The 72,089-nt window shown below is 40.5% G+C and overlaps 1 non-coding gene across 1 annotated transcript; it reads left to right on the forward strand.

Moving 5' to 3' along the window:
• The first annotated feature begins 27,691 nt into the window (after positions 1-27,691).
• Positions 27,692-27,798, forward strand: LOC133781042 (small nucleolar RNA R71). Its single transcript, XR_009869839.1, has one exon. It is a non-coding gene; the product is annotated as a small nucleolar RNA R71 (small nucleolar RNA).
• The last annotated feature ends 44,291 nt before the right edge of the window (positions 27,799-72,089 follow it).

Consider the following 72,089-nt stretch of genomic DNA (forward strand, 5'->3'; position numbering starts at 1 on the left):
CCACCAGAATTCTAGCAGCCTACACAGACAGGCTTATATGATTACAAATTACAACAGAAATAAAAATATGTAACTGCATCTCACATGAAACTTATTACACTACAAGGGTACATAAACAAGCCAGGGTCAAAGGATGATTTTTACTATGTTTGTTTTCTGTTTCAAGCTATATTTTAGCTTACTGAGATCGTCCATTGATCTCTAATCTTTGTATTTTTTCCCATGATTAATACAATGAATTTTCTTTTTTTTTAAAAAAAAAAAGATAGCATATATAAAGTCCTAGCTACCCATATTAACAAATAGTTGTTCAATTAGACAAATCATCAAACAGCTGGAGTGCAATACCAAAATGAAGCAATATATAAAAATTAGTTTTCACTACCTATAATTTGATTAATACAACTTAAAAAATGATCAAAAGAAAAGATGTGTAGATACCAGTGATATCCAACTACTGGAGCAAACTTGAGACCAACTCGAAGAAACTCTCCATTTAAGTACTCCTGCATATGTATAGTATAGCATATATATATATATACAGTATATACACATAAGTAGCTACCATGTTATATACTAAGAAAAAGCTCAATATAAGTAGCTACCATGTTATAGTATAGCATATATATATATACAGCGCGCGGGCCGAGGCGCGAGACGCGCGGTGCGCGGGCGCGCGGCGCGCGGGCGCGCGGGGCGCGCGGGTGCGCGTGGGGTGCGCGCGCAGGCAGCGTGCGCGAGACGCTTGGGTCATTTTGGTCAATTTGAGCAGGGTCATTTTGAGCAATAATTTGAGGGTTCAAATGGACTTCAAACATGGTTGCCTTGGACCTTCCGGAGACCTTAGGCATTAGATGTGGGTTCTTTACCGGTGTTGAATTTTGAGCATCCACAGCACCCTAGGAGAGTATTTCCCTAACGGCCTGCACTCAACGTGCTCAACGCCAATTCCGGCCCCTTGCTGTACTTGATTTATTGTCCTTCTTAGCCTTCACCGTTCACTCACAAACATGCAGCACATATCATAATATGGACAAATATTTAAACACATACTAAGCATAAACATTAGGGCCACACCTTGGAATTCAAACAATAGGGAAACTCCCTGCTTTACGGGTACAAAAAAAATTTCTTACATGTATCCCGAGCTATCTGAGCACCGCGATCACGAGCACAATCCTTTAACCCGAGCCTTAATGAAAACCTAGTCACAACACATTTATAATGACCATCAATCAAGTTATTAACCAATAAGTAACTTCAGAATATTAATCAAGCCTCCGGGACATTGAATTCCACTAAAATGGGAAGTAGAATCCTTCCCAAGCATTATCATTCGAGTTCCCAAGCCTTAATTCCCCCTTTTTCCCTTTTAGGGTCGCGGTCTGCTACTTGGTCAGAGGGCAGGGCCCTCCCTGTTGGGGGACACGGACCATGACTTGCACCCCAAGGGTCGCAACGTGCCTAAGAAAACAAAGGCCTTCCAGCCTCTCCAAGCACATGGTTGCAGCGCCTGAAGAACAGGGCTGCGGCCTAGGCCCCCAAACCCATAAAATCTCTCCCCACACCAATTAAACCTATAATTAAGCCTAGAATTCTTATCCTTATAGCCTAAACATACTAACCATCCCATAAATAATCCCATGACTTCACCAATTTAGCTCACACACTACTTCCAATTCCCGACAGAATTCAGCTCACATACTACTTCCAATTCCTGGCAGAATTCAATAGAAAGAATTGAGTTTAAGAGCTTAACTCAGAGATGAGTTCAATATTTGAGCCACTCCCAAGAATCACAAGCTTCAATTCTCAAAAGTTCTAGCCTAGAATCCTCCAATTTCTTCAACAAAGTCCAAAACCCAAGGGGAGAGATGTGAGCCGAGTATGAGAGAGAGAGAGAGAGAGTGGTGGGAAGGTTTCTTTTGTTTTCGTTTTTCTTCTGTTTTCTTCTCAATGGTTCTAGGGTCTCAACTTCCCAAAGAATCTAAGTCTACCCCTTAGCCAAAAGTCCATAATACCCTTAAGTCAATCCTAATCCTCAAGTGCCACCAAGGGCAATCCCATCATTTTCCATACCCCGTTAATTCCTCGAGTATTCCTATAAATCCCCATTAAATCCTAACATGTACAAATAATTACTTAACTACAAACCGTTACTCGTTAAATCCCAAACACATATTTCTTTCCCAAAATACCCCTAAACTCCTCCCGAGGCAGGTATTCGACCCCGTTATGAGTATTAAACTAAACTGCTCCCTAGGACCATCTCAGATCGTGCATCACAAATATATCACCACTCACTCGTGGTATCAAACACAATATACACAAATATTACATTTATGCCCTCAATGAGCTAAAATTACAGATATCCCCCTAATAGCCAAATGGGGCCCACATGCGTATTTAATTCACCTAAACATGCATTTCTAATAATATAATCACCAAGTTCACATATTAACAAAATTAAATCAATTACTTCCCTCTCGGCATGCTAATCAAGGCCCTAAGCCTTATTAGAAAATTTGGGTCGCTACAGTATTATTGCTTTTCTCTCACAATTTCTGTCTGGTCCGAACTGGAGTTGCTCACATCGTTGTTAACTGATGAGTCCGTTTTTAGCATAGTTTTAACATGTGTTTAGGGTAAGTTTGAGTCATTTTGGTGGAGTGTTATGCGGTATTATGCTTGTTTTGGTATGTTTGCAAGAAATAGGAGAAGAAATCGTGAAGTTTGGGAAATGACTGAAAAATCAGCTGAAATTGGGAAATTTGTGCTAAAAGTTGACAAGAATGAAGTTGAAGACTCATTTGTGGAGATAATTATTTGATTCAGAGTTTGGAAACAAGTTTTTGGAAGAATTAGAGGGGCCACGGTGCTTGAATGAAGAGTTGCGGCGCAAGGGAGAAACAGAGAAGGCAAGTTTCTGGAATTTTTGAAGGGCCGCGGCGCTCGCTGAAGTCAGAGAAGGGGATGCGTTGGGCATAGATGCGCGCCGCGGCGCTTGGATGCTAGGGCCGCGGCGCGTGTGGCTGATCGTGACTTTCAGAAGTGTCGAATTTGTTAGATATTTTAGGGTTTTTGTTTAAATACGTTTTAAGAGTTAATTATTCTATTCTATTCATAATTAGAAGTGTGGAGAAGTCATTAGAGGCAAAAGGAGAACATTGAAGACCTAGAGTTTGATTTCTTATTTTCTTCTGTAATCTCTTACTGGATTTCATGTTCATATTTAATTTGATTGATTTCATTATGTCTACTTTGAACTAATCTTGTTATTAGGGTTTTAGTGGATTCTTCTTGAAACTTTTGATATCTTAATGAAATTTTCCTGAATTTCTTTCTTCTGCTGTGGATTATTTATCATATGCTTAATGCTTGTGAATGTTTGATCATCATTTACATGTTTATATGATTTTAACCTAAACTCTGAAAAGAGAAGGATAATTATGCTATAGATAAATAATCACAATTTTATATTAGACGAAAGTACTTTTATGAATTGTGTAGTTTAGGGATTATGTGTTTAAAGCCTGCAATATATTGATTTACCACAGAGACGTAGGAAATAGTATATTGTAGAGAATTATAGATCCTAACAAGACTATAATTTATAATTGTAATCTGCTACCACAATAGACTTAAGAAATCTTGAGAATTGGTTAGAAATCGTAAGTGGATGGTTGATGAAACTAAATCCCTAACTTTTGCATATATTGAATTAAATCAAATTTCATCTCTGCATTCCTTTTAGTGCTTAGTAGGTTTCTTAATTTTAGTAATAATTATTTTATTTATCAATCTGAAATTATTATTCAAGTCAATTAGAATTAGAGGTTAATTATTGGTAATTAATACCAGTCTTCGTGGGATCAACACTTGACTTATCATATATTACTTGATTAGACTGCGTATACTTCCGTGTAACTTTTTGGCGATCATTAACCAGAGGTTCTACTTCGATGCTTTTCCACATATTCATCTGCCAGCTGTACTCGATCTGAGTGACTAGACTCGTGCTAATTTTTAGGGTACAACATTTTCCCCCCAAGAGCCTGCTCATGCTTGATGTCGTCACTTTCTTATATGCACAGTAGGGGCTTATAAGCTTCTGCCATGTAAAATCATGCCTGCCCACGACTTGAATACTAGACACGTGGCTGTCTATAATTGGCATTCGTTTGAATTTCAAGGACTGTGATAACTCTCCTGTCAACTTTTTGTCGCCGTATGGTTCATTTAATCTTGGCCTTTGGATCTCGAGTTAACATAATCAGATTGCCCGAAATAATTCCCATATTTATGTATAAATAGGGTGATCAAACATGAACCCTTACCACCTTTGCATTCAAAAAGTTTCCTTTCAAAAACAAAATTTCCCTTTTTTCTTCTCCAACTTCTCCTAAAAATCTTAATCGCCTTTCAGACTCTCCGAAACTTTCAAGGAGTTTCTTGTGGAAGTATCGACGCTTTCTTTGAACCGATCATATAAAATGTAAGTATTTCCTCACCTGGTTTGAATCTTTCAATTCTTTTCATTCCAGTAAGTATTTTACTGTGAAAAAACATCCTTTGCTCAATGTCGTTTAGGCTACGTCTGAGTGTAAATGGGAAATAGGGTTCAATTTAGGTTGAATGAACGATACTAGGTTTGCTTAGAAATAATGTTTTCATAAAACTGGGAAAATTTTCTAGGTTTTACAAAGAAAATTTTGTGGTAAATCGATTAGAATACATGTTTTGGGTGTAGAAGCCGAAAGGGTTTCAGGTTTGGTTCTGGGTAGCTTGAAGGTTACGATTCACTAAGCGGTTTTGCATTAAATGTTGGGAAACTCTTATACAGGATCTTTATTTATTTTCATGTAGATCTAATATTAAACAAATTAATATGAGATAACCTAGAACATGTTTCTAAAATTGAATTCAAAGAGAAACAATGATAAGAATACTTACAGTATACGCAGCGGAATGAATGAGTTCTTCCTTCAGTTTCTTTAACCCTTGTATCCTTTCAGTCGCAGAGTATTATCAAGAAACTGAATCGATCTTCTATTATCTTCACAGTCTTCCAAAGTATCCTTATAATCACCAAGACTAGAGTGGGCAATTCTCAACCCATGAGATAGATACAGAGAGAAGAAGAGAATAGAATAATAAGAGGCTTAGAAAAGGACTTGTGTTTAGAGAGAATCTAAAACTATCAGAAAACTAGTGATTAAACTTATGTATTGACTTCTCTCTAAGCACTCCTTTTATAGACTCAATTAGGTCACTTATTTAATTAAAAAATCAATAAAATAGTAGCCAATTAACAGCCCTAGGTCGAAATTATCATCGACTTTAGGCCCGTGAAATTTCCCATTTGATTATAAGCCCATTGGACTTAAAATCAAGGGATGTATTATATTCTATTGATTTAATTAATGAAATCCTTTATCAAATTAATTATTTATAATTTGAACCTTGATTTAAACTTAATTATTAATTTTGATTCAAATTTATCTTAATTAATAAATCTGCCCTAATTTCTCTTTTCTTCTCTAAATTACATAACTCTGTGAAACTATCCAAAATTGACCTGGTCAACTTTGATAATTCTGATTGGTAATTAATCAATTAATTGAGACTATCTAGATGATATTATCCAAGGTACAATGGGGACCATGGGCCTATGAAATCAAGCTCCAATAAGTTATCATAAATCTAACAAATAAATTTACTAACTTATTAATTCCCCGTGACTCAACTAAAGACTTGGAATTGCACTCTTGAATTCATAGAACGCTCTATAACAAATATAGATACGCTATTAATTATCCATTGTTACAACCATAATTGTCACTCAATCCTCTATAGACGGTCTACAATGAGATGGGACTAAAATACAGTTTTACCCCTCATTGTATTTTATCCTTAAAACACTTAGTTCCTTGTAAATGATATTTCTGTAAACTAATTTAATTACTGAAATGAGATCTCTATCATTTAGCACCTTGAACCAAACTAAAAGGAAACCATCATTTCACTTCTTCATCAGAAGCTATAGATGTTCATATCTATGATTAACACTTCCACTAAATTATACTACCATGTTCCCAAGATGTAAGTATGGGCTAGTCAGTAGGGTAAGCTGGTGACGAACAAGTCAAAGAACCCAAATAATACAATCAGTTATAATACTAACCACTCAGAATTGAGATTGAATTGACTTATGGTCAACTATATGATATGACTAGAATAGATAATAACAGTATGTTTACTTATCCTATCAACTGTCAATATCGATCCAGTTCGATGTAAAAAATACATTTGATCTTATCTACTTTGCTAATGTTCTGGAAAGAACATAACACTACAATGTGTAAGTAGATCATATCGTAGATTGACAAGTCAGTGTAAATCCTATGCACTGACTAATCTTACGACTAACTTATTTTGAACATATAATCATATTTATATTCCACTATGATTACGTCACTATAAATACGATTAGCTACATGCTCGGGATTTAATAGAAGTTTATATTAAGCAAATAATCATGAAAATAAAACATGTGAGCAAAGTGACTAACCAAGTCAAAAAATTATTTCTATTCTCTTATAATAAAATGAGAATACAAAGAATTTGGGTTTTAATTAGGGCATAAAACCCAAACATTAAACTGCTTTCAAAAGAAAAGTAGTGGGTCTGACGAGTCTGACACATGAATCCCAAAGTATCAGGGAATTTTATGAAATCAAAGTGCGTGGCCTCGGACCACACTTGGAACCATGCATTGAGGCTACAACACAACTTAGCTTGTATAAATTTTTTATCCCAAAAGTAAATCACTTAAACCCTCAGATTTTTGTACCACCATAATCGTAGCTAGTAATTATCTTAGGTCGCCACTAATAGGTCGCTTTGTCGTCAGGCAAGCTAAATCATGGCCCCCCAAAGAAAAACACTACGAGCTCTTCTGCTCAGAGCAAGGATAAGGGCAAGTAGGTCACCTCTGAATCTCCCATCCTCATTTCGACCGTATGGTGGAGAGGGTACTCGTGGTTGACCCCAACAAGTTTTTCGAAGTTGAGCACATAGTATCCTAGATCACAACTAAGGGGAAAGTTAACAAGATCCTGCTGAATCATGGGATTGAGATGGGAGCCGATGGCCTCCATACTCGACCTCCGTTGGAAGGAGAGCGGAGCTGTACCCCTCTCAAAGATGACTACGGGACTTGGGGTGATGAGCACCTGAAGGCAGGTGCCTTCCTCCCAATTGACCAGTATTTTGTAGACTTTCTGAACTACATCAGACTGGCTCCATTGAAACTCCTGCTAAAATCATACAAACTTTTGGAGGGGTTAAGGTATTTGTTTCTGAGGCATGAGTGGGAGGTCCCCACTCCGACAAACATTATGTATTTTTATTGCCTCAAGGCCAGTCCCGACCAGAAGGGGCGAGGTGAGGGTTTTTACTACCTCACTCACTTTCCCAACTCAGGATTCGTTATCGACCTCCCCAACCATCCAAATGACTATAAAGACTTGTTCTTTATGTCAAATGGGTTTAAGAACTGCGAACATGGATACTTCAATTTCCCTCGTAAGTCTTCTATCTTTATGAATTCAGCACGTGAACTCTTTAACACTTTCACACACCTTTTTTTTAAGTATTCTAACTGAGTTCTTTCCTTGTACAGCTATATTTGTGAGGACAGTGTGATCTGAGACCCTTGGGGGTCCATATGAGACTTTGTCTAGTCTTCCTCTGAAGGAGAAAGACTACCGTCAAGTTATGAATGATGCCACCATGGTGGCCTACAACTTGATCAGAAAGGTCCAGACGCTGGCTCTCAGGACCCGAGTTCCTCTTCCTGTCATCCCCGAGCTCCCCCCTCCTTAAGAAGCCTTGCCAGCCAATGAAGACATCGAGGAGGAAGAAGACGTGGCATCGCTAGTGCACATAAGGCAAGCTCCTAAAGACAATCAAGGGCCTGATCCAAAGCGAGCTGCATCTGGGGCAGCAGGCGACCCCTCCAGCCAAGGTAACCCATACAAATACAGAGAGTTAGATTGGGCTGCTGCCAGTTATAGGCTAATTTGCTTCAACCCTAACCAGCTCGTTAGTCATCATCATATCGGCCCAGACCTAAACACAACCCTCCTTTAGTGTGTAGACCATTTGGTGGTACGATATGAAAACAGCTACCCCAAAGGTACCATTGTGGTTGACAACACTCTCAATTTTAGGTCCACCATTTTTAAAGAGTATGGGACAATCCGTAGGACCTAGACTTCTTTGCGTCAGGGGGCCTGAACCCCCTAGGACCCAGGAGGTCATAATTTTAGATTCCCCCCCCCCCCCCCCCCCCACACCTTCGTTAATCCAAGAGCTAGAGGTTGTGTCTAGCCCAGTCCATAACCCCGAGCTGATCGTAGTAGATTCCTCCTCTAGCTCGGAAGGTAGGGTTCTTGCTCCTTTTCTTGTCTTTATATTACTTTGAATAATTATATCTTAAATCTGAACCTTCTACTCTTCCTTTTCAAGTGAAGAGATGGAGCTACTATATGCCATGGGTTTGAGGGATGCTTTTAAGGTCGGTGGCACCGGAGCTGGTCCTGTGGTGAAGATGGCCAGACTAACAAAGACATGCTCCAAAGACTGGGGCTACCACCGAGTCTCTTGCTAAAGACAAAGGTGATGGCTCCACCCGCAAGCAGCCACAAAAGAAACTCCCCCCAGCTCTGGTAACAACAGTCATAGTTCACCAAGCTCCTCCTCCTCTTCCTCAGCATGTACCTCCCTCAATTCCGCAAGTGATCCAAGGCAAGGCTCCCACGATCCAAATCCCAGTCAAGCCACTCGACCTTTCCAAGATCCCCGAGGCATTTTGGGGTACTGTGTACGAGATGGTTATCCATATGGTTGGTCATGCCTACAGAGCCAACGCCAAAGACTTGAGGGCTATAGAGAAGCATACTCCTCAGGACGTCCTCGAATCTGTTATGGGGATGAACCTCACCATGATTCCTTCTCACTCTTCTAACTTTTTATTTTTTCCTTAGTTTTATTTTTAACTATTCTTAACTTTCCTCATTCTTTTGTAGTCTGTCCTAGCTAAATTTTGAGGAATCACACAAGTTAAAGCTAGGGACGAGGAGCTCTGAGCCGCCATGAGCGTCGCTCTAGAGGGAAACAGACTGCCAAACCTGCCCTGGTTTCCTCCCAGGAGAGCGAGCGGTCTGTAAAGGCTACCCTATCTGCCTCCTAGGATCAGGTCATGGAGGTGAGCCGTCGCGTGGACTAGATGCAGGCTGAAAGAAGGACTCAAGAAGAAGTTGAACGAGGTCGAGGCCAAGGCCAAATAGGAAGTTGCCGAGTCATCAACTCAAATGGAGGAGATGCTTTACCATTGTTGGGCTTTCAACCAGGACAGGAATTTCTCCTTTATGCAACCTGAGCTGTGGGAACCATTCTTGCCAGGTTCAAAATTTAGTTTTAACAAGAACCCTCAGAGACCACCGAAGCTTCTGAAGCTGTTGAGGGAGATGGCGAGGAGGTAACCTCTCTGGAGCGAGTTGGCAGACCCCAATGATTTATTATTATTTTTTTTATTTTTATCTTTATGTTTTTGTAATTAAGTCCCTTGGGAACAAAACAATTTCCACCGGGCTTAGGTCGAGGTTTATCCTCCTGAGATGAAAATATATTTTTTAATATATCTAACTTGTGATCAATTTGTGTTCCCCTTAGTTTATTATCTTCTCATGCTTGTGAATCCTTAGATTCTTGTACATTCAAAATCTTAGGGGTTGACTTTAGATCGGGATAGATTTTATCGATATCTTAGTTGTATCCAACATTTTTCTCGCTTAATTGCATCATACCTGTTAAGAGTCAAGCCATGGACTTAGTCACATCCAGGGTTTTACTAATAAGCCTAATAGCATTGTACCTGTTAGGAATCATGCCTCAGACCCGATCATATGCAGGGATTTTAGTAGGCTTAATAGCATTATACCTGTTAGGAATCAAGGCTCAGACCTGGTTATATCCAGGGGTTTTCTTTTAGAGATTTTTCAAACTTAGTTCGGGTTCGAAATTTTTAAAATTTAAGCTTTAAAAAAACCATTGAATAATCAATTTTTTAGAACTCTAAGTTTTAATCTTTGTCCGAATAAGCTGAACTCTCTTAAAAGCTCTCTTCGGTTATGTGTTCTGGTTGCTTTTACAATGTGAGCTCGTGATAACAAAATGATAAAATTGGCTACTTAATAATCCAACTATTATTAAACTGAAATGACTTTTATAAATAAGCCTTACATAAATGGTAATTCTAAAGACATTAAAGACAACAAAACTATTGATACTACTTTTTTAAATGTTGGGCATTCCAGGTCTGTGGGACTATTTCTCTGCTTGCTAGCTTGAAATTTCCTTCGTGCAAGACCTCCATGATCTGATATGGTCCTTCCCAATTCGGCCCTAACAAACTGTCCTTGGGATCTTTACTTGCTAAAAATACCCTTCGAAGAACCAAATCGCCTAATCTGAGTCTGCGTCCCTTGACCTTGAATTGAAATAACGAGTGATCTTTAGTTGATAATGGGTGAGATGTCATTGTGATGCCTCTCTTTTTCTTCGATTAGATCTAGGGATGCACTAAATAGCTCGTGGTTATGATCCTGATCAATGGTCTTTTGTCTATGGGTCATCACCATTGCCTCAATCGGGAGCATAGCCTCGCTTCCAAAGCTCAAGGAAAAAGGGGTATGTCCCGTGGAAGTTCAACATCAGGTCCGGTAGGCCCAGAGTACTTGTGCGAGCTTCTCGGGCCATAATCCTTTGGCCTCGTCTAATCATTTCTTCAAACTTGCCTTCAGGGTCTTATTTACGGCCTCGACCTACCCATTGGTATGTGGGTACACTACCGGCGAGAAACTCTTGGTTATGCCATATTTTTCACAAAATTCTATGAAGAGATCACTATCGAACTGAGTTTCATTGATTGGCACAATCTTTTTTGGGAGTCCAAATCAACATATGATATTCTTCAAAAAAAAGTCCAGGACTCTCTTCGAGATGATGGTTGCCAAAGGTTCAACCTCTACCCACTTCGTGAAATAATCGATGGCGACTACTACATAACGAACTCCTCTTTTTCCAATTGGCAGAGAACCAATTAAGTAAATTCCCCATGCTGCAATTGGTCAGGGGGATGAAATCATGGTTAGCTCGATGGGTGTAGCTCGGGCAACTATGGCGAAGCACTGGCTTTTGTCACACTTCTACACATATGAGATCGAGTCCTTTGTCTGCGTGGGCTAAAAATAGCCCTGTCTCAATACCTTTAGAGCTAGGTTTACCGCCCCCCCGCCCCCCCAGCGTGGTCTCCACATAAGCCTTTGTGTATTTCTTGCAAAATATTATGTGCTTCCTCGAGCAAAACACATCACAGGAGGGGAAGCGAATGCCCTCATCGATATAGGATACCCTCAATCATAACATACCGCAGAGCTTGATACAGCATCTTTCTCGAGTCCTTTCGATCGTCAGGTAGCTTTTCAATTGTGAGGTACTCCACTATGAGGGTCATCCAGGTTAGTTTTATGACAATCATTCCAACCTCAACCATCTACGCTGTTATACTCAGACTTTCCAAGAACTCCACCGGAACTACATTCAATATATCTACCTCTTTGGTGGTAGCAAGTCGAGCCAGAGCATCAGCGTTGGAATTCTGCTTGCGGGGTACCTGTTCAATGGAGCTAAACTCAAACTCAAACAACTCGCCCTTTACCTTAGCTAAGTAGGGTACCATCTTAAAATGGCTGAGTTTGATGGTCCATTTTAATAGATGTCCTGACGCTTCAGTCTTTTGCAAAACCTGCCTTAAAGGTTGGTCAGTTAAGACATGAATAGAGACAGAATGCAAGCTTTTCTATCAATGTGTATCGTGATTCGGCTTTGAGAAGTCTCTTACTTACATAATGTACAGTTTTTGCGCCCGATTTTCTTCTCGAACTAACACTGCACTAACTGCATTTTCTGTCATGGCCAGATATAGAAACAGACGTTCTCCGGATGTCGATTTTGATAGTATGGAGGGTTCATCTAGGTGCATTTTCAGGTTGCAAAGCGTGTGCTTGCATTCTTCGATCCATTCAAACTTATTGTTTCCTCTGAGCAAGTTATAGAATGGTAGACATTTGTTAGTGGATTTTGAAACGAAGCGGTTTAAAGCCACCACCTTTCTAGTTAGGCTTTGTACTTCCTTACGTGACCTTGGCGAAGGCATCTCTAACAATGACTTGATTTTTTCTAGATTCACCTCTATCACCCTTGTGTTGACTACAAACCCCAGAAACTTTCCTGATGCAACTCTGAAAGTGCACTTCTGGGGATTCAACTTCATGTTGTATTTTCTCAATATGCCAAAACATTCTTCCAGGTCAGATACATGGTTATTGGTAGTCTTTAACTTAACGAGCATATCATCGACATACACCTCCATATTTCTCCCGATCTGGTTAGCAAACATTTTGTTGACTAACCGTTGGTATGTAGCTCTGGCATTTCTCAGCCCAAATGGCATAAATTTGTCACAATATACATTATGCTCAATCATGAATTTGGTTTGCTCTTGCTTTGCAAGGTTCATCGTGATCTAGTTATATCCAAAATACGTGTCCATGAAAGACATGAGCTTGTGACCGGTTGCGGCATCTACCAACTAATCAATTCTTGGTAGTGGGAAACAGTCCTTGGGACAAGCCTTGTTGAGGTTGGAGAAATCAATACAAGTTCTCCACTTCCCATTTGACTTCAAGACCAGCACGGGGTAAGCAACCCAAACTGGGTATTTTGCTTCCCTGATAAATCTGCATTTAAGTAGGAGAGCTACTTCTTTATCTAATGCTTCAGATCGTACTGTCCCCAAAAGCCTTCATTTTTTGGGACTTTGCTGGCACATTCTTGTCCAAGTTTAAAGTATGCTTTATTACACTCGGACTGATTCCCACCATATCCTCATGCGACCAGGCGAAGACATCCAGGTTCTTCCTCAAGAATTCGACCATCTCCTTCTTCCTTTCGGCTTCAAGATTTTTTCCAACTTTGACAACTCTTGAAGGTGCTTCCGGGTTGATATTTACTTCCTCGAGCTCTTTTATTATTTTAAGCTCAGATCTATCTTCACGTACTCATGGATCAATATCATCCCGCTGGGCGACCTCATCATTTCCTTCTTGAGGTTCTTCCATCCCACGAGTCACTTCCATTACCCGGGACTCCTCACCTTCTTCACCTATGACCATCGCTTGCTACCCACGTTGTGATTTTCCCTTCATAGAAATGTTGTAGCATTCTCTGGCAGTGAGCTGGTCTCCTCTTATTGTGCATATCTTTGAGGTTGAGGGGAACGTCTTGCCAGGTTTCGGATTGAGGTGATGGCCTTAAAAGCCACCAACGCGGGTTGTCCCAAAATCGCGTTATACGTAGCCGGATAATCGATTTTAGTTCGTGCCTCTTCTCCCAAAGTAACCACCAGTCTGATTGTCCCTTTGGCCACCGTCCCTTCACCTGAAAATCCATACAGAGTCATTGAGTTCGCCTTTAGATCGGTTACGGACAATCCCATCTTTTCCAAGATGGACTTGAAAAGCACATTTACGGAACTTCCATTATCCACCACTATCCTCCATACCCTTCGGTTAGCGAGTTGCATGGTTACCACCAGTGGGGCATTATGTGGGAATCGAACGTGGCTAGCATCCTCTTCCCTGAAAATTATTAGTAGTTTTCCAACCATTATGAGTTTTCAGCTCATTTATATACCTCTTTTGGGCCCCGCTACTGTGCCCGCCAAATGAGGTCCTCTGGCAATGGTAGTTATATCTCCTCCTACTATCGGGGGAGGGTCCACCCGGTTCTAATCTACCTGAGTTCCACGTTGACCTGTCGAGGGCCTCTGGAGCTGGATGAGAATTTTGCCCAATAAGTTGATTTGGAACAACCTAATTTCGAGCATACTGGGCTAGTGGTCCAGATTGAATGAGAGTCTCAATCTCATCCTTCAGCTGTCGACAATCATCAATGTTATGATCGATGTCATTGTGGAATCGAAAAAACCTTTGAGGGATTTCTCTTCGCCCTCTGATGCCTTAAAGGTTCTAGCTTCTTACACGGGAGGCGATTAGAATTTTCCAGGAAGATATGTTCCCAAGTATCTATTAGGTCAGTGTAGGTGGCATAAACGAGCTTCAATTTCTCCAAAGAATCGTTCTTCTTCGTGCTGTTCTAGTCGCCCTCACCATTCCCCTTCCTCCAGTTGTTTCCCGCTTGGTTATTCTGGGTAACAGGTTGAGTCATAGCTGCAACATCTATCATCGCTCTAGCGAGTTGGATATGGGCCTGGCTGGTTCCTGCGACAACAGATCATGCCTCTTCCAGATTTATCCAGTCCTGAGCTTGGGCCAAGAACTCATCTAAACTTTCAACTCATTTTCGTTAGAGCTCATGCCATAGGTCCCCTCCCACCAAGATTCCTATCCTCATTGCCATGAGCTTGGAGTTGTCATCAGCATCCCTAGCTCATGCTCTAACATTGGTGAATCTATTCAAATATGCTTTTAGTGATTCACCAAGTTACTGTTTTACGTAGGCCAATGAATCAGCCTCTACACGAGTTTCCTGTGAAGCTTGGAATGCTCTCTTAAACTCGAAAGAAAACTTCTTCCATGAGCTTATAGAATGCTTTTTGTACTTTTTAAACCATTGTCTGGCGGGTCCAACCAGAGTCGCAGGGAACATGATACACCTTAGATCGAGCCCGATGTTGTGGGCCATCATCATTATGTTGAACATCTTGAGGTGGTCAGATGGATGCGTGTTTCCATCAAATGTCGTCATGTTTGGCATCCTAAATCCAATAGGACACGTAGCTACTGCAATGTCATCTGAGTTACAATCATTAATCCTCTTTTCAGATATGAGCCTCTTCATCTACTCCTTTATCAAGGCCAGTTGCTCAAGGGTTAGGTCCTTGGTCTCTAGGTTAGCTAGGGGTTGTTCAACAGCTCCCATCCTATTGTATGCGTTTGATGGGTTACTATCCCTCCAAGCTTGAGCTTGGTTAGGTGGGACATTCCCATTGTCGTGTACGATAGACGCACCTCCCTCATGTCGAGTATAAGTCATATATTTGTTGCGAGTTGGATACCTTCTTTGTGAGTTCAAATGATCATGCAGGTCAGGCTGTGTATCTTACCAAGGACATTGCACTCAGACCTGTCTCCACGCTGGCTCCCCATCCAAGAACTTCCATTTGCAATACTTATAGCTTGCAGCTGAGATCAAGGACTTGGATTCTCAGTATGTGCCATGAGGCGTAAGTATCTACTGACGGGAGAGGATTTCTCCTACTATTTCCACGAGCTGGAGTATCTCGTTGTGGGCTTGGTGGTGTAGGATGTCTAACCAGAGATGGTGGATGCCTTATTGGCGAGGCTATCTTCGTTCCATCAGGACAAACTAAATTAGCCCACCTTAGCTCTACCCCAATGTCCTGAGTTCTCTGTGCCTGGGGTTCTAATCGTGGCTCCGGAAGATTTGCTGGAGCGTTTTTCCTCCGTGAACTTGTCCCAGCCCACCCCGATTTGTTCTTGGGGGCAATCCTGGGAATCTATGAAGAAGGCACGAAGCTGGGGGTCACAGTCCTGACCGATCGGCTGACATGCTAATGATGAAACATGTGATGACCAGTGGGCTGAGCACTTCCATGGTTTCACTCTGAAGGCACAAAGCTTGGAGAGGCAGTCCTGACAGAGTGACTATGTTTAGATCAGTTATTCATGTGGGACTTATGAGACCCATTTTTCCTCTTCCTGACATTAACGTCGGTTGCAAGAGGGGGTAACTGAGCCAAGACCTCCTTGATCTGTCTATTTTCCCTAGTGAGATAGCTCCTTAATTGGGCCTTTTCCATCTCAACGGTAGTCAAATATCATGGATTAGGATTTGGTGGGAGTGACGCCAAACTCCCAGCATCATCCTGGCACATAGGTTGTTTCTGAGGACGTTGTTGAACATCTGGGCCCCTTTTAGTGGGAACAATGGTATGATGGGCCCCCTGCCCACCAGGCTGCTCCATCTCATTGTCATGCATCGATCGAGTGAGCACCATGATGAATGTCGATTGATACTTGTGAAGCATTAATTTCCTCTCAACGAGAGCACCAAATTGTTGACATAGTTTTTCGCCAACGGTAGATTAAGAAATCTAATAAGGATATTAGTGCTTATTTGTAAACCAAAATGAAATAATAAGAACCCTTTCGTACACACACAACTTTTACGTGGTTCAGTGGTTAAAATTCACCTAGTCCACGAGACAGTATTATTTCTTTTCTCTCACCATTTCTGCAGAGTTTTAGTAATACCAAAAAGGTCGTTCCCCTCTCTATCATTTATCCCTGATATTTATAGTGGAATTTCCTAGATAGGTTTGGGTAACCGTGTGAATAAATAAGGTATACATTTAATATAGATTATTCCCATTTACATTGGGATATGATTTGATAACAAAATAGAATATACTCCTGCTATCTCGGATAATAAATGATAGATATGCAATACAACCTGGGCATTAATGAGCATATAAGGAGACTCCAAATCTCTTGGGATCCTTCAATATGCGCTCTAACCAGGTTTCCACGAGCTGAAAATCTCACCCGAGCTGGTGTTCAAAGACTATATGAACCTTAGTTCGGATTAAACTTAGAACGCCCAAATGTGGATCTGACCATTTTATGTCTCGAACTGGATTGTTATCCTAAGAGGAGGTCTAATAACAACTTGTACATCATGTTTTTGTTAGGAAAAAATAGATTGCCTCAATGGAAATGGGTAAGAATGATTACAACTCTATGCAAAATATTATAATAGACAAGGATTGATTAAATAAAGTGTTACAACTCTATAACTGAAAATACAAATGTACAAAAGAAGAAGAAGAAGAAGAGGAAGAGAATAGTAAAATACAACTCTAAGCAAAAGGTTACAAATAAAGTAAAGTGTTTGAAACAAAAGAAAAGGAAAGATTACAACTCTTAAACAAGAAATACAAGTAAATAGAGAAGAACAATATAAAGATGAAAAGCAATAGAAAGAAAGAAAGGAACAAGAAACAAAAGATAAAGAACTCTCACTCACACTACCAAAGTGAAGAGTGTTGGGGATCACCAACTTGAACAAGGTTTGAAACCTTTGTCCAAAAGCTTACTTCCCCCTAACTCAAGCACTAAGGGATCTCTCACAGATTATAGGAAATGCTTTCTGGAATTATCAAGCCTCAAGGTGTTTCTAGCCAAGTGCTCTAATGGATAGAAATGTTGTGTCTTACAAGTGAGCTATAGGCTCCTATTTATAGAGTTTAGAGACACCCTTTGAATTTCAAATTCCACCAACCCCCATGGCTGTTACCAATGTTTAATTGGATTAATATGGAATTAAAAATGAGATATGGGAGTTATTTTGGTTTTTTAAGCCGTTCAACAAAGATTGAAAAAAATGAAAAATAGGCCAGTTTTTGGCCTGTGGCCGCGGCCAGAGACATTAGAGGCCGTGGCCACTAGTCTCTGTCCCACAGGCCGCGACCACTGACCATTTTCAGCACTTAAAATTGTGTTGTTTTTCAAACGGTTCCAAACCCTCCCAAATGATTTTGTAACCCCCAAAATACATTATTAGGGTTAAAATCATATCTCTAACAGCCATTTCTCAAATGGCTTTATGAAATTCATCTCAATATTGTGTAACATCAAATTTACACAATAAAGGGTAACACCAAATATGTTACATTATTTGGATATATCTCATATATCTAAATATTGTAACTCTCTATTATATGTTACAATATGTGACACTCTTTGTCACATTTATTTAATCTAAAACATTATATTATAATATAATATAATATTACATTATATTATAAAATAATATAACAGTTTTCAGGTCCCAACTCGAGCTGCTCACATCATTGTCAACCATAGGTTCTACTCTGCTACTTTTCCACATACTCATCTTCCAGTTGTACCCGAACTGAGTGACTAGAATCATCCTAATTTGTAGGGAATGTTGCGATATTTTTGCTATGCAAGTGCACACAGTCGCAATTCGTAATAAAATGGTAAAACCAAGTATCGTCCTCAAGTACTGATTTATCAATTACCAGTCAATTAATTTCTTGTTCTATTTGATGAATTGAAATTCTTGATTTTTGTAAGTACAGCAAAAGAAACTATAAAGTGCAGAAACAATAATTGAAAATTAAATGGAATAACCACTAATAGTAAAACTTTTAATTTAATCACTGAAGAAACAATTAGGATATTTAATCTCATCAACTATCCTCCCTATTATTCCCTAATGCAAAGTGTGAATTCTTCTTCTTTTTACCTAATTCAATTAACAAGTTGATACAGCAGCCTATAATCATACTATGAATTATAAACTCAACCTAAGTGACAATTTCCTATATATCTATGGTAAATTGAACCACAAAGGTAGCATTAATCTCGACAACTTAATAACAGTTACACAATTAATTCAGATACTTTCGTTCTAAATTAGAATTATGTCCAATATAACCACAGCAGATTTAAATCTCACTTCTCAGATTTTGACTTAAAAACATATGTATATGACTATAGATGGCCAATCAATAATCAATCTATAAGAACAGGTTATATGGAATTGAAGAAGATTGAAGAAGAAGAAAATTGAAATTGCATTAGTTCATAACAGGGATTCAAGTGATTCAATTAAACATTTTAAACAGAAAATTAGTTCATAATCATAATGCTAATCACAACAAAAATTAAAGATAACATCAGGAAGAAGAAGAAAAACATGTAAAAATACTCTAGGTCTTCAGCCTTCAAAACCAGCATTAATCCACAATCCGTACGTCTCCCCTTTTCTCTTCTCTTTTTCGCCATATTAAAACCTAGGACTCAAATTTTAAAGAGGCGGGTCGCGGCTCTACATACACTATGCCGCGGCCCGTGTCCAATTTCCTGGGAAAAAGGTCCTCTCCATGTCGCGGCATTAGTCAGCCATGCCGCGGCCCGCGTCGACGAGTTCTGGGCAAAATGCCCGTCTATGCCGCGGCCCAAGGATTTCCTTAAAAACATTGGTTCTGTTTCCCACCTAGCCGCGGCTCTACTTTGCTCATGTCGTGGCTCTTAAGGGATTTCTCAATTTTTCAAGTTTTCATCCCAAAAATTCACCAATACTTCCAAATTATGTTGAGAACCATTCTTTCTCGAAATATGATGAAAAACTTGGTTATTTCTTCCCTTTCTTTGACATTTTCTTCCACGTGCTCAATTCTTCCTAATATTCACAAAGACAGACAAACAAAGCATAAACCCGCACTAAATGAAAGAAAAACGAAATAAAAGACTACTAAAAACATCACCAAAACATGATAAAAACTAGACTCAATAAACTCCCCCAAACTTAACCTTTACTCGCCCTCGAGTAAAGACCAAGTTAAACTAACAAAAAGAAACAAACACAAAACGAACAAGCTAAACCATCATTACCATCTACACTGCTTTGCCAAAACTCATGAAATCTCAATTGCAATATTTATAACCAGAATTTCAGCTCAATTTCCTTAAAGTCCAATTTGTAAAGTTCAATTAGGGAAATCAATAATATATCACGAAAATGACTACAACACTTGGACTCTATCATATGTGCTCAACTCATTCCAGACAATTCCACAAACCAATTTTTCAATATGCTTGCATTACTTGACCTTCTCCACTAATGTCAATGACACGTGTTTTGAAATCAAAAGGACTTTCACAGGTTATAGCGTTAGGCTTAGGCAAGGGTAGATGAAATTGTCATTTAGGCTCAATCGTTACCATAAGCATAAAACCTTGAAACCAACCAAATTTCTCTTCACCACACCAAAACTCACCCTTTTATACAATTAGAGAGAGAGATTACAACACTTTCATCCTTTTCTTCTTTTCTTTTTATATCATTTTTTTTAAAATCACACTCCCCCAAACTTAATATTTTCTATATAAATAAAATCAAGGAGAGTGACAAATTGATTTGTTTTTTTTTTTTTTTTCATAATCTAAAAACTTCTCTCTCTCTTCTTTTTGTACAATCATACTACATTCAAATCATACCAATACTTCACTATTTTTCATTCTTCTTTTCCACAAATTATATGCTTATGATAACAAAGGAAAAGGAAAAGAAAAAAAAAAAGAATGAAGTTAGGAAATTTAGGCTCAAATAGTATAATCACGAACAAAAAAAAACAAGTTTAAGGCTCAAAAAGGGTAACTAAGGATAATTAAATCAAGGTTGGCATGAAAGGCACAATCGATCCAATAAAATTGCCTAAATCACTTTTCTAAACACATGTCATCAAGGATTTCGCCTCAAAGGCCAAATAATGCAAGTTCTATCAAATTCAAATTGTCATTCCACCAACCCTAGTCAAACTCATATAATAAAATCCAAAATGTTGCATTTTCAAAACATATTAAAAATTTCCCACAAAACTTTTAAATTAAACTCTAAAAAAATTGAACCAAGCAAACAGTTGAATTCAATTTCCTTTTCACGAGCAAAGACAAAGCAGCAACAGACACGAATGATGGTTTAACAGTTACACTAAACAACACAGAAAATAACACAACAGACTAAAAACTAAACTAAACAACGCACAAAACAAAATAAGCTCCTCCCCCCCCCCCCCCCCAAACTTAAGATGCACATTGTCCCCAATGTGATAAAGAAAAGAACAAGGGAAGAGAACTTACCTGTCACCACATCAGTATGGCGGAGGAGGTGGTGGAGGCGGCCACTGGTATGGAGAGTACTGTGGCGGGGGAGTGAAGTAATTCTCATCAGCAGAGCTCATAGTTCACCTCGTTACTAAAGCATTCAACTCCTCAATGTGAACCCGCCCATACTCATTTTGTTGCACCAGGAAGTCATTATAATGTTGATTTTGCGCATGATGCGATTGGATTAAGTATTGATTTTGCTGAATAAGGCAATCCAATCGATCATGCGTGCGCTCCGTGTTCTCATCAATAGGTCCACCAATTGCCAAATTCGAAGGTGGGTTACTGGGACCTGCTGCATCTGCTTCCTCCTCCTCAGCTGGATCAATGTCCACTGGTTCATCAGCCCAGCTACGCTTGTTTTGCTGGCTAGAGGCAGGTTGCGTAAGAGAGGTCGAAGGGAATGCCGTAAACATAGTCTGATTGATTGCCCCCATTGGCCTCCGGACTAGATCGCTTGGGTAGACTGGTACCTCATAAGTGTTGCATAGGGTCGAGAGGAAAGTACCATGGGCAACACCAGCTGTAGTATTGAATCTGCTGATGTTGCGAATGCTATAGCGAATTATTCGGCCCACATCAACCTTCATTTTGGTATGATAGCATAAACCAACAAGCAGCGCTCTCTATCAACAATATAAAGATGAGAGGTCGGCAATAAACGTGAACTCACAAAATAAACCCATGCCTTCGCAATTGGATTGAGCTGCCACCTGTTAATTTCTTTGGGCTTTCCATTATGATAGTTGAAACGTGCACCTTCCACACTCAGAACTGAAGCCACAACATCATAGTCTGGCGCATCAAAATGGGCCAACTGCCAATGTTCGTCCTCTTGTGCAGACAATGAAGGGAGGTCCAATAATTGGTTAAATGAATAAGATGTCATAGGCACCAATTTACCCCTGACAAAATTGTTCTGTTCTGCATCAAGATATGGAAAGTTGGCAAAGAATTCATACATCTGAGAGCAGTTGGCTGGTCCCACATAGTTAGAGTCACAAAAGAAACCCCAATTACGTCGCAATATTTCAGCTCTGATGATATCATAGGCAGGGTTTTGTACCACGGTTGCCTCATGAAGCTCAAATCCCCTTTCCCTTACCAAAGATCTCTTATGAATCTTTTTAAACAAGTCAGCTGCTTCCTTATTGACAAATAATTTCGTGTCATAATCAGCCGGGGGAGGTGGTGTTGGTGGTGGTTGAGTGCGGAATGAGGAGGCTTTCTTTGAGGAGGTAGCTGTCGGAGGATTTCTCTTAGGACTGATTGTGTCTTTCAAAACAAGAACAAACTAAACCCCCAAATTTGTTTTCAAGAACTTGAGTAGAACTTCCCCTTGGTTTCACTCCCCCAAAACTTTCTGATTAGCAAAATCAACAGCCCAACCACTAATTCCCAGAAAAACAATTGACAAAACCCTTAAATGTCTCACAAGAAAAGCATAGGACAATCCAAAATACCACAATGTAATCTATTCTCCAATCAAAAATACTAGAATAGATATGAGACACTTACTTGAATGGCACAAAACTTCTTCTTTTTGTCTCTTTGGCTGATGGAAGTCTCAAGAATTGAGAGAGAAAAGGAGGTTTGAGTAGGAGGGAAAATTCTGAGAGTGAAAATGACTGAGAATGTGGCCAATTTAGGGCTTTTTACCCCAAATTTCAGACTCGGGCCGCGGCATTACTTTGACCATGCCGCGGCCCGCATCAAATTTCCAGCCTAGAATGCCGCGACATCATGGTACCTATGCCGCGGCCCGCCTCTATTTTCTGAGGAAAACTGGGTTGCAATGCCGCGGCCCTCCTCATCCATGCCGCGGCCCGCCCCTAGACTTCAAAATTCATGGGCCTCTGGAACCCCCAATGTCGCGGCATCATATGGCTATGCCGCGGCCCTTAACGATTTTCCATTTTTTTGATTTTTTTTATTTTTCACATTTTTCACGATTCTAAAAGTCCAAAAATAAACCAAATATCCATTGTTTACAAATACAAAAGTAAAATAAATAACAAGTAAAACATAGGGTGCCTCCTACAAGCGCTGTCGTTAACGTCATTTAGCCGGACGCTGAACCTCTCTTCAGAGAGGCTTCAGAAGGAGGATAGACTTCGCTTGATCAAAACTACCACCCAAGTAGGGCTTCAATCTCTGACCATTGACTTTAAAGGAATCACCTGAGTTGCCCTGAACTTCTACATAACCATATGGAAAAACTTGAACAACAGTGAATGGCCCTGACCATCTTGACTTCAATTTGCCAGGAAACAGTCGTAGTCTTGAATTAAAAAGAAGTACCTGCTGCCCTGGTTGGAACTCTTTCCTGATTAAGTTCTTGTCATGCCAAGCCTTTATTCTCTCTTTATAAATCCTGGCGTTCTCATAAGCCTCATTTCTGAACTCGTCAAGTTCATTCAGTTGCAACAGCCTTCGTTCACTAGCGGCACTCCAATAAAAATTCAACTTTTTCATAGCCCAGAATGCCTTATGTTCCAATTCAACTGGTAGATGACATGCTTTACCAAACACCAACTTGTAAGGAGACATGCCTATTGGTGTTTTGAATGCAGTTCTGTAAGCCCAAATCGCATCATCTAACTTTTTCGACCAATTTTTCCTCGAACTGTCAACGGTCTTCTCAAGGATACTTTTGATTTCTCTGTTTGAAACTTCAGCTTGCCCATTTGATTGAGGATGGTAAAGCAAGGTTTTTCGGTGATATACTCTATAACGAGCCAGCAATGCATCAAGTTGCTTATTCACAAAGTGTTTCCCTTCATCACTAATAAGATCTCGGGGAGTGCCAAATCTACTAAAAATATGTTTATGAAGAAAATTAAGCACAGTTTTACCGTCATTGGCTCTTGTTGCTGCAGCCTCCACCCATTTAGATACATAATCGACTGCCAGTAGAATATATTCATTGTCGTAAGAGGGTGGAAAGGGCCCCATGAAATCGATGCCCCATACATCAAACAGTTCCACTTCAAGAATCCCCTGCAAAGGCATTTCATTTCTCCTCGAGATATTACCAGTTCGCTGACATCTATCACAAGCCTTGACAAAAACATTGGCATCCTTGAATAATGAAGGCCAATAGAAACCACTTTGTAATACCTTGGTCGCCGTTCTTGATGCTCCAAAGTGCCCTCCGCATTGTTGAGTGTGACAGTGATTAAGAATGGACTGCATCTCTTCTTCAGGAACACACCTTCTGATAATCTGATCAACACAGTGCCTATAGAGAATAGGTTCCTCCCAATAGTAGTGTTTCACCTCAAAAAAGAATTTCTTTAATTGCTGCTTTGACATTTCAGGAGGCACAATCTTGGCAACCAAGAAGTTCACTATGTCAGCAAACCAAGGGACAGCTAAAGTCTCACTTACCCCAAACAACTGCTCATCAGGAAAGTGATCATTGATTTGCACTGCTTTCTTATTTTCAGTGTCCTCCAACTCAAGTCTAGAGAGATGATCAGCTACCACATTCTCACTGCCCTTCTTGTCACGAATCTCCATGTCAAATTCTTGAAGCAAAAGAATCCATCTAATCAGGCGGGGCTTGGAATCTTTCTTTGACATCAAGTATTTAATGGCAGAGTGATCAGTGTAGACAATCACCTTGTTACCAATCAGATACGGTCTAAATTTATCACAAGAAAACACAATAGCTAGCAACTCTTTTTCTGTAGTAGCATAATTCAGCTGAGCATCATTTAGAGTCCGACTAGCATAATAAATAGACCTGAATACCTTGTCAATCCGCTGTCCCAAAACTGCCCCCACTGCATAGTCACTTGCATCACACATCAACTCAAAAGGCAATTCCCAATTCGGAGCAATCACAATTGGAGCAGAAATAAGCTTTTCTTTCAAGAAATTGAAAGCCCTCAAACATTCATCATTAAAATCAAAGACAACTCCGTTCATAAGCAGATTTGAGAGGGGCTTGGACACTTTAGATAAATCTTTTATGAATCTTCGATAGAACCCAGCGTGACCAAGAAAACTTCTAACGCCTTTGACTGAAACTGGTGGAGGCATCTTTTCAATGGTAGAAATTTTTGCTCTATCTACCTCAATTCCCTCACTCAAAATTTTATGGCCAAGAACAATCCCCTCTTTCACCATAAAATGGCATTTCTCCCAATTCAGCACCAGATTTTCCTTCTCACAACGACACAGCACGTTCTCCAAGTTACCCAAACAGAGGTCGAATGATGAGCCAAAAACAGAGAAATCATCCATGAATATCTCAATACACCGGTCTACCATGTCTGAAAATATGGCCATCATGCACCGTTGAAATGTTGCAGGGGCATTGCATAGTCCAAATGGCATTCTCCTGAAAGCAAATGTGCCATAGGGACATGTAAAGGTTGTTTTCTCTTGATCCTCTGGTGCAATAGCGATCTGATGATACCCAGAATACCCATCCAAGAAACAGTAGTAGCTATGTCCTACCAATCTGTCAAGCATCTGATCAAGGAAAGGCAAAGGAAAATGATCCTTCCTTGTTGCGTTGTTGAGCTTGCGGTAGTCTATACAAATCCGCCACCCCGTTACAGTTCTTGTTGGAATGAGTTCATTGTTCTCATTTTTCACCACAGTCATTCCACCCTTTTTAGGTACCACTTGCACAGGGCTCACCCATGCGCTATCAGGAATTGGGTAGATCACCCCAACATCCAACCATTTAAGAATTTGCTCCAATACTACTTCCTTCATGGCTGGATTGAGTCTTCTCTGGGCCTCTATGGATGGCTTGCAATTCTCCTCCAATAAGATTTTATGCATCACTGTCGATGGGCTTATTCCTCTAATATCTGCCAAGGTCCACCCAATGGCCAATTTATGCTCCCTTAGAACCCTCAACAATTTCTCCAATTCTATCTTTGACAGGTCAGCTGACACAATGACAGGTAAAGTTTCATTCTCTCCCAAATAAGCATATCGCAAGTGATCTGGGAGGACCTTTAATTCCAACTACGGTGGCTGCTGAATGGATGTTAGCGGTTTATCAGTCGCATCTGCTAGTTCTTGAAACTTCTTCCAATATGGCAAGAAAGAGTTGATCCAGTTTACACAATCTCTGATCTCAGCATCATCATCATCATCATCGACCTCATCACCCAATAATACTGCCTCTAAGGCATCACTGCTCATCCTTCTCTTGGAGACTGCCTTCTCTATCACATCCACACTAAAGCAACTGTCACTAGCCACCGGATACTTCATAGACTTGAAGACATTAAAGACCACCTCATCTCCTTGAACTCTAAGCTTAAGCTCTCCTTTGTGAACATCAATAAGAGCTTGGCCTGTGGCTAGAAATGGCCTACCGAGAATTATTGGGACATCTGTGTCCTCCTCCATGTCCAGAACAATAAAGTCAGCTGGAAATATGAACTTATCCACCTTCACAAGAACATCCTCAATAATACCTCGTGGATGTGTTAACGATCGGTCTGCGAGCTGTAAAGTGACAGTTGTTGGTTTTGCCTCCCCCAAACCAAGTCTTTTAAACACAGATAAGGGCATCAGATTGATACTTACCCCCAGATCACATAAGGCGTGCTTACATTCAAACTTGCCAATGGTGCAAGATATGGTGAAGCTCCCCGGATCTCTCAGCTTTTGGGGTAACTTCCTTTGTAAAATCGCGCTGCACTCTTCAGTGAGTGCTACAGTCTCATAGTCTTCCATCCTCCTTTTCTTTGATAGAATCTCCTTCATGAATTTAACATAGCTGGCCATCTGCTCCAAGGCCTCAGCAAAAGGAATGTTTATGTGCAGCTTTTTAAACACCTCTAGAAACTTAGAAAACTGTTTATCAAGTGTAGTCTTTCTAAGCCTCTGAGGGTATGGAACTCGAACTGGCTGCTCAATAACAACTGGCAGACTCTGTTCTGACTGTTGATGGTCTTCATTAACCCTTTCTGAATCAGACTGTTCACCCATCTCTTTATTCTGAACCACTGCCTGTGGAGGTCTAGGCTGCTCAGTTTGCTTCCCACTCCTCAGAGTAATTGCTTGAACTTGCTCCTTGGGGTTGACTTCAGTATTACTGGGCAAATTTCCCTGAGGTCTGTTATTGAGCATATTGGCCAACTGCACAACTTGTGTCTCAAGGTTTCGAATAGAGGATCTAGTCTCAGTCATAAATTGAGTCTGAGTATTAGTGAGAGTCAACAAGGCAGCTTGCAGTTCATTAGGCCTCTCAGGTTGAGGCATTGGTTGTTGAGGCCTAGGCTGTTGTGATGACGAAGCTTGATGCATAGGTGGCTGAGGCATGTTATTCTGAAATTGGCCCTGAAACTGAGGTTGTTGGCCTTGATTATTCTTCCACGAAAAAATTGGGATGATTTCGCCATCCAGGATTGGAAGTATTGGAGAATGGATTATTGAGTGGCCTTTGAAAGTTTCCCACCGCTTGAACTTGAGCATGATCCATTGGGGTGTTATTATTCATACAGATAGAGCACTGATCGACAGAATGAGCACCACCACACATTTCACACCTCACTGCCATCTGAACTGCATTAGCAGATACACTGCTCTGTTGTAACTGCTTTGTCAGAGAGGCTACTTGCGCTGTTAGAGCAGTGATTGCATCCAGCTCATGCACCCCAGCTACCTTTCTGACTCCTGATGATCTTTCCTCAGACCACTGATGATTGTTTGTGGCCATGTCCTCCAGCAGCTCATAAGCACCAGTTGCACTCTTACTCATAAACGTACCGCCCACTGCAGCATCAATAATGGTTCTGGTTGTAGGACATAAACCATTGTAGAAATTCTGTACTAGCATCCACTGTTCAATGCCATGATGAGGACATCTTCTCAGGAGTTCCTTAAACCATTCCCAAGCTTCATACAATGACTCTCCGTCATTCTGGCAAAAGTTATTGATCTCTCCCCTCAATTTAGCAGCTTTGGACGGAAGGAAGAATTTAGACAAAAATTTCTGAGCTAGATCTTGCCACGTGACAATAGAGTTTGGTTGCAGCGAGTTCAGCCAACTTTTAGCTCTGTCCCTCAGAGAAAATGGGAAAAGCCTAAGCTTGATTGCGTCATCACTCACCCCATTATATCTGAAGGTTCCACACAACTTTAGAAAATTGGACAAATGGGTGTGAGGATCTTCAGAAGGCAACCCATTGAATTGCACAGAGGACTGCACCATTTGTAGAATAGCGGGCTTGATTTCAAAGTTGTTAGCCTCTACAGCTGGAGGGCGTATACTATTTTGTAATCCCGTCAGAGTGGGCAGCACATAATCTCTCAGGCTCCTCTCAACATTGTTCTGAGCCTGACCCCCTTGTACAACTCCAGGAATTAGAACATTCCTGCCATCCCCTTCATTTTGTGCCATCTTCACAGATTTCTGGGCCTCCCTCTTGTTCTTTCTGATTTGCTTGCAAGACTTTTCAATCTCAGGATTCAGAGGAACAAGTGTGCCTTTTCCTCTTTTTCCACGCATATACCAAAATTCACCTGAGATAGACAAATTAAGAAACTAAACAGATTAGAAACCAGAGAAATTAAAATCAAATTAGAATAAAAATTAATTAGACTGATATTGATAATTATTTTCAGTCCCCAGCAACGGCGCCAAAAACTTGTTGCGATATTTTTGCTATGCAAGTGCACACAGTCGCAATTCGTAATAAAATGGTAAAACCAAGTATCGTCCTCAAGGACTGATTTATCAATTACCAGTCAATTAATTTCTTGTTCTATTTGATGAATTGAAATTCTTGATTTTTGTAAGTACAGCAAAAGAAACTATAAAGTGCAGAAACAATAATTGAAAATTAAATGGAATAACCACTAATAGTAAAACTTTTAATTTAATCACTAAAGAAACAATTAGGATATTTAATCTCATCAACTATCCTCCCTATTATTCCCTAATGCAAAGTGTGAATTCTTCTTCTTTTTACCTAATTCAATTAACAAGTTGATACAGCAGCCTATAATCATACTATGAATTATAAACTCAACATAAGTGACAATTTCCTATATTTCTATGGTAAATTGAACCACAAAGGTAGCATTAATCTCGACAACTTAATAACAGTTACACAATTAATTCAGATACTTTCGTTCTAAATTAGAATTATGTCCAATATAACCACAGCAGATTTAAATCTCACTTCTAAGATTTTGACTTAAAAACATATGTATATGACTATAGATGGCCAATCAATAATCAATCTATAAGAACAGGTTATATGGAATTGAAGAAGATTGAAGAAGAAGAAAATTGAAATTGCATTAGTTCATAACAGGGATTCAAGTGATTCAATTAAACATTTTAAACAGAAAATTAGTTCATAATCATAATGCTAATCACAACAAAAATTAAAGATAACATCAGGAAGAAGAAGAAAAACATGTAAAAATACTCTAGGTCTTCAGCCTTCAAAACCAGCATTAATCCACAATCCGTACGTCTCCCCTTTTCTCTTCTCTTTTTCGCCATATTAAAACCTAGGACTCAAATTTTAAAGAGGCGGGCCGCGGCTCTACATACACTATGCCGCGGCCCGTGTCCAATTTCCTGGGAAAAAGGTCCTCTCCATGCCGCGGCCCGTGTCGACGAGTTCTGGGCAAAATGCCCATCTATGCTGCGGCCCAAGGATTTCCTTAAAAACATTGGTTCTGTTTCCCACCTAGCCGCGGCTCTACTTTGCTCATGCCGTGGTTCTTAAGGGATTTCTCAATTTTTCAAGTCTTCATCCCAAAAATTCACCAATACTTCCAAATTATGTTGAGAACCATTCTTTCTCGAAATATAATGAAAAACTTGGTTATTTCTTCCCTTTCTTTGACATTTTCTTCCACGTGCTCAATTCTTCCTGATATTCACAAAGACAGACAAACAAAGCATAAACCCGCACTAAATGAAAGAAAAACGAAATAAAAGACTACTAAAAACATCACCAAAACATGATAAAAACTAGACTCAACAGGGAACAATAATCTAGTTCGAACTCATTAATAAATTGTTAATTTATAAATTAGTTACCTATATTAAACTTATTGGTGTGCTAGGTTTTCTTAATAATGTGGTTTTATACTTGTCATATCTATTGCTAAGAGATACAATGAGGATTTTTGTACATTGCTCTATAAAGTTCCGTAATTATGTCTTAAATTTTCTTTCTAGGATTTTAGAATATACATGTTGCAGCCTATATAGCGACATGTCGCATGTAGCTGTTAAAAGCTTTAATGGCTACGACTGGCTGACACATTGAATTGATGTGCTTTCTGCCTCAAAAAATGTGTGTTTAAAATATTATTTCTTATTGGTTAACCCTAATAATGGTGCATAAACTATAAAAGGGGTTCTTTAGAGTTTCAAAATTTTCTCAAGAGGATTATGTAAGGCAATTTCTCCAGAGTTTCAGTATACGAAAGCTTCGTCCATTTTCCTGTCCATTCCCTCTCTATTTTGGGTAACTTACAAAAATGGGTAACTGTCCTTTATTACATTGATTACATTAATTACCTTATATTCTAAACTTAATATGCAAAATTGTAATAATTTTATATGGATAAAAATCACGAATCTTCAGGGATTCATATCCGCCCCTCCATCCTACCGATCGCTAGTTGAATACTTACTGCATGAGCTCAAACATTTCATGATATTTTTATCTGCTTATCAGGTTAAACGAGCTATGTTTAGGCGACCTCAAGGTCTACTCAAATGATCTCCTCGATTCATTGACGACCTATTCTTGGACCGATCTAAGTATCTGAAAGTCAACACCATGAACTTGGAGCTAAAGAAGCTTTATTAAATGCTACACAACTGTACCGCGAACAAGACACATCAGCTTGCGTAATTCAGGTACAACACTACTCTATCTATTTTCTCTTTTTCATTCATTTTTTAATAATAATATTAATAGTAATTAATTCTACTTTATTTTCTATATTAATAATAGCAGTGCTTGTAATTAATAATAATTAACTTTATTATATTTTAGTTTTTATGTTAATAATATATTAAATTTTTAATTAATATAATCTCTTCAAAGCTGCAACTTACTTTTTTAAGACTTTTAGTTTTATTTTTGTATTATTTTTATTTGTTTTTAATAATAAAAAAAGTATTAATTAATTCTATTTTATTTTATTTTCTATATTAATAATAATTTATATAAAGCTAAATCCTAAGAACCTGCTGTGATACTCTAAAATTTATTCAAACTACTATATATATTGTAATGCCCCGGATTCCCTAATGTGGTTTAACGGCTGGATTTGTAGGCCGGGAGGGCCATAATCGTTTAATTACGCTATTAAATGTGTTTATGTATGTTTATGAGAATTATATTATAATATAATGTTAATTGTATGCATGTCGATGATATATGTTGAGACCACATTATGATGTGGGTTTGTTCGAGCTATTTGACATGAGACGATCGTAGAATATTGATTAGCGGTTTGGTCACAACAGGTTTAAGTGTCGGGACTTGGGTTGAGTCTCGGGGTGATTTTGAGGGTTAGAGCGTTACCGGGAGATAAAGGGTAACGGGATGTGAATTATTGGTATTTTAGATTATTGAGAATAGCGGGAATTGGAGAGCGTTAATTATTGATTAACGAGTTAGGAGGAAAGTACCAGATATGCCCTTGGGAGCCTTTAGGAAGTCTTAATTGACCTAGGGGTAAAATGGACATTTCACCCCTAGGATAGATATAACACTTGATGACTGAAGGAAATGATGGAAAAAACAGAGTATACTTTAGATTTCTCCCGTACCTTCTTCTCCTCACTGTTCTTTGTGGTTTCTGAACAAATTTTGAGGATTCAAGCTTAGGAAGCAAGCCTTGGGAGTTTGGGAGTGTGTTCCACCATTGAAGACCATCATAAGCCAAGCTTTGGGTAAGTTTCTAACCATAGTTTCTCTGGTTTGCTCTGTTTTGGTTTTGTTTTGCAGCTGAGTTTACTAGGATGAATTCATGGTTTTTGTTGGGAGTTTTGGCTAGGATTCCCATGCTTGTGATGTTTAGGGTGTGTTGGGATGGTTTTTGGGTTCATTTGGCATCAAGAATAGGCTTTGGAAGCTTGGGAATCAAGTTAGAATCGAGGAAGTTGAAGAAGGTCAGTTCAGGGGTGTTTGGGCCTGAAGGTAGCGCTACAGCGCCCACCCTAGGGCGCTATAGCGCTCCTCAGGAGGCTTTCTGGTGCTTGGGAGGTTCTGAGTAGAGCGTTGTGGCGCTAGGGGTTGAGCGCTGTAGCGCTACCCTGTTCCTTCCAAACCCCGTTTTGAGTGTTTTTAAGGGTTTTTGACTTGGGGTTTCAATCCTTAAGGCACGGGATCGAATCTACTCACCGTGTGGGCATGTTTCGAGGTCCCGAGGATGGTGCTTAGGTTAAGACCCTATTATTGTGGATTCTCATTAATGGAGGTTATAATTGGTTGTGATTAGGTAACCGCTAAGGAACTAAAAGATCGATCGTTCTCAGGGGTCGTCTTTATCATACTTCTCGCTCGAACTTGAGGTAAGGAAATAGTGTATGGATACAGTTGCACCCTGTACAGGTATATGACATGCATGGTTTGACATTGAGGCTTGTTGGTTGATATATGTGAACGTGGATTGTATATTAAATGCTAATGAATGCTGATTACCTGTTTAAGACACTGACTAGTCAGGGACCGACTCTAAAGTCAACGACTACGCATTGAATGACTCTATGGCATTAATGCGGGACTGACCCTAAGGTCGAAGAACTTATAAGCGCTTGCCTGGTCTACGACCAGATGTCTATAGCCAAGGTATACGACCCCGGTGACCGTTAGTCACGTGGCTAAGGGACGTTGTCCATAGCTTCGACTCTAGAGTCGTGAGGAAGGTTATGTTGGTGACTAACCACCATGCACCTGTCCTGATCGAACATATGAAAGAATCACTTAGCCATTAAGCCCTGGTGACCCTATCGTCACATGGCTAGAGGGAGCGATGCTCATTACTGTGACCTTTGGCTATTGTCACCTATTTGTTGGACTGATAGTCCTGAATGGTTATTATGATCGTTGTTGATATTATATCATGTTTAATTGTGTTTTCTTGCTGGGCCTTGGCTCATGGGTGCTATGTGGTGCAGGTAAAGGAAAGCAAAAGCTTGGCCAGCCTTAAGTGGAGAGCTTGGGCAATGTGATGTACATACAGGGCCGCTTGACCACCACGGTCAAGGAGTTCTCAGAGGGACTAGGGGTTTACCCTATTTTTGCCGCTTAGGCCGGCGGAGCTTGTAAATTTGGATCTGTAGCGACTCTTTTGTATTATGAACTACTTGTAAACATTTTGAAAGGCTCATGAGCAGTTTACTTACTTAATGAAAAGTACCCTTTCCTTTTTACTGGTTTTCTACCTTAACCTGATAATAACACTTAGATCACGTTTTTAACCAAAGGACTCGAGTAGCGGGTCAAATTTCCGGTTCACCGTTCACCGTAACTGTTCTGGGGTAGCCAGGGCGTTACATATATTTTCTCATTTTTTCCTATTTTTTATTCTATTTTCTAATTTATAGTGAATAATTAATAATAATTATTTAAATGATTATTATATTGTAACAAATTAGAAGAAATATATAATATATTACCTCACTATTATCCATATTTTCCACCTATGACACGTAGCACGGCCAAACAGGTCTGTGGGCCCATTGAAGAGGCCCGGGCCCAACCTTGGCCCAATGAACAATGAACAAGTAAACCTCGTCCACCCGGACCATACCAAACCCAGTTACTGGCAAGTAGCAGGAGCATAATGAAGGGGCCAAAACTAAGTTGCACACCCAAATTACCCTCCTGGTTGTATTCATTCTATATCCTATCAAGTGGGATCCAAGAGAAGGCATCGCCATCAAGATGTCTGCCTCGGTAAATGAACTCGGGCCCTGGTAAACAAACCAGAACATAGGTAAATGAACCCAGATCATCTAGTCAGATAGAACAAGCCCAGTCCTTACTATAACTTACGTGTCCTTGAGAAATCTGGCAGTTGGTCTCCTTAACTAACCTGCACAATGGGGTATGCACGGAACATACACTGTTCCTGGGAAACGGTATTGCCACTACTCTGACAGATCTTGTCCCCAGGATCTCCTTGGTAGCCCACACGGAACAGTCCATTCAAACATACAAAGGACAATTGTAAGGCTTCACCACGCCTAAGCCGGCCCAATGGGCCCAGAGAAACAACCCCTAATTATGTTACATTTCTTGTATTATGGCTCCATTAGAAAGAAATTGTAATTATATCCTTATTTTTCCCATATTAGTCTGACCCAAGTGACATGACAGCCTATAAATAGGATTAGTGATTGTAGCGACCCAAATTTGCTAATAAGGCTTGGGGCCTTGATTAGCGTGCCTGGAGGGCAATAATTGTTATATTGTATTAATATGTGAATTTAATGAATATGTGATTAGAAATGCATGTTTAGGTGATTAAATATGCATGTGGGCGCCATTTGGCTGTTAGGGGCATATTTGTAATTTTAGCCCATTGGGGGAATAAATGTTATATTTATGTGTATTGTGATTGATACCACGTGTGGGTGGTGATATAATCGTGGTGCATGATCCGAGACGGTCATAGGGAGCTGTTTAGCTAGAAAGTCACAATGGGGTCAAATACTCGGCTCGAGAGGAGCTTAGGGGTATTTTGGGTATATTATAAAGTGTTTTGGGAATTATTGAGTGGCGGTTAGTAATTTAGTAATGGTTTAGATGCGTTGGGATTTAATGGGGATTTTTAGGCGTACTCGAGGGCTTAGCGGAATGTGATAAAAGACTAAATCGCCCTTGGAGAGATATGAGGACTTAGGCTAACTTAAGGGGTAATTAGGTCATTTTAGGAAAATGGATATGCTCAACTTGGGGGCTGGGACTCTATAAACACTTAACCGAAGAAAAACAGAAAAGGAAAAAGGGAACCAATTTTCTCTTTCTCTTCCATTCGATGCTCTCCCTCTCCCTCTCTAAGGTGACTAATTTTGAAGGATTTTAGGCCAAGGTTCAAGGGATTCAAGGCTAGGAATTGGGAGATTGACCTAGGCTCAAAGGTAAGTTTTAATCAGTTTCTTGATTGAATTCTGCTAAGAAATGTTAAGTTTAAGAGCTGATATGTGTTCTTGCTTGGTGGATTCTTGGGATGAAGCTTAGCTAGATTCAATTTGGGAACCAAAGGGGATTAGCTTGGAGTTGGATTTGGAGGAAGCTCAGAGATGAATTTCTACTTGAGGTAAGGCTTTCATGCATCTCTGGTGTGTATGTGCTGCTGTGGTTTAAGTTTCTGGTTTGTGGTTTGAGTTTTATAAAGTTTTAAACCACAAGTTGAATTATGGGTTTGATAGGGTATTTGAGCTTGTTGTTGTTGTTTCTGAGTAGCCATGATGTTTATTTGGGGTTTTAGATTGATTTTGGACATGGGAGTACCTTGGGGTTGATTTGGAAGAGTTTTGGCTCGGGAAAATGGTTGGAAAAAACCCATTTTTCTGGGTTCGTGTATGGGCGTCGCGGCCCTGTTCTTCCGTGTCGCGGTGCTAGGATGCATTAGGGGAAGGGCACCATTCTGGGCGCCGCGGCCCCTATAGGGTGGTGCCGCGGTGCTAGGCCAATTTATGGGCAAGGTAAAAATGTGTCTTTGGGGTTTTGGCTCAGGGGGCTCGAGGGATCCTTTCGCTACCTTGAGGGGGGAAACGGGAGGTCCCGAGAGCTCAGGATTGGTTCCAGGAGATGATTATAAATTGGTTAGTAATGAGAGTGCTATGTATATGTTGTGACTAGGTTTTCAGCGAGGCTCGGGTTAGAGGACCGTGCTCGAGATTTCAGTGCTCAAGAAGCTCGGGACACAGGTAAGAAAACCGTTGTACCCATAGAGCAGGGCAAGGCCCCATAGTTGTGTTGCAGGTCACGGCCCTATATGATTATATGAAGGGCATAGCCCATTGATTATGTTAATACATGTTTAAGTGTTTGATTAATTATGCTATGTATGTAATTATGTGAATGATCGGAGAGAGTCGGGAACGATGAAGGTCGAGAGCGGCAAGGGCCGGGAACAGCGAAGGCCGAGAACGGCAAGGGGGCCGAGAATAGCGTTTAGCACGCGGAGTGCGAGTTGTCAGGGTAAGACCCTAAAGGATACCTGGGATATCTTTACGGTGTGGACCACGAACCCAGGGCCTGGTACAGCACCTAGGACGACATGGTCGTATGTGTATAGCCTATTGATGGCCTGTTTATATGCTAAGTGTTTAATATGCATATGTTATCTGCTTGTGAGGGTTTTCTTGCTGGGTTTCGGCTCACGGGTGCTCTGTGGTGCAGGTAAGGGCAAGGGAAAAGTCGACCAACCATGAGTATGGAGAGCATGAAGCAGCGCGTACATGTTTGGCCTGTCTGGCTGCCACGGCCAGGGGTATTTTTGGAGATGGTTGTATAAGACCCAGATTTTGTCGTTTAGTCGACTTATTTTTTCTTTTGAGTTTTAAATATTTCTAAACAGTATTTTGGGATCCCAAATGTTTAACACTTTATGATTTTTAGTAAATGGAATTATTTTATCAAAGTTTATGACTCTGTTTATGGTTTAATTACACATTTATCTTAAACCTCGATTAGCGAGTTAAATGCACGTTTTAAACTCACTTAGTAATGGCTCTAAGGAAGTAGGGTGTTACAGTGATGCACTGTAGCGAGGATCCCAGATTTATTCTTGTAAGCTAAACATTACTGAACTTGAAGAAAATCTCCACTGTCAAAACTCTCTAAAGCCTAATACTAGTAACTCGTGGACTAAGGCTCATTAACGCCCCAACCACATAAAAACGGTGATCTCAGTAAACATTTTGGTGCTTTCATTGAGAGCTGAAGAAAACATGAATCAACCTTGATCATCTGTGAAAATGGTGAACATCAGGCATACCGTGTTCGATCCTGCTCACCAGCAACAACAAGATAATGGAGAACCATTTCCAAATCAACCACTTCCTCAAGACCAACCAGAGGATGTGCCTTATCATGGGCCCCTGCCTGATGACTCCCAGAATTTTGGAGAAGGGGGTGACTATGATGAAGACTATTATGAGGAGGACGGATAGGGGTATCAAGACCACAAGGCTGAAAATCCTGTTGATCCTAACGAGAAGGGTGTGGAGCCTCAGCAAGAACATCCAGATGTGGTTTGTCTGAGGCAACAAGTCTTGGACAAAGAAGCAAGATGGCAAAACAAGAGGAGACCACCCGCCAGATGCAAGAGTCCCTTTTGGCTCTTCAAGCTTTTATTGTTGCGCAGGGATTTACAGCCAATCCCTTAATCGTTCCTCCCCCAGGAACATATCCACATGTCCCACCTACAAGGACTAGCGTGCCTAACAACATAATGCTTATTCCTCCTCTAAGACGATCCCCATATCCAGGAGCCAGTCCGTCAAACCCAGCTCAGGAGAAAGGGAAAGCCAAAGTGGACGATCCCATCAAAAAAGAAAACCCCCACAAGAAATCTTCTCCCGCTCCAAAAATCGGGGCTGACGCATAGCAATTCCCTAGGAAAGAACGAATGAATCTTGTCCCATGACAAAATCATCTGAACAATCCGCAGGGAAAGCGCTCACAAGGTACTAAGCCCTGGAATGTCCCCAAACCAGGCGGTCAGGGAGGACGCTCATGTCCCCAAACAAGTATCATGAAGGGTGTAGACGTGGAGAGGACATGAAAATGATCAGTTCAGGAAATGATACAACCCGAGTGAATTTGCGAGCTGGCCTCAACGCCTGGAAGTAGCGGCCCCAAAAAGAAAAGATTGGCCCTCAAGGAGGAGACCTCGGAAATAACGTTAATGACAAGAGGAATGAAAGGTTCCTCTGGATGATGGAATGGCCAGGCAGTTCATGGAACAACTGGCCGCTCTAAACTAGGTCACGGACTGCTTGGTCCAGAAACAAGAAGGTGGAGGTTCTGATTCTGAAGATGAGTAGAAGGAGCCATGCGCCAAAACACATCCTAGACGTCATCACTGACCGGAATGCACCAAAGGGTTCAAGATGTTGGACATACCCACCTATACCAGAATCACTGAGCCCAAATATCATTTGTCCCGCTACAATCGCCTGATGATGGTAGCCCATGTCTGCGAAAACAGAAAATGCATGTGCTTCTCGATCACTTTAGCCGGACCCGTCGAAGAATGGTGGAAAAGGCTCAAGACGGGATCAATCTAATCTTGGTCCGGATTGCAGTTAGCTTTTCGTAAACAATTTGTGGCCACCCAAAAACTGAACATGGAACTCAGTGCGTTTGCCAACATCAAGCAACATTCTACTGAAACCCTTAGGGCTTACATTCAATGCTTCATGGAGGAAGCCTCAAAGACTAAGGTGGATGATGGACAGCACCTGGTCACTCTCCATTCTTGAATTAGAGCTAGATCCCCTCTCTGAGATGACATGCAATGTAGCCAGGCAGCCACCCTCGAAGAATTTATAAGGAGGGCACAAGGCTTCATCAACTGGAAAGTGACTCGAATCCAAGCCTTCGGATGGCAGCCAGCACCCAAGTCAATAGCACAAACCCTTCTCGGGTACCGAGTACAGTACCCAGCAAACCTCTAACCAGCACCTCTAGCAGTGTCCGGATCTACTGGATCCCTCAGGATGTCGTTCAAGACCCCAACTATCTATGGACCCACCTCATCAAGATATTCTCCAGCTCAATTAGCCCATTTCTCTGGGTACAGAGTAGCACCAACTGGGTATAGTGTCATTCTTGAAGTTGCCCAACCATCCCAGACTGGAGCGGCTGAAGCGAGCATCAACCCTTCCCGGGGAGAAAGATATGGAAAAAGTTATAATTGGTCTGAGCCCACAAACAAGAGAAAGAGGGGGTATGAACCCCAGTATGCGGAGTACACAAACTTGGTGAATACCCGGGAAAACATCTACCTTACAATGAGCAACGTAGTCCATTACCAGAAACCAAGCCCCATGTTTAAAGGGGGAAAGAACTCGAGGGACACCAAAAAAAGGTGTGCCTACCACAAGGACGTGGCCACATAACCTAAAAATGTTGCCAGTTGAAGGAAAAGATCGAGAATTTGATCAAATTGAGACATCTCTACTAGTGGGTCAAAATGCCAACGAGAGTTTCGAGACTGCCTGTAGCTCCTAGACAATCATTGGCCCTAGGCACGCAGGGACCATACTGAACTCCTCAAGGAGAGCATGCTCCGGGATCAGGAGCACAGGCCCCCCAAGGGGCCCCAATAGTGTAATCACCCAGAGGTCCTATGGCTCCCGGGCCCGGGATGCCGTATCCTCCCGGAATCGCGCCTCCCTGAGTAGATGGCCACGTGGCCACCATATCAAGAGGGTTAAACCTAGGAGGATTGTCCCTGAATGATCAGAAGAGATACCTCAGTGAGCTTGATCATGACCATGAGGTGTGCGCATTGGTCCAGACTCCAGCCTAGAGCCCAAAGTTCATGGACCTGCCCATAACATTCACGGAGGTAGATGCCCAGAACGTTCATTTCCCGCATCACGACCCTTTGGTTATTATAGCCCAAATCGCCAACAAGAGAGTATCCCTAATGTTGTTGGAAGATGGGAGCTCCATCAATGCCTATTCAAGCTAGCCTTCACAATGATTTGCCTAACAGAGGAAGACCTACCCTCCAGCCCTACGCAGTTTTACGGCTTCAATGGGGATTCGTTGCTCTCGATGGGCATGATTCAACTCCCCATGACGCTGGGGAATGAGGTTCAGAGCCGTTCAAGTACTCCACCTTCATGGTGGTGGATTGCCCCACTGCGTACAACATGATCTTTGGGTGCCCCGTTCTAGTTGACTTTGGTGCCATCACCTCCATCTGCCATCTATGCATGTAGTTCTCTTGTGATAACGGTGGAGTGGGAACTATACGAGGAGATCAAATGAGTGCCCATAAATGTTATCGCGTCTCTGCCCGACCAATCTTCATGGTCTGCAAAGAGACCCTCGAAGGGGAAAACGCTGATCCAATCCCACTACCTCTGCCAGCACGGAGGGGAGGATGACAAATTGGATCCGTGAATAGAGGCGGATAGGGTGTTAGAGCCCATGGAGGAGGTTAAGGAGGTGTGCATCAGTGGCACTGACTTGACCAAAGTGATCCAGGTAGGGAGAAACTTGAACTCGGAGGTCAGGGCTGCCATAATTTCCCAGGTAAAAGAAAACCAGGATGTCCTGGCCTTGTCCCACTCGGATATGACTGGGATTGACTGCAACATCATATGTCATGCCCTGAACAATGACGAGAACACAACTCCCATCCGACTGAAGCGAAGGCCCCTAGGTGCGAAAAGAGCAGAGGCCCTCAAGTTAGAAGTCGAGAAGTTTTCCTCGATCAACTTCATCCTGAAGGCCTTGTATCTCGTTTGGCTAGAAAATCTGGTGTTGGTTCCAAAGCCAAACGAAATGTGGAGGGCTTGCATCGATTTCACAGACCTCAACAAGGCATGCCCAATGGATTGCTTCCCTCTACTCCGAATTGACCAAATGGTGGATGCTACATCTGGTTATGAGTTATTGAGCTTCATGGATGCTTACTCTGGCTACAACCAGATCTTGATGCATATAGCAGACCAAGAACACACCAACTTCTAGATGGATAAGGTTGTATACTGCTACATCGGCATGCCCTTCGGGCTCAAGAATGCTGGGGCCACCTATCGAAGACTGGTCAACAGAATGTTCCAAAACCAACTAAGGAAGAACATGGAGGTCTATATAGACGACATGTTGGTCAAGTCTAAGACATCAACCCAACATGCAGAGGACCTGTCAAAAACATTTTCCATTATCCGAAAGTATGAGATGAAGCTAAATCCCAAGAAGTGCACTTTTGGCGTAGCATCTGGGAAGTTTCTGGGCTTCATAGTAAGGTCAAGAGGGATAGAAGCCAACCCTAACAAGATCAAAGCACTGATCAACATGTCTTTGCCACGAAAACACAAAGATGTTCAAAGCCTGACGAGAAGAATAGCAGCTTTGAGCTGTTTTGTGTCGAAGTCCACGGACAAGTGTATCCCATTTTTCAACATACTTCACGGAAACCAGAGCTTCAAGTGGATAGCCGAATACGAAGAGGCTTTCCAAAAGTTGAAGGGGCATCTAGCCCAAGTGCCAATCTTGTCTAAACTAGTGGATGGGGAACCACTGTGCCTATATTTGGCAATGTTAGAACATGCCATCAACACTGTATTATTGCGAGAAGAGGGAAAGGTCCAACTCTCGGTCTATTACGTAAGCAAAATGGTTGCTGGGCCCAGAGTCCAGATACCCTTTAATCGAGAAATTGAAATTTTTCTTACTGACTGCTTCCAGAAAGTTAAGACCTTACTTTCATACCGCTTCAAGGTACTAACAAAGTTAAGACATTACAGAAACCCAAGTCATCCTAGATGGGCCCTCTCATCCACTATCTAACCGTTGGGGAATTGCCCACGGACAGGGCCGTCACTGGGAAGCTTCAATACCAGTCTCCCAGATACGTCATGATGGATTGAAAACTCTATCACATGGGGGTTTTCCATGCCCTATCTTTGATGCGTGTCTGGGACCAAAATGAGCGCAATCATGCATGAAGTACATGAAGGATTTTGCTGATCACACAGCCAGACTCAGCTTGTCCAAGAAGATCCTCAAGCATGGATATTTCTGGCCAACAATGAAGAAGGACTATGTTGACTACGTCCGCAAGTGCGAACAATGCCAAAGGTATGTGAAGATCCCACGAGCCCCTCCACTAGAGATAACCCTGATGACCAGTCCCTAGCCTTTCGCAGTTTGGGGAATTGATTTTGTAGGATCCCTCCTGACCAAGAAGGGCGAAGTAAAATATGCCACTATAGTCATCGACTATTACACCACATGGGTTGCAGCAGAACTAACGAGCACCATCACCTCCAAAAAGGCCCTAGACTTCGTCATCAGCAACATAGTGTGTCGATACAGCATCCCTCACAATATCGTGTCCGACAACGGGAAATAATTTGATAGCGTCAACTTCACTGACTTCTGTGAAAATCATGGCATCATAAAAAGCTTCTCTATAGTTGCAAGGCCTCAAGAAAATGGGCAAACAGAGGCAGTGAACAAGATTTTTAAGGGGACATTAGATAAAAAGCTACAAGCATGAAAGAACAAGTGGCCAGAAGAGTTGCTCCGCGTCCTATGGGCATACCGGACCACAGAAAGAATATCGACCGAACATACTCCTTATTCAATGGTGTACGGATGCAAAGCAGTCATCCCAGTGGAAACTGCAGTCCTGTCTCACACACGAGATACGTACGATCCTGTCTGGAACCACGCCTTGCTCCAAGAATCCCTGGATCTCATTGAATACATCTGGGAAGAATCACAAGTGCAGTTGAAGATGTATCAGGGAAAGATCTCAAGGAATTTTAACTCGAAAGTTAAGTGTCGAAGGTTCACAACCGGTGATCTAGTTCTAAGAAGAGTCTACCCTGCATCTCAAGATCCAGTAGTGGGGGTTCTAGGACCAAATTGGGAAGGACCCTACAATATCCAAAATGAAGTTTGTCGAGAACAAATCGCCTAAAGCGGCTAGACGGAACAGAGGTCCCAAGGGCCTGCAACGCAGAACACCTCTGTCGGTACTGTCAGTAGTTTGGAGGAATTAATTATGCTCTTTCTAACATTTTTATTTCAAGTAATGTATGCCCCAGGGACATCTCTTATTTAATGAAAATGATATGGACAAAACACCATGAGAAATGTTGTAAGAAAAGAAAATTTTCAAGTCTGTCTTTAATTTTTACACGAACAAGTGACCTAAGGCTACATTATTTGATCACATGGTGGGGGAGGGGGGAGGTAAGACCATCTATACAACGCTAGGATTAAGAACAAGAAATGCGGCAAAGCTCAGAGCTTAATCCTGATCCAGACTCATATAGACTGGGGGTTCAAATCCCAACTCCCAGCAAAAAAGGATGCAAGGCTCAAAGCCCAGTCCTAACCCGGACCCATATTGTCCGGAAGGTTCAAAACCCAATCCTAAAAAAGGATGCAAGGTTCAAAGCCCAGTCCTTACTCAGATCCATATGGTCCGGGGGATTCAAAACCCAACTCCCAAAAGATTGGTCCAGACCTAACGTGGTCAAGAATAATCTAATCATGGTTCCCCTAAAACAGTCCAGGAATGTTGGAACTTAAATCTTAGGTTTTAAATTGATTAAATTTAGTCTTGTAAATGGTCCAGACCATTACGACCTAAACCTCGGGTTCGAGATAAGTTAATCAACTAATTTCTACCTAAGTCATATTTTTAACTGTCTAGGTCGTTAAAATTAAGTCATGTCTGAAAATTCCATAACGGTCCAGGATGTTGGAACTTGAACATCAGAGTCAAGACAGATTAAGAAAATGACAGTTGATAACTCCTTAACGGTCCAGGGCGTTGGACATGAAACTCAGGTTCGAATAATTAATTGAGTCATATCATAGAAACCCATAATGATCCAGTCTGTTTGAACCTGAACCATAGAGTCAAAATAAACCAGTTAAGTTATATTTGGTAAGTCCAAAATGGCCTAGGCCGTCGAGACCAGAACTTTGGTTTCCCCTAATGGTCCTTGCCATTGGAACCAGGACTCAACATTTAATCTTAATTCATGCATAGTGGTAAAAAAACTTAGTGAATTTTTTAGAAAAATAAATGAATATAAAGCAGGAACCATTATGCAAAGACAAAAACCAATATAATAATAATATAGATAGATAAGAAATTTTCTTAGACATAGTTGCGCCCATATAAAGAAAATATATAATAATATGTTTACAAAAAAGAAGAAAAGGAAAGAGGGAGCCCCAATTTAAAATACAAAGGCTCAGGCCTGGGATTCATTCTGGTCCGGGACATCTGGAGAGCTCTCATCTTGATGATCCCTAGTAAGAAACGCAACATCCCCTTTCTCCTTAGCTTCAAATTCAGCCCTCTTCGTAGCTGGATCCAGATAAAGAAGGAGATTCACATTATTATCTTGGAGCCAGGCCATGTGAATGGCCTCGTCAAAAGCGGTCGCTAGCAATTTGTCAGCCTGCTCCTTCTTGTAAGCCTCCTCACTCTTCTTCATCTCCAACTGGGTCATGGCCTCCAAAGCTTGGTTATGCGCTCCAAGAGATGCCACCTTTTCCTGCTCCTGGCAAAGTTGGGCCTCGGCCGCTTCTAAGGCCACCTTGGTATAAGCCTCTGGGTCTCGAGTACGGGATAGCTCTGCCTCCAAGCTCTCCACCAACTTATTATGTTTGACATCTCTCTAGGACAAAGCCTCCTCATGCTCAGCCTGAACCCGGGCAGCCTCCTTGGCAAGGGCCTCCTTGGCAGCTTCTCGCTTATTGACAGCCCCCTTCAGTTCCATTTGGGTCATCTCCAACTTCATCGCCAGCTCGACCATCAACTCTGTGAGCCAACAAGGCATCCTAGAACAAAGCAGACTTAGAAAACACAAGAGGACAACAATATTAAAGAAACAAAACTGACAAGTGGCTTACTACAGTGACTTTATGACCGATGGTCGGGGAGACGAAGAGCGCTTATTTGCTCGCCAAGGTGGTTTAACATTTGAGCTGAAGAGTGTACATGATAATCCCCACATGGGCCAACAAGTACGCAGCAAGCGGGGGCGTGTCCTGCTCCAGCATAGGCCGAAAACCCATCTCAACTGCCAGCCGATCCACGATATGCTAAGGGGCGTTGAAGGCCTCTGGACGTTCGAAAAACTCCACCTTCTAGCATAGGATCAAGGCCCGTGCTACCTCGTCCCATTTATCGCACCCCTCGTCCCAAGCTTGGGTCACCATCTTCATCCTCTCCTCCAGGATGATTGAATCCTCTTTATCAGGAAGGGTCGGGTTGATAGGAAGCTCAGGAGCATTCAGGATCTCTGTCGTAATAATAAGGCTTGCACTAAAGGAATGCTCCTCGGCCAAGGAGAAATCTGTTGTTGTAACGACCCAAAATTACTAATAAGGCTTAAGGGCCTTGATTAGTGTGTCAGGAGGGCATAATTGGAGGTTATGAGAATTAATGGTAAGAAAGCATGTTTATGGGTACTGGATAAGCATGCGGGCCCTGTTTGGATGGTAAGGGCATAATTGTAATTTTTCCCCGTTAGGGCATAAACGTGATTATTTGTGATAAAATTTTTAGACCACATTATTATGTGGATATATATATTTACATATGTGTGTTTCCAGCTTTCGGCAAGAGGCGATCCTAGGGAGCAGGTAGCGGGAAAGTCACAACGGGACCCGATACTCGACTCGGGGTGAGTCAAGGGGTATTTGGGATATTAGGTGGTCATCTGGGTTATTGGGTTATGAAAATAAATAATTGGAGATATATTTGAGGTTAGGAAGCCCAGGTGGGAATACTGGGGAAATTTACCATTTTGCCCTCGGGGATGTTTTCGGTACCCCGAGCCTTGGGATTGATTTATCTAGTTAATGATAGATTAAGTAAAGTGTAGAACTCGGTGGAACAAAAGTTAGAACCAACCTTCTTCTTTCTCTCTCTTTCTCTCTCAAAGGAACCACAGAAGCAAGAGGAGATTGGCTGGGAAATTCAGAGAAATTGAGCTGAGACATTGGGGATTAGCTCAGGGTTAGCTAAAGGATCTAATCAAGAGTTAAGGTAAGTTCTGAGTTTTATTTTTGGTGGTTAAATTCTGTGTATATAGCTGAGTTTTAAGTGTTTATGGGTTTTGGCATTAAAGGTTGAATTTGGGCAGAAAGCTTGGGAGTTAGCTCAGTGAGTGTTTGGAGGATGGACTCTTCAATGAAGGTAAGCTCTAATTTGTGATATAGTGTTTGAGTTCTAGGTTTTTCTGACTGGTTTTGGAGTTCTTGAGTTGTTGGGTTTCAAAGATGGAGATGTTGTTTTGGTGAGTTTCTAGACTAGATTTCTGTTGGGTTATGTTGTTGAAATCATGTTAGAATTTTGGGGTAATTGGATTATGTTATTGGGATGATTGTGGGTGGTTTTGAGAGAGATTTGGGTGTCAAAAATGGTGGTTTTTCTGGGTTCGAAGGGGTCGGGCCGTGGCATGGTTCTTGGTGAGTCGCGGCCCCTCGAAGTTGATGGGTGATGAAGAAGGAGGGCGGGTCGTGGCATGGGGCATGTAGGGCCGCGGCCCATGTCTATTTTTGGGCAAGTTTGGGCTCTATTTGGGGCCCTGCCATGGCATGAGGATGATTGAGCCACGGCCCTTAAGGAAATGTGTGTCCTTGGGATTTTAAACATGAAAATTTAACCTAGAGTGCTCGGGATCGATTCCACTACCGTGTTTGGTGGAATTCGATGTTCCAGAGATTATAACCTTATCCGGAAGCCTTTTACAACTATTGATGGAATCCTTTATTATGGTTGTGACTAGGTTATGCTTGAGCTCGGGGCAGGATTGTGCTCGGGGGTCATCTTTCCTAGTTAAAGTGTTTGGAGATTAAAGTAACAAAACTGCACCCGGTTGTGGATTTATATTGGGACTAAGGGTTCCCTGTCTTGTATGCCTTTTTGAGAGGATGGTATTATGCCATGTGAATTGTGTATGGATGGTATCACACCATGTAAATAGTAAACGAGCGGCCTAAGAGCGCTGGGGTTTACACTTGCGCACAGGGCGCAGCTCGGCACTGGTAGCCGAGGGCAGCTTGTTATACACTGAGCTCGGTTTAAGCGGGCCGGAGTCAGTGGGATAAATAGAGGGTGCGGCCTAAGTTGTCGGCTCTGATTATCATGTGATTTGATTGCAATTATTTTGATGATTATGATATGCGGTTAATTGAATGACAGATGGTTAGTTGTTGAATGTTATCGTTGAATGGGTGAATGTTGTGTACTGTTGAGTACCTAGTTATGTCTTGTGAAATAGTTGATTATTATTATTGATTGTGTTTTAAATGTTATGTTTTCTTGTTGGGCCTTGGCTCACGGGTGCTACGTAGTGCAGGTAAAGGCAAGGGTAAGACGAGTTGACCATGGGTTGGAGAGATCTGGGGGCGAGGTGTACATTGTCATCTGCTCGGCCGCCATGGTCGAGGGATTGTACAGGAACGAGAACCTAAAACATGTATTTTGCCATTAGAGTGGCTTAATAGTTAATAAAGTTTGGAAATTCCATAATTATGTTATTTAAACCCTGATTTGGGATCCCATGTACCAAATTTGATGAAAATTATTCATTTATAACTAAAATCTTTTAAACCTAAGTTGTTTGTGTCATTAGATTCACGTTTTTATCTAAAAGGCTTGATTAGCAAGTCTCGCACTATTTCAAACACACAGTGTAACGGTCTTGGTTATCCAGGGCGTTACATTTGTCTTGGCCCGCTTCTAAGACTCTGCGGTGACAGAGTCCGTCCTCCTTTTACTCTTCCCACCTCCTTCCAAAGGCTCCTGCTCCAAGTTAATAACCTGGAGAGGAGCAGATGTGGATGGATGCTTCTCAGCCAGCGCTGCCGAGACCAAAGCTGCAGCTTGAACTCCCTCAAAATCTCTCAGGTCTGTTTGTGAGTCCCCAAGTATTAGTTTGATGATTTTATTCTTGGTTGGGCCCTTGGTGGCTTTCTTTGCTGAGTCCTTGCCCGCGGAAGCACTGGCCTCGATCATCACCTTCATTTTTTCCACAGGATTCGACATGTCTGGGTCACCTAAGAAGAATAAAATGGATTAAGAAGAATAAGAGGAATGGGGGTGACAAACAAATGTAAAGGAAACATATAAGTCTAAAGTCCTCTAGGACAAACCCTCATCCATGGAATTGGCATGACTCAACTTTTCTAGCACTATTTTAAACATACAGTGCAACGGTCTTGGTTACCTAGGGTGCTACAACTTGGTATCAGAGTCATCTAGGTTTAAGGGCTCCTCAAGACCGGTTAGGCATGTACACTCGCCGCTAAAGAAAATCTTGACTCAAGGTTTGGGTAACCATATATGTGATTATGTGTTTGAGTGTTTACATGAAATATAAATGCTTTATCTGCACGATTATTAGGGAGCATGAGATATATTGATAGGGCCTGGCCCTTGACTGTTATGTGAATATGTTAAGGCGTGCTTATTAGCATTGCTATTGTATATGAATAATTGTTTAAATGCCTGGTTGCATTATGATTGTGTATTGTTGGTTGAGTTTTGGCGCTAGACCGTGGAATAAGTATAAACCTGTTATCATTGCTTGACCAGCCAAGTCGTTGATTGCAGATAAACTTGGACAATTATGCATCCAATGCGATCAATTCGACTAGCCGACACTAGGGTCGGGGCTAGAGATGATGAGCATGGCCAGAACCCTCTGTCAGTCCCTGAAAACTAGCAGCAGTTGCTTGCTGACATGCAAGCTAGACTCCAGAGCCAAGAAGAAGAGATTCGCCTTTTGAGGCAGCAGGCTCCATCAGGGAGTGCTGCACCTCGCTTTCCATTTGTTGTGGCATCAATTGTACAGCCACCTGATACTGGGAATAGGTGGGAGCCACTTTATGAAAGATTTAGGAGACAGCATCCTTCAATCTTTGAGGGAGGACCAGATCCACTTAAGGTTGAACAGTGGATGAGTATGATCATCTCCATTCTGGATTTTATGAGGGTGGAAGGCAATGATAGGGTGGCTTGTGCCACCTATATGCTTAGAGAGGATGCCCACATTTGGTGGGAGGTGGGATCCCAGACTCGAGACGTTTCTATTCTGAGTTGGAATGAGTTCAGAGATTTGTTCAACCAGAAATATTATAATTTTGTCGTCAGGGCGGCGAAGGTGACTGAGTTCATTGTGTTAGTGTAGGGTAGCATGATAGTTACTGAATATGCCCTGAATTTTGATAGGCTAGCGAGTTTGCACCTGATCTGGTGCCTACTGATGTAGCTAGGCAGGACAAGTTCGTTCGAGGGCTTAATGCTGAGATAGCACGAGATGTGAGGACCACATCAGTACCTGGGGAGACGACTTATGCCTAGGCGGTTGAGAAGGCCCTCACTGCTGAGGAGGCAAAGAACAAGATCTGGAGGGAGAATGCTGCGAGACGGGATGTTCGTAGTGCAATGCCTCCATTTACAGGGTCTAGTAGGGGTAGAGGGCCCAGTGATCAGAAGAGGAAGACCCCTAAATCTCAACTACTATTGGCCCTGATAGAAGGGGCCGAGGTGCCCAGGGTGGCCACCAGGGAGGTGGTGAGTCATGGAGAAGCTATCCAGAATGTACTAGATGCAGGAAGCACCATCTGGGTGAATGTCGGGCAAAGGCCTGTTACTTGTGCAGGGTGGTTGGACACCTTAAGAAGGATTGTCCGACGTTAAAGAAAGAGGAACCAGGGAAGGCAGATAGCTTGACTCCAGCTCGAGTGTTCGCCTTGACACAGGCAGAGGCTAAGGCTAGTCCATCAGTAGTGACAGGTCAGCTGTCTAGCCCTAGCTCTTCATATACTGTATTGATTGACTCTGGTGCCACACATTCATTTGTTTCTAGTAAACTGATTGATAGATTGTGTAGACCTAGTGAGCATTATATTGGGGGTTTTGGACTATACTGCCTATAGGGGAGCTAGTAGTTTCTAGGAGATGGATTAGAGCACTACCAGTAATGATGGATAGTAGGGAACTATCAATAGATTTGATTGAGCTGGGTATGGATGATTTTGATATGACTTTGGGGATGGATTGGCTAGTCAAATATGGGGCCACTATAGATTGCAGGAAGAAGATGGTCACTTTTGAGCCTGAAGGTGAGGATCCCTTTGTTTTTGTGGGTACTATGCACGGACCCCGCGTTCCTATGATATCAACGTTGAGGGCTGGGGACCTATATCAAGGAGGTTGAATAGGTTTTCTAGCTAGCATTGTGGATACCACTAGAGTTAGGCCAGTGGAGCTGGGAGAGACTAAACTGGTATGCGAGTTCTCGAATGTGTTTCCTGAGGACTTACTGGGATTGTCACCGCACGGGAAGATTCAGTTTGTCATTGAGTTAGTGTTGAGTACGGAGCCAGTGTCGAAGGCACCATATAGGATGGCTTCGGCAGAGCTAAAGGAGTTGAAGATACAGTTGCAGGAGCTACTAGATTTGGGGTTTATCAAACCTAGCTTCTCGCCATGGGGTGCTCCGGTTTCATTTCTGAAGAAGAAGGATGGGACTCTGAGAATGTGTATAGACTACAGGGAGTATAACAAGTTGACTATCAAGAACAAGTACCCCCTACCGAGGATCAATGACCTGTTCGATTAGTTGCAAGGTATGATGGTATTCTCGAAGATTGATCTTTGATCTGGTTATCACCAACCGAGGATCAAGGACGAGGATATTCTGAAGACGGCCTTCCACACAAGGTATGCGCATTATGAGTTTTTGGTCATGTCGTTTGGATTGACCAATGCCCTAGTAGCGTTTATGGATCTGATGAACAGGGTGTTCAAGGATTTCTTAGATCAGTTTGTGATTGTCTTCATCGACGACATCCTGGTTTACTCTCGTTCAAAGGTAGAGCATGAGTAGCATCTCCAACTGGTATTGCAAAGGTTGAGGGAGCATCAGTTATATGCTAAATTTAAGAAGTGTGAGTTCTAGCTACTGGAAGTGACATTACCTGGACATATTGTTAGTGAAGATGGGATTAAGGTGGATCCGGCCAAGGTAGAATCAGTTAGGGATTGGCCAAGGCCAAGGAATGCCTCGAAGGTTAGGAGCTTCCTTGGACTAGCGAGATATTACAGACGATTTATGAAGGGTTTTCAAAGATTTCCACACCGTTGACTAAGTTGACATGGAAGAATCTGAAGTTTACCTGGTCAGATAAATGTGAGGGTAGTTTCCAAGAGTTGAAGCGACGATTGATCACTGCTTCGGTACTGAGCTTCGGTCAGTTGGAGGCAAGTTTGTAGTGTACTGCGACGCATCGAGATTGGGATTGGGATGTGTATTGATGCAGAATGAGAAGGTTATTGCTTATGTGTCGCGGAAGCTAAAGGAGTATGAGCAGTGGTGGGTAGTTTCCAAGAGTTGAAGCGACGATTGATTACTGCTCCGGTACTGAGCTTCGGTCAGATGGAGGCAAGTTTGTAGTGTACTACGACACATCGAGATTGGGATTAGGATGCGTGTTGATGCAGCATGAGAAGGTTATTGCTTATGCATCGTAGCAGCTGAAGGAGTATGAGCAGCGGTACCCTACCCATGATTTGGAACTAGGAGCAGTGGTATTCGCACTGAAAGTATGGCAACATTATTTGTATGAGAAAAGTGCGAGATATACACTGACCATACGAGTTTAAAGTATTTCATCACCCAAAAGGACCTAAATATGAGACAGAGACGTTGGCTGGAATTGGTGAAGGACTATGACTATGACATCCTTTACCACCCAAGAAAAGCCAATGTAGTGGCGGATGCTTTGAGTCAGAGGGTCCCAGGATAGCTGTTTAGCTCAAAGCAAATATCGAAAGAATTAGCAGAGGAGATGACTAGTGCGAGGATAAAATTGGTTGTGGGCCAATTGGCCAATATTACTTTACAGTCTACCCTCTGGAGATGATAAGATATGGTCAGATAGGTGATGCGCAATTGCAGGAGGTTAGAGGAAATATCCTAGCTGGATTGGCTAGGGATTATTCCATCTCAGAGACAGGTTTACTGTGATACAAGGATCGGATCTGTGTTCCGATGGATATGGGAATTAGTTGAGAGATTCTTGATGAATCCCATACTACACCATACTCACTCCATCTAGGCACCACAAAGATGTACCAGGATCTACGGACTTTATATTGGTGGCCCGGGATGAAGAAGGACATGGTTGAATTCATGGCCAAGTGTTTATCCTGTTAACAGGTAAAGGCTGAACACCAGTGACCAGTCAGGTTGTTACAACCTTTGGGTATTCCCGAGTGTAAGTGGGAAGATATTACCATTGATTTTGTGGGAGTATTACCCAGCACAGTGGGGCAACATGACTCGGTGTGGGTTACAATAGATAGGTACACCAAGTCAGCTCACTTTCTTCCAGTTAGAATGACCTATACTGTGGATCAGTATGCAAAGTTGTATGTAAAGGAGATTGTACATCTCCATGGGGTTCCTAAGTCTATAGTATCGAACTAGGATCCCATATTTAACTCCAAGTTTTGGGGTGGTTTGCAGAAGGCTATGGGAACTCAGTTGAAGTTCAATACATCCTTTCATCCTCAGATAGACGAACAGTCTGAGAGGATAATTCAAATATTGGAGGACATGCTTAGAGCATGTGTGTTAGACTTCGAGGGGTCTTGGAGTAAGTACGTCCCGTTGATTGAGTTTTCGTACAACAATAGTTATCAATCAACGATTGGAGTAGCCCCATACGAGATGTAGATCACCCATTCATTGGGATGAAATGAGGGAGAGGAAGCATTTGGGACCGGAGATGGTTTAGAAGACTAATGGAGCTATTGAGAAGATCCCAGATTGAATGCTCGCTCTGCAGAGTAGATAGAAAAGTTGCGCTGATCCTAAGTGTAGGGACGTGCAGTTCCAGGTGGGGGACCACGTGTTTCTGTGAGTTTCACCGTTGTGAGGGGTGAGGAGATTTGGGAAAAATGGCAAGTTAAGCCCTAGATTCGTAGGACCTTTCGAGATCCTGGAGAGAATCGGGCAGGTAGCCTACAGATTGGCTCTACCACAGTCATTATCAGGAGTTCATGACGTATTCCACATTTAAATGCTTCAAAAATACTGGGATATGAAGATCTGGAGCTACAGACTGATTTATCGTATGAGGAGCGACCGGTTCAGATTTTAAATAGAAAGGATAAGGTTCTGAGGAACAAGACAATTCCTCTAGTCAAAGTCTTGTGGAGGAATAGTAAGGTCGAGGAAGCAATCTGAGAGCTAGAGTTGGCTATGTGGGATTAGTATCCCAAATTATTCACGTATATTTCGAGGACGAAATTCTCAGTAGGAGGGGATAGCTGTAACATCCCAAAAACTCTATTAGGGTTTAGTGCCTTGATTAGCATGTCGGGAGGACATAATTGGATATATGTGTAATTTATTAATTAAATGCATGACTATGTGGCATGCATGAGTTATATGATAATATGAATATATTAATATGCATGTTTATGAGTAGTAAATATGCATGTGGGCCCATTCTTATTTATAAGGGCATATCTATAATTTTGGCCAGTTAAGGGCATAAATGTGATTATATGTGTTAAATGGTTGAGACCACATTATTATGTGGATATATCTGCAGTATATGACTTGAGGCGATCCTAGTGAGTGGATTAACGGAATAGTCACAGCGGGGTTTAATACCCGTCTCGGAGTGAGCCTGAGGGTATTTTCGGAACTTAGAGAAAAACTTGGGGTTTATTGAGTAACGAGTAAGTGTTTGGTGATTAGTTGGGCATGTTAGAAATAGTTGGGAATTTGTAGGACGGCTCAAGGAATTAGCGGGAAACGGAGCAAATGACTTTTTGACCCTTAGGAGCAATTAGAGGGTTGGGTTAATATCAGGGGAAATTTGGTCTTTTGGTTAAAAGGTATATTTAGCTAAACCTTTAAGAAACAATCAAAACTTAGCATAAACCTCTCAAGCACTCTCTCTCCCTCTCACTCACGTTCTCTCTCTCTCTCCCTCTCTTGGGCTTGAAGGTTTTGAAGTGTTGAAGGGAAGCTTCGTTTAAGCTAGGGAAAAAGTTTGGGAATTTACAGCTTAGGGATTGAAAGATTGAAGTTAGAAGTAGGCTAGGAACAGCTGAGGATTAAGCCATCACTAAGGTAAGATTTTAAGCCTTATTATACTGAATTCTAGTTGGGTTTGGATGTGTTTAGATATGCTTGGGTTAGCTTCTGAATTCGGGATTTAGGGAAAATAAAGCTAGTGATGTAGACTATATGTGTGTTGTTTTTGAAATGATACTAAGAATTCTAGGCCTAGTTTTGGCTTGGGTGTATAGTTAGGTTGAATTATTAGAATGTAGTTGAGGGAAAAATGTTGAGAAACCCAGGGATTTCTCGGTTCACGGGGGGGGGGGGGGGGGGGGGGGGGGGGCGTTGCAATCTAGTTCATGGACACCGCGGCCCGCATGCCCTAGAAGGCCCTGGGAGGGCTACTAATTTATGGGCGCATCGTGGCCCTAGACCCGCCTCCCCCCTGAAGTAAGAGGCGCGCCAGCCGTAACCCTTAGGGACAGGTCACAGCCCGCCTAGGCAACCATAGTCTAGGTTGGTTGTTAGGCTCGGGGAGGCTCAGGGACTTAAACCTAAGCGCTCGGGATGAATTCCACTACTAGGTTTAGTAGAATTCTAGATCCCAAAGGTTAGTATTTGATTCCATAGCATTTAATTGAATTATATTTTCGATAGTTATCAATTGTCGCTTATGACTAGGGTTATCGTTAAGGCTCGGGATTAAAGATCGTGCTCGGGGTCGCTTCATATCCTCTGCTCAGGACTTGAGCTAAGAAAACTGCACCCAAGTAGTTGTGAATGGGACTGAGATTCCCTATAAAGTAAGGCCTAAGGGAGTCGGGTTGATGATAAGCGTACTGAACGCAGCTCGGCCTAAGCGAGTCGGGATCAGCTTAATAACTAGAGGGCTCGGCCTAAGGGTGCTGACCCCTAAATATTTGTATTAAAGATTGAATTATATGTTTGGAAGTATATGGTTATTGTTGCCTAATTTATTGCTTGTACTTTGTTGTTGGTTGAACTAGTTTATTTAAAGTTTACTATGCACTTTCTGTGTTATCAATGCTTGTTGATTAAGGTTTTCTTGCTGAGCCTTGGCTCACAAGTACTACGTGGTGCAGGTAAAGGCAAGGGAAAGCTTCAACAACCATGATTTGGAGAGCTTTGGGGGTGGAGTGTACATCAGTAGCTGCTCCACCGCCACGGCCGAGGGAATTATAGGGACTAGAGCTCAAACTTGTATTTTGCCATTTAGACTGGCTACTGTTGTGTAAGCTTTTGAGGGTTATATCCGCCGTGTAAATCTTTATTTTGGGATCTCATGTATCAAACTCTTATTTTAATGAAAATCGACCATTTTACGATCAAAATCTTTTAACCCTAACCTGTCACTTGACTTTCGAAACACATTTATGTTCAAAAGACTTAATTAGTAAGTTTGGCACTATTTTAAACACACAGTGTAATGATCTTGGATACCTTGGGCATTACAGGGGTTTTGCCGCAAATATCCCTTGAATTTTTTAAGGGAGAGGAGGGACAAAGGCTAGAGTCAAGAGAGCTTATCGGCAGGGCCTTTCTTACAAGGTTTAAGAAAACTTTCCAAGGACTAGCTACAGATTTCCCATCAGATCTTACTAGTCTAATTCAACGCCAAGTGACAGAGGCCTAGAATGAGATCCTAACAGAGGTACCCTTGGAGGAATAAATCATCAAATGTATTCATATGTTGGGTGCTGACAAAGCCCCTAGTCTAGATGGATTCCCTTTTTCCTTCTACATACACAATTGAGACACGATAAGCATGATCTGATTACAATGATAAAGCATTTCTTCACCAACTCCAAATTGCCTTTGATATTCAACAAGACCAACATATTCCTCATCCCTAAGAAAGAGACACTTGCCTCAGTGAACGACTACAGACCTATCTTTCTTTGTAATGTGTCCTATAAGGCTATCTCCAAAATTTAGGTGAACCAACCAAGGCCAATTCTCCTGAAATAATCTCTCCAACTCAATCGGCATTCATGCAGGGAAGGATTATTCAAGAAAATACTATGATAGCCAAAGAAATTCTTTACTCGATGGGTCAAAGAAGAGGGACCAAGGGAGACATGTTGATTAAGTTGGAGATGGAGAAGGCTTATGATAGGATGTCATGGGATTTCATCATCATAGCTATGAAATGTTGGGGATTTGACGATAAGTTTATAAAGTGGATTTCTCTGTGCATTTCATCTGTGGAGTTCTCTCTATTATTAAATGGCTCTCGATTTGGTAGTTTTACCCCCAACAGGGGGTTGCGCCAAGGCAGCCCTCTGTCCCCTGCTTTATTCATTATGGCAGCAGAGACTCTTTCAAGACTTATATTTAATGACGAGGCTACAAAATGTCTAAAAGGTTTCTATATTGGACGACCAGGTTTATCCATTACGCATCTCCAATTTGTGGATGATGTAATTCATTTTGGTCAAGCAACAAAGAAGGAAGCAACTAACCTCCTCGAGTGTCTCAATACCTATTGTGACTGATCCGGCCAAAAGATTAACTATTGCAAATCATCAGTCCTTTTCTCTAAGAAGGTTCCAGGGGCTACTGCTATGGAAACTGTAAATCTCTTGGGAAGAATGGGTCGTAATTCAATCCACTTAGGCCTACCCCTGTTGAGCTCTAGATCTCACACTAAGGATGTGGAAGAAATTGTTCACAGAGTTGAGTCCAAGGTTCGGGGATGGAAGGCCAAGCTCCTCTCTAATGCTGGCAGAGCTACACTCATTAGATCGGTTGGATCTTACATTGCTTCATATTTGGCGGCATCAACACCAATCCCAGTATCTACTATGAACAAAATTGACAAATCACTGAGAGGATTTTGGTGGGGACATAGCCAAGAAAACATTATACTCAATTTACTATCTTGGAAGAAGATTTGCTTGCTTATTCGATTGGGGGAGACTTGGATTTAGATAAACTCTAGTAATTAACAAAGCTTTATGTTGGTATTAAATGATCAAATCAAAGGTACGCAACAGAATATATGGTCCCATTTTAATAAATATTAATACCATCCAGGATGATACACATATATAAATATTAAATCACATACAAATAGATCAGGGATTACCTCTTGTAGCCTATCAAATGTCCTTGAGTCTTTTTGTATAAATCAACAATCTTCCTATCCAGTGTTCTGAGATCTCACACCCTTATCTTCCAGACCAATCCTCAAACATACAAGGACGTGTGTGGGCACATAGGATTCAAAAGGTTAATTTGTGTGACTCCCTAGATGTACTCAACACATGAGATATAGAGAGTTTTGACAGAGAGAAGGTTTAGAATAGTTTTCAAGCTTAGAGAAAACTATCGCTCTATAGAGAGAGAGTCTATATTTTTCTTATTCAAAATAATAATAAAGCCTTAATCTGAAAGTCACGTACTATCAGACTTATAAAGATATTTAATCTAAATAAATAATCCTTATTTAATTAAAAGATAATTCAAATTAAAAACTGATTATATATTTTCATTTAATTATTTTTTTAAATCATATTTCAAAAGAATAATTAAATAACTTATTAAAAAAAACTTATTTGAAATTCAAAATTCAAAACCTAGGGATAAAAATCCCTGATGCTAGGCGCCACACACTATATTGTAAAGTGTGTGTCGCCCATCCCTATTAGGGATTCCCTAATTTTCTCATTTTTTATTTAATCAACTTTTAAGACAATATATTTATCCCAACATAAATATCAGTTAATTCAAAATTAACTTTATCTTAAAATATCAGTTTTAAACTAAATAAATAAATATTATATTATAAATAAGATATTTATTATTCTCTCTCTTTATATTAATCCAAGATTAATATTAATTTTAACCTATAGTTTTCAAAATAAAAACTATATAGTTAAATATTAATTAATTCACAATTAATCAATTACCCAAAATTATCACATAATTATTTCCTTGCCCTAGAAAATTAATTTCTTTGCAATTTAGTCATTTCTCTTTACAGATCTTTCTTTTGACATCCTTACCCTTGACAGTGTAGGACAAAGGTGATCTGGGGGACCATGGACCTATAACACGAAGCTCCAATAAACCAGATTATTAATTAAACTCTTTAATCTAATATTCTTATTTAATAATTCCATGGTTACTATACTATAAATATAGAATTGCACTCTAAGTATTTATAGAGTTTTCTCTAGTAGCCTATTTATATAATCAATATATGTAGTTTTATCCTCCATTATTGGTTTGTTAATTAGTACTGGTCAAAATTACCGTTTTACCCTTCTAATTAACTCTTGATCCTTAAGTACCATTAATTCACTAGCGAATAATTAATCTATAATCTTAATTATAGATTTGAGCTCAATAACTATTCAATTCAAGAATCAACCCTTAAGGGAACCAATGTAATGACCCAACTAATTCTAAGACCTTGGACCATTAAAACTACTAGACTTAGCTACTATTTTTTAGAAAACATACATAAGAAATTTTCACAACTTTATTAAAAACTCCAAAGTAAATATTGAAATACATAAATGCGGGGTATGGGATCCCATTGTTTTAAAATAAAACATAATTTTAAACTAAAGGAAATTGTTTACAAAATTAAATGCGAAAAATACATAAAAACATAATTTAAAGAGACTAAAATGACGTCGTCCTCGAATCGTTCACGCAATCCATTGAATCCCTTCATCCTTAATACACAAACCAAGCTGCCAAGAATCCTTCTACCGCCATAACTATTTTCCTGCACACATAAAAATAAAGGAATGAGCCTAATGCCCAGCAAGGAAAATCTACTAGCACATATATCATAAAACATAAACATAAGACTACAAAACATATACCCTAAAACATGCATTATAATGGCCATCATACTTCTTGGGGCTTGCTAGCTAAGCAATCATATGCCCAATAAATTTACGGGGCTTAGTTATCTAAAAAAGTCATATAAATTTATGGGGCTCGTTATCTAAACAATCATATGCCCAAGGAATAATTTATTGGGACTTGTTATCTCAACAAGTTATATATTTTTTATCTAAACAAATTATGCGATTGTTATCTAAGAAAATTGTGTGATTGTTATCTAAACAATCATATACTAAAAAAAAATAGAAAAATATCATTCATATAAATATATCAAAACATAAAAGCATACAAAATCTATCCTATTTTCCTTACCAATACTGGAATTTATGAGAACAAGGACGGGATTTGGAACACTCCTAAAACCAACAATAACAATGTGAGTATTTCTAAAGAAAGAGATGATAAAGAAATTAACTAAACCACCAAGATGAGACTTACCGAAAATAACCCTTAATTTCAAAGAACTTGAATACCTAACCAAGAATGGAAACAACGAGTTAGGATTTGAGTAAAGAAAACTAAAGGAAACTAAGGAACCATACAGAAATGAACTTAAGATTAGGAATACCTTTGAATGTACTAGAACCGAACTACGCCTTGATATTGAAAACACACTATAAACCTCACTTCCCATGTGTTTATAAAGCTTAAGATGATAAATCTTTTATCCCAACCCAAGTGTTTATCACTCTATAGTAACCCTAGCAGCTTGAAGGCTCTGAACACAGCTTAAAGAATGAGATAAATGGCTGGGTACTAGGTCCTATATATAGAGTTCAAAGAGTGAACTATCTCCTTTTCTTGAATAAAAATAATGAGTATAAATTTAAAAATATTTGAATATTCGTTCAGCGGGTGTTGAAGACTCGGTCAAAACATTCAGAGGCTAGTCAAGAGGTTAAAGCTATTTTTTTAAAATTGAAAACTGAGCTTTCAAAAATACATAGGAGGGGCCGATATATCGCCCCCTATAGGCGATATATCGCCGTTCTCAGTATTCCCGAGGTTGGTTCGATTGTTCGTGCAATGTCGACGTGTTTTTCGTATCTCTCGTGTGGCTATATATCGGCCCCTATGCTGCGATATATCGGCATACGTGAATATATTAAACACATAATTGCACTTTTTCCGCATAATTTGAATTGATTAATCAGGTTTGACTGAGTAATACAAGATTCCACCAAGTTTTTGAAGAGTCTAGAGCTTCTAGAAACTTCTATTTTTTAATTATCCACTTAAAATCCTCAAATAAACAAGATTGTGACAAATGTCATGCTCCTAATGGTTTTGGAAGATCCTAGAGCTTTCTTGAACTTTCTTTTATTTAAACTATAATTAAATCCTTAAATAAACATGCATACGACAAGTGTCATGATCTTATTAATTCTATCTAAACCTTATAGTGTAATAAATAACATCTTTATAATCAGCTATATTAATCAAACCTTATGTTATAACTAATATTCTTAAACTATAGGTTAAACTTATAAAATGCATAAGTGTTGCTACGAGTGTTCAGCTAAGTCCCGGCTTGAACCAAAATCCACAGTAACTATCATACTATATCTACTACAAGCTACTACTACTACTACTACTACTATCTAACTAGCTAAGTAAATTTCTGGGACTCTACAACCAATATTCGATCCGTTAGGAAAGCATGGATTCCAATATTGTAATTCATGTTCCCAGCCATCCATGATATTGAATCTCCAAAACAAAAGTCATTAGCCTCATTATACTAAGAGACCTTAACGAGTGAATCAAAATATCCAATAAACATAAACAGGAGCTCATGAATACTCAGTGTTTATGAATAATATTACCTTGGATGTACTAGAACCGATCTATACTATTTACTTAGGAAATATTAGGAAAACTAAGGAATCATAAAGAATAGAACTTATGAATAATATTACCTTGGATGTACTAGAACCAATCTATACTTCAATATCGAAAACACACTTTTATCTCACTACCCAAGTGTTTATAAAGCTTTTTATCCCCAAAACCCAAGTGTATCACACTATAGAAATCCTAGCAGCTTGAAGGCTCTGAACACAACTTGAAGAATGAGAGAAATGGCTGAGTACTAGGTCCTATTTATAGAGTTCAATGGATGAAAATATCTCCTTTTTGGATTGAATAAAATATTCAATATTAAATGAAAAATACTTGAATATTCAGTCAACAGATGCTTAAGACTCGGTCAAAAACGTTCAGAGGCAAGTCAAGAGATTAAGGGATGAATCAAGCTCGAATTTATCGGAGTTCGAAAAACTGCACCTAGGGCTGATATATCTCCCACCTTAGGCGATATATCGCCTGACCCTATATCCTGAGTGTTCGTGATTTCGTTCGTGTGAATTCAACGTGTTTTTCATATCTCCTATGCTGCAATATATCGCCTCTAAGGCTGCGATATATTGGCATACGTAAATAATTTAAACGCGTTTTTGCACGAATTTAGGATAATTAGAGTTGATTAATCAGGTTTGACTGAGTAATACGTGATTCCGGCAAGTTCTGGAAGGGTCTAGATCTTCTAGAAACTTGTAATATTGAATTATCCATTTAAAATGCTTAAATCCTAAAATAAATAAGATTGTGACAAGTGTCATGTTCTTAATGGTTCTGGAAGATTCTAGAGTTTCTAGAACTTTCTTATAATTAAATCCTTAAATAAATATAATTATGACAAGTGTCATGCTTTTAATGGTTCTATCTAAACCTTAGGTTATAATAAAAATATTTCTATGACAAAAAATATTAATCAAACCTTATGTTATAATTAATATTTCTAAACTATAGGTTAAACTTATAAAATCCATTACTATTGCTACGAGTGTCCTACTAAGTCCCGTCTTGAACCAAAATCCACGGAATCTAACATACTACTAACTATTACTACTATCTAACTAGCTAAGTAAAGTTCTTGGACTCTACAATTCTCCCCTACTAAAAGGAATTTCGTCCTCGAAATTTACTTACCAAAAAATTCCAGATGTCGTGCTAACATGTCTTCCTCCAACTCCCACGTTGCCTCCCATTCAGAACTATTACTCCATAGGAATTTGACTATCGGAATACTCCTGGACCGTAACTGCTTCATCCCTGTATCTAGGTTGCTAACCGGTCGTTCCTCGTAACTCAAGTCTTTCTGGAGTGCTATCGTATCATACTTAAGGACGTGAGATGGGTCTGACACATATTTAGGCAGCATCGAGATGTGGAACACATTGTGGCTATCTGCTAGAGCTGGTGGTAGGGCCAATCTATATGCAACTGCTCCCACTTTGTCCAATATCTCAAAAGAACCTATAAATCGAGGACTAAGCTTGCCTTTCTTCCCAAACCGCTTTACACCTTTCATAGGAGATATCCTTAGGAAGACTTAACCTTCGACATTGAATTCCACATCACGTCGCTTGGCATCCGCATAACTTTTCTAACGGCTTTGAGCAGCGAGCATACGCTTTCTAATCAGTGCTACTGCTTCCTGAGCTTTTCTAACAGCTTCGGGACCAAGAAGTTGCCTTTCTCCTACCTCGTCCCAATGTAACGACGATCAACACCTTCTTCCATAAAGTAACTCATAAGGTGCCATCCCGATCGTTGACTAGTGGCTATTGTTGTAGGAGAATTCTATCAGTGGAAAATACTTACTCCATGATCCTCCGAAATCAAGTACACAAGCACGCAACATATCTTCTAAAATTTGTATGGTACGCTCGGACTGACCGTCTGTTTGAGGATGGAATGCCATACTAAGACTTAACTTGGTACCCATGGCTTGCTATAAACTTCCCCAAAATCTCGATGTAAACACTGATTCTCTATAGAATACTATAGTCTTAGGGAATCCATGCAGTTGTACTATTTCTCAGACATAAACATATGCGTATTGATCTACGGTATAGGTAGTTTTGACAAGCAGGAAATGAGCTGACTTGGTCAGTCTATCTACTACTACCCAAGCTGAGTCGTGCTGCTTACTTGTTTGTGGCAAACCTGTCACAAAATCCATTACTATGTCGTCCCATTTCCATTCTAGAATGCTAAGTGGTTGCAATAAGCCTGCAGGCCATTGATGTTCCGCTTTCACTTGCTGGCATACTAAACATTTAGACACAAATTCTGCTATATCTTTCTTCATTCCTGGCCACCAATATATTGCCTTAATGTCGTGAGTCATCTTTGTTGACCCTGGGTGAACTGAGTATGGGGTACTGTGCGCTTCTTCTAAGATCTTCATCTTAACCCCTTTATCATTCGGCATGCATACCCGATCCTTATATCTCAATAACCCCTACCCTGATATCGAGAAATCTGTGGCCTTACCTTCTCTAACTGCATCCATATGTGCTACTAATGTGTCATCATGCCCTTGTCCAATATGTATTTCTTCTAACAGACTTGACTGGATGGACAAGTTAGCCAGCTTACCGATGACTACTTCTATTCTGGCACTGATCAGCTCCTGCTGTAGCGGCTTTTCTATTTCGGCTAGTGCTACTATACTTCCATAACTCTTCCTACTTAGCGCATCAACAACTACATTTGCCTTTCCCAGGTGGTATAGGATTTCACAGTCATAATCTTTCACTAATTCTAACCACCTACGCTGCCTCATGTTGAGCTCCTTCTGAGTGAAGAAATACTTTAAGCTTTTGTGGTCCGTATAGACCTCAAACCGTTCTCCATAAAGATAATGGCGCCAGATTTTTAACGCAAAGACCACCGCTGCCAACTCCATATCGTGTGTTGGATAGCGTTGCTCGTACTCCTTCAACTACCTTGAGGCGTAGGCTATCACCTTGTCATTTTGCATCAGAACACAACCCAACCCTTGCTTTGACGCATCGCAGTAGACTACAAACTTGTCGTAGGGTGTTGGTACACAAAGTACTGGTGTTTAGCACAGCTTATCTTTAAGCAACTGGAAGCTCTCTTCACACTTATCAGTCTAGTTGAACCTTTGTTGCTTCTAGGTCAGGTTGGTGAGCAGAGTGTCTATCTTAGAAAATCATTCTACAAACCTCTGATAATAACCTGCTAGTTCCAAAAAGCTTCTTACCTCTGATGCGTTCTTTGGTCTTGGCCAATCCTTCACAGCCTCTACCTTAGATGGGTCTACTGCAACTCCATCCTTGGATACAATGTGCCAGAGGAATGCTACTTGCAAAAGCCAAAATTTTCACTTCTTGAACTTAGCGTAAATTCAATGCTCCTTTAGTCGCAACAAAACCAACCTTAAATGCTCCTCGTGCTCGTTTGCATCTTGTGAGTACACCAAGATATCATCGATGAACTCTATGATGAATTTATCCAAGTAGTTATTAAAGACCCTATTCATTAAATCCATAAATGCGGCTGGAGAGTTGGTAAGACCAAAATACATAACTAAAAACTCGTAATTCCCATAACGAGTTCTAAAGGATGTCTTGGGAATATCCTCTTCCCGTACCTTGAGCTGATGATACCCGGACCGTAAATCAATCTTTGAGAACACGGTCGCTTCTCGGAGTTGATCAAACAAGTCGTCAATCCGGGATAGCGGGTACTTATTCTTAATCTTCACCTTATTCATCTCGCAGTAATCTATGCACATCCGCATACTTCTGTCCTTCTTCTTCACAAATAGAACCGATGCTCCCCATGGCGAAAGGCTTGGTCTAATGAAACCCAAGTATAAGAGTTCCTGTAGCTGTGTCTTTAACTCCTTGAGTTCGATAGGTGCCATCCGATATGGTGCCTTTGAGATAGGCTCAGTGCCCAGTACTAATTCGATTGTGAAGTCAATTTCCCAAGTCGGCGGCAGCCCTGGTAAGTCGTCAGGAAATACTTGTGGAAATTCCTTTACAATGTGAACGTCTCCAACTTTTAGTTGTGTTTCCTTTACCACATCCGTGACACTGGCTAAGAATGCTTGACATCCTTTTTCTGTCATCCTCTGAGCTTTGAGAGATGATATAAGCGGTGTGCGTAATCCTAAAACTTGTCCTGTAAAGCATAATCTCTGGCTGTCAGGCGTCTCGAACGTCACTTTCTTGTGTTTGTAGTCAATGGTTGCGCCATGCCTTGCTAGCCAGTCCATGCCTAGTATTACGTCGAAGTCTTTGATCTCCAGTTCTATCAGGTCTCCTTCTAGTTCTCTTTCCTCAATCTTTATCAGTACGCCCCGTACTATCCGTGATGATAGGACTACTTTTCCCGAAGGCAACTCAGTTACAAACCTAGTTCTAAATCTTTCACAAGGTTTGTCTAATTTCTCTATCATTCCTAACGAAATATACGAGTGAGTGGCTCTCAAATAAAATAATACAAAACATACATTATTGAGGATAGAAACCTGACTTGTAACTACTTTATTGCTAGCGTCAGCTTCTCCTTGGATTAAGGCAAAAACCCTGGCAGGAACCATCTTGTCTTCCCTTTTTCCCTCTGGCTTGAGCTGGGGACACTGCCTCTTTTGGTGACCTTCCTGACCACAGTTGAAGCATCCCTTGGTGTTTGCACAACACTCACTGGGATAATTCTTTTGGCACTTAGCACATTGTGGGTATTCTACATAACCCGATCGATTACCTCCATTGTTTGTCTGTGATCTTTTATTGTTGTCGAACTGCTTGTTGTCATGATGCTTTCTTTTCTTACCATTATTGTTGTGGTTGTTCCAACCATTCTGAGGTTGACTTGGTTGTTTAGGCTCAGGCTTACTGGCCTCCTCTTTACTAACATTCTCATGTAGCCTTTCTACTTCTATTGTCGTTTCTAGAACATCGGCATAGGTAGTATTTCCCGGGTTTACTAACTTAACCCCTAGCTCAATCTTTGGTCGAAGTCCTCTAACGAACTTGGTCACCCTCACAAAGTCAGTTGGAACCATTTCTAGTGCAAACTTTGCTAATCAGTCAAACTGCCAAGCATACTCTGCTACTGATAAACTCCCTTGCTTCAGACCAGCGTACTCCTCGACCCTTGAAGTGATGACTGTTGAATTGTAGTACTTTTTGTGGAACAGCTCCACAAATCTGGTCCAAGTCATTGTGGTGACATCGTTAGTTTGCTGAACTAAGTCCCACCATATTCTAGCATCTTTCTTAAGCAGAGACAAAATGAAGGATATGCGGTCCGCGTTGCCGAGATTCATGTGTGCTAGGATCGGCTCCACATTTCTGAGCCATTCTTTCGCCTCGAAGGGGTTTGTTGTCCCTTCAAAGTTCGAAGCGTGTTGCTTACGAAACCGCTCATAAATTGGCTCCATGTGCTGAGCTGGGTATGGCACATAATTCGCCATTGGCCATCCCCCATATGGACTAACTTGTTAGGGTACTGGAGCCATCTGTTGTGGCTGTGGTTGCAGCGGAGGCTAAGTCTGAGGCTGAGCCTGTTGTCGCTATTGCTGCAGTAATTCCTCAACTTGTTGTCGTAGTTTGGAAATTTCTGCAGTGTTGTCAACCAGCAGCGGCGGCGGATTGCGGTTGGCAGTAGTACGCACTCCCTTTGTGAACTGGAGGGGCTTCGTTGCTCTCAGGAGCAGCGTTTGAGGCATTAGCATTGGTGCATGCAAACCTTCTAAGCGACATCTTCAGCGGAGTTCTAACAGTTAAGAAAACATGTTAGAACTTACCCTAATAGGCTCTAAGGCAAAAACTTAATCTAAGCAAACATAACTCAGACCTATTAATTTATGATTTCTTATGAAAAGAATTATATATGCCTTCTTTTATTATTAGAGTGTGTTTCTATCCTTAGAAAAATAAGCCATCTTTATTATTTTCTAAGTTTGTTTCTAATCATCCTATATGACTTAATTCTCAGGCTCGAAACTCATCGTTGTTCCAAAGTTAACCATATTGAGGGAGGGTTGGGATCAGTAAAGTCGTTCCCACTACTATGGCCCCCTAACTCTCAATATAGAACCCAGTTCATTGATTTGTATCCACCCTCACCGAACTTAGTCATAATTTATTAAATTTATTATTTATTATGATTGCAAAAAAATCAAACTCATACATGTCATCAAAATAACATTGATATTTATTTGGAAAAACAGTTTTCACTAAGTACAATCATAAAAGAAAACAAATAATAAATAAAATAAATAAATAAAGAAACTAATCTATTCTAAAAATTGAGATCTTCTACATCTGATCCTTCATCTAACATATCATCGTCTATTTCTTCATAGTCATCATTATCTTGAGCCTCAAAATGCCCTCGAGGAAGATTCGTAAAGATTCTATGTTTTTGTTCATTTATGAATTGGAACTCCATCTTAGAGGTGAACCTAAGTTTGAGAAAATAATATCTCATAGCTACCGGTAATTCATCTTCATCATCTATCGTCTCTCATATGTCTTCTAAGGCTGCAATTATAGTAGGAAAATCTTTAAAAAGTCTAATCACTAAAACATATTGCTCTGTAGCTCTCAGCATGATTTGCTTAGTTTCTTGGAGGTGACCTATCTCCCTGTGGAATAAGAGTAATCTTCGAGTGATTCTTTCTAGCACTCCTACGGTGTTTCTTGGCTCTCTTATTCTTTTCAAGGCCTTAATGGCTCGGATATCCCCATAAGTTAATGCTCCATTCATTCTTAATTGAAAACATAAGGCTAAAATGTTAGCTAAACACATAAACATAATAACTATCACATAAAAACTTACATTGGCGATTAGATTCGGAGCTTGAGCGTGTGTATCAAGGTGAACTTCATGCGAATGGGCTGTTGCTCTGATACCAACTGTAATGACCTAACTAATTCTAAGACCTTGGACCATTAAAACTAATAGACTTAGCTGCTGTTTATTTTAGAAAACATACATAAGAAATTTTCACAACTTTATTAAAAACTCCAAAGTAAATATTGAAATACATAAATGCGGGGTATGGGATCCCATTGTTTTAAAATAAAACATAATTTTAAACTAAAGGAAATTGTTTACAAAACTAAATGCGAAAAATACATAAAAACATAATTTAAAGAGACTAAAATGACGTCGTCCTCGAATCGTTCACGCAATCCATTGAATCCCTTCATCCTTAATACACAAACCAAGCTGCCAAGAATCCTTCTGCCGCCATAACTATTTTCCTGCACACATAAAAATAAAGGAATGAGCCTAATGCCCAGCAAGGAAAATTTACTAGCACATATATCATAAAACATAAACATAAGACTACAAAACATATACTATAAAACATGCATTATAATGGCCATCATACTTCTTGGGGCTTGCTAGCTAAGCAATCATATGCCCATAAATTTACGGGGCTTAGTTATCTAAACAAGTCATATAAATTTATGGGGCTCATTATCTAAACAATCATATGCCCAATGAATAATTTATTGGGACTTGTTATCTAAACAAGTTATATATTTGTTATCTAAACAAATTATGTGATTGTTATCTAAGCAAATTGTGTGATTGTTATCTAAACAATCAGTTACTAAAACAACTAAAAACATATCATTCATGTAAACATATCAAAACATAAAAGAATATAAGATCTATCCTATTTTCGTTACCAATACCGGGATTTTTGAGAACAAGGAAAGAATTTTTGGAACACTCCTAAAACCAACAATAACAATGTGAGTATTTCTAAAGAAAGAAATGATAAAGAAATGAACTAAACCACCAAGATGAGACTTACCAAAAGAACCCTTAAGTTCAAAGAACTTGAATACCTAACCAAGAATGGAAACAACGAGTTAGGATTTGAGTAAAGAAAACTAAAGGAAACTAAGGAACCATACAAAAATGAACTTAAGATTAGGAATACATTTGAATGTACTAGAACTGAGCTACGCCTTGATATTGAAAACACACTATAAATCTCACTTCCCAAGTGTTTATAAAGCTTAAGATGATAAAGCTTTTATCCCAACCCAAGTGTTTATCACTCTATAGTAACCCTAGTAGCTTGAAGGCTCTGAACACAGCTTGAAGAATGAGAGAAATGGCTGGGTACTAGGTCCTATATATAGAGTTCAAGGAGTAAACTATCTCCTTTTAACTTGAATAAAAATAATGAGTATTAATTGAAAAATATTTGAATATTCTCTCAGCAGGTGCTGAAGACTCGATCAAAACATCAGAGGCTAGTCAAGAGGTTAAAGCAATTTTTTTTAAATTGAAAAACCGAGCTTTCAAAAATACACAGGTGGGGCCGATATATCGCCCCCTATAGGTGATATATCGCCTCTCTCAGTATTCCCAAGGCTGGTTTGATCGTTCGTGCAACGTCGACGTATTTTTCGTATCTCTCGTGTGGTGATATATCGGCCCCTATGCTGCGATATATCGGCATACGTGAATATATTAAACACGTAATTGCATTTTTTTTATTTTAATTTGAATTGATTAATCAGGTTTGACTGATTAATACGAGATTCCATCAAGTTTTCTAAGAGTCTAGAGCTTCTAGAAACTTCTATTTTTTAATTATCCACTTAAAATCCTCAAATAAACAAGATTGTGACAAATGTCATGCTCCTAATGGTTTTGGAAGATCCTAGAGCTTTCTTGAACTTTCTTTTATTTAAACTATAATTAAATCCTTAAATAAACATGCATACGACAAGTGTCATGATCTTATTAATTCTATCTAAACCTTATAGTATAATAAATAACATCTTTATAATCAGCTATATTAATCAAACCTTATGTTATAACTAATATTCTTAAACTATAGGTTAAACTTATAAAATGCATAAGTGTTGCTACGAGTGTTCAGCTAAGTCCCGGCTTGAACCAAAATCCACAGTAACTATCATACTATAACTACTACAAGCTACTACTACTACTACTACTATCTAACTAGCTAAGTAAATTTTTGGGACTCTACAACCAATATTCGATCCGTTAGGAAAGCATGGATTCCAATATTGTAATTCATGTTCCCAGCCATCCATGATATTGAATCTCCAAAACAAAAGTCATTAGCCTCATTATACTAAGAGACCTTAACGAGTGAATCAAAATATCCAATAAACATAAACAGGAGTTCATGAATACTTAGTGTTTACCGAGTTTTTCAGAAACTGGAAATATATTAAGAATTAAGAGCTGAAAAGAAAGAACTAGAGATAAACGGTCACAGTTTTTACATGGTTGGGGCGTTAATGAGCCTTAGTCCACGATTCAATAGTATTAGATTTTTGAGGGTTTTCTACAAGTTTTTAGCAAAGCTTTTACCTACAAGAGAAATTTTGGGATCCCTGCTACAGTGCCCAACTGGCCCGATTTATAGGCAGTCAAGCACATTGGGCCAGACTAATCCAGGCCCAATAGGGATGTAATTATAGTTTACTCGCTAATGGAGCCATAATGCAAAGAATGTGACATAATAAAATGTAGTTAATCTGGGCCCATTGGGTCGACTTAGGCATGGTGTAACGACCCAAATTTACTATTAAGGCTTAAGGTCCTTGATTAGTGTGTAGGGAGGGCATAATTGGACTATATGTGATTTAATGAATAAAAGCATGTTATATGATTATTTGGAAATCTGTGATGCAAGACTATGTGTATTAGTATGCATGTAGGCCCTGATTAGGTTAGAAAGGCATATTCGTATTTTTGGCCCGTTGAGAGCATAACTGTAAATATCTGTGATAAATTTTTGAGACCACATTATTATGTGGATATATTTGTAGCTTGTGACTCGAGGCATTCCTATTGAACAGTTTAGCGAAAAAGTCACGGCGGGGATTTATACCTGGCTCGGGGCGAGCCTAGGGGTATTTCTGGGAATTTAGGAAATATATCAGAGATTATTTGATATTGAGGAATATAATTGGTGATTATTTAGGTGTTGGGAAGTAAACGGTAAATATTTGAGACATTCGAGGAATTAGCGGGAATTAGGTGTAATGACTAAAATGCCCTTAGGAGGTTTAAAAGCTTAGTTTTGAATGGGAGGGTAGTTTGGTCTTTTGGTGTTTAAAATCAGAGATAAGGGTCATGCTGCTTTATTCCTTAGTGGTATGTGTAGAAAGTTTTGGAAGTCTGAAGAAAAGAAAAGAAAGGAAAGAAGGAAAAAAAGGAATAGAGGTCTTCTCTCTCTCACGGTTTGGGATTTCTTCTTCAATTCTTGGGGTCTTTTGGAGCTAAAATTCAGAGGATCTCTTGGCTAAGGCTTTGCACTTGAGACCTTGATCAAGTTTGAGAGTTCAGCCGGGGTTAGGCATCCAATTAAGGTAAGGTTTTGAGGTTGTTACTCAGTTTCTGGTTCTTAGTGTTAATATGGATTTTGAACTGAGTTTTGATGGAAATTCTAGGGAATTAAGGCTGAAGTTTTGAGGAGTGAAAGCTAAGGAAGTGTGGAGGATAGCCTAAGGTTGAATTTCTCTGTTGAAGGTAAGAAGTTCTGAACTTGGTCACTCGAATTCTGTGGTTTCAATTGTTTTCTGTTGAGTTTTTGAGCTTCAAACCCAGCCATGGTGATTTCCTTGTTTTGGGGTGCATGTGCTTAAGTTTCATATGGTTGGGTCATATGGGGTGAGTTATAGATGATGGTGGGCTTGCTTTGGTGTTTGGTTGAGGTTTGGAAGGGTGTTAGAGGGTTTTGGCTCGAGGAAGTTCGAAGGGAAAAAAAACTTAGTGTTGTCTGGCTGTGACTAGCGCTGTAGCGCTAGCCTTAGGGCGCTACAACGCTAGGCGTTGTAGCGCTACCCTGTTCCCAGAAGGGGATTTTTTGGTTATCTCTTAGGGTTTTTTCCCGGGGGCTCGGGGTTTGATTCCACCACCCCGTTTGGTGGAATTAGGGCTTCCAGTGGGCTCAGGATTGGTTCTGAGGCTAGGTTTTGGATTTGAAGTTTGGTATGGTTCTAACTTGTGACTGTGACTAGGTGTATGCTAGGGCTCAAACGGGATTGTGCTTGAGGGTTGAATGGAACAAAGCTATCAGAATCTAAAGGTAAGAAACTGCACCTGGTTATGTATTAATGATGGGACTAAGAGCTCCCTATACATGAATTGTGTCATAGATGGTATTGTTGACGCTGTTTTTCGTCAAACAGTGAAAGAAGAGCACGTAAACAATGAATGACAATGGCTAAATGAAATAAAATGAATCAAACACACTATTTTTACGTGGTTCAGCAGTTAAATCTTCCTAGTCCACGAGTCTCTGTTATTAATCTCAAGATTGTCTCTGAAAATTCTTAAGCATGAATTCTTCAGAGTTTTCTCTCAAGGATCAGAATTTCGGTCCATTACAATGGTGCATGGCTTCTCTATTTATAGAGAAGGATGCGGAATACTATCCCACATATTTTGGGTAGTTACTCTTTTGTGAATAAAATAAATGGCTTTAAATGCCTATAATCATATATAAAAGGAAACGCCCCTAAAGACCAGGAAACGCATAACTGACCTAATAATATCCCACGATTCTTGGGGATTTACATTAATAAATGAGTATTACATCTCATATTTATAATACTTGTAGATATTCAAGGTGGTTATCGCGTATCTCTAAGGCTTTAGCATTCCGAGATCACGTGTCTTTCGAGATAGTACGTACATCGAGCTCGAGA

This window comes from Humulus lupulus, chromosome 5 (genome assembly GCF_963169125.1).
Source record: "Humulus lupulus chromosome 5, drHumLupu1.1, whole genome shotgun sequence".
Taxonomy (NCBI): domain Eukaryota; kingdom Viridiplantae; phylum Streptophyta; class Magnoliopsida; order Rosales; family Cannabaceae; genus Humulus; species Humulus lupulus.